The sequence below is a fragment of the Drosophila santomea genome, chromosome 2L (assembly GCF_016746245.2).
Source record: "Drosophila santomea strain STO CAGO 1482 chromosome 2L, Prin_Dsan_1.1, whole genome shotgun sequence".
Classification (NCBI taxonomy): domain Eukaryota; kingdom Metazoa; phylum Arthropoda; class Insecta; order Diptera; family Drosophilidae; genus Drosophila; species Drosophila santomea.
The window spans coordinates 19910822-19961590 of record NC_053016.2 but is presented as its reverse complement, the minus strand read 5'-3'; the positions used below and the strand labels follow the sequence as shown (position 1 = coordinate 19961590).

The window sequence follows — 50769 nt, the reverse complement described above, 5'->3', positions numbered from 1 at the left end:
TCTCGCATGATAAAATAAAAATGATTAGTATAAAAGCATTTGAACAAAAAAACAATCAATTAACACCTAAATATGTTAATATGCTAACAACAGACATATCTACAAATAGCGGGTTATACTAAATCAACTTTAAAGTGAATGACTGGTCAATGTTTTCAAAATATTTGCGATTACCAATCGATTCGAATGTGCATCCTTTTTTTTAAAGCCCTCACAAAATTTTGAATAACTATTGAAAGGCCGAAAAACCTGCAAAAATTCTTCGTCGCTGTTTACCAAATATTTGCTGCCTGGGGCCAATGTAGGCCAAACTAGACCACACCTGACGACTGTCAGTCAGAGCCAAAAGCCGGAACGGGGCTAAGCTCTCAGCTCGGCGAATTCCTCAATGCCGAGCAATTACAAAGGCCGAAAGCCGAAAGCCACTTTAATGAAAACTTTTGCCGGGCGCTTAGCGGTTTTTGGCCAAGTTGTAGCGGGTAATCTGCCATGTTATGGCAGTCTCCAGGCCGCAACCTTCATAGCGGTTACGGCTAGTTGGAAGCCTTAGCGGATTATGGCCTTGCACTGCACTTGAAATTTGTTGTTTGCTAGCGATAGGATAATCTGACGGGTATCTTTTTCTCCGGCTTCTCCTTCTTCATTTTGGTGTGACTATCTGGCGCTGTTGCCCGTTTGTATTGGTTTCGTCGCCTCCGCTAGTTTGAGTTCAGTTAAAAACAAAAAACTCAAATTGTGGCCCCAAAAACTTTTTGCCAGGTTTTTGTCGGCCGCAGTTATTTGCCTCTTTTGTTCGCAGCTCAGCTGCATCGCCCGGCTTTGTTGGACAACTTTTCAGCGGCTTCATTTTATTCGGGGACCACTTTAATAAAGCGAGCTGCTTAGATGCGAGCTTAAACCGAAAAGTGTCAATCAGAGCGGTATCAAGTTTGCACTCTTTACAGCATTTTTGGCCCACGGAACAATATACATGTATACTCCGCTCCACTAATAAAGAACTGGGTAGGAATGGAGTACAATTGCAAGTTGCGCTTGAAATTCATTTGCATATTTAGCGAGAGAGTGTGTGCATTTAAATTGAATTTTATGAAATTGTTGCAAAAGCAAAATTTGAAAAAATGTTGCCCACAACACTCAGTACCAAAGCGAGAAGGACTTTCAAATACTCTGGGTTTATAAAATTAACTAAACTTCCTTTGCATTTTTATTATTATATTACTATTATATATATTATTATATATACTATTATATATACTATTATATATATTATTATATATATAATATATATTATTATACATATATTATATATTATTTAACTATAAACAATCCTTATTTTAAAGCTAAGAGCAAGACTTGTAAAAAGCATTTTGATTTGATTTGAAATACTCTATTCTTGAGGACATCGTGATGGAATTACTTAACTTAAACTGTTTAATTAATTATGCTTTCAAGTCCATAAGCCAACTGGTAGCTAAGAGCTGCCCACTTTTGAGGAAAGCAAATGCGTTGCGGACATTTTCCAAATACTCCAGTAATTCAATGCTGAAGCCAGAATTGCCAGAAGCGCAATACTCTGCGCCAAAGGTAAGCCACCACTTCCAAGCACAAGAAGTACGTATGTATCTACACATATTTGAATATATATATATACATTCAGGGCGATACAAACACAATGCACAGTAACCAATTTCGGAGTCGAATCGTTTAGTGAAATCACTTGAGGCGATTAAAATCAATCACAGACAATCAACGCCCGGCAACTAGAGAGGGGACTACATTTTTCTTGCCACTTTACGATTTTATTTAATTTTCACTCGAAGCCATGTCGAGAGTTTTCCTCCGCCTGGCCGGTGGGTAAAATTTGATTTTAAATTGGATTTGCCATCGATGAACGTGGAAGTTTGTTTGTGCCGGAATGGAAAAAATTAAAAAAATTCAACAACTAACGAAGTCCATTTCCATGCTGCCAACGAACCACTTGCAGGTGTGAACTAAAGTGTTTGAGTGTTTGGTCACAAAGAGCCACAGGTTATGTTTTCTTCAGTAGAAAAAAACCAGAAAAATAATAGCAGCAACCACCCAAACTGCATATATGTAAATAGCAATTTGGGTAGGAGTATCGATAAATATTTGCCCTAGGTACGCTAAATTGAAGTAAAATGTAACCAAACAGCATTAAAAGAATTAAACGGATAGATTTTTATTTTTCTGCCATGTTACATTTGTATGTTAATTGAATGCCACCGAGCACAAAATGAGAAATACTGATAGGTGGTAAATAATTAAATAAAATGGTAGGAAAATAATAAAAACGTAATAATTTGGACGGGTTATTGTAGTTCTCTGTAGAAAGATACATTAAGAATGGTTGTTATAGTGTTATAAGCTAATAAAAATTAAATGAGAACCAATACGAAGAACCCAATGGGAATAAAAAGTAACTTCATCGCTCTATCACTCACTTTGTCATTCATTTATACAGTTTTCCACCCATTCATTTGTTAATGTTGCTGTGGTCCTTTTCGACCAAGTTCATATCAAAAGTTTTGCCATATTTCACGTTGCCACAATAAATTGTTGCTCTCGCTTCCCCACTGCAAAAAGTTCACTTTGTGGGCTTTGCATATTTTTTGGTCGACGTTTCAGACTCAAAAGACTCTCCGTGGAGTTAGCGAGCTTAAATGATTTTTAATTATGCCTCTGCAATAAAACATGGTATACGTTTTGCAGAATTGAGTAAAATGCGGCAAAGTTAATTATAAATCTTTAATGCTAGCTCTGGCCTCACACGTAGCTCTCCGAAAATAGTTATATAATTTGCAATTAATCTTTTCTAATTTATTGACGCAGCCTCAGTTTATGTGCTTTGCTGGCTTACCGTTGCGATATGCATAATTTATGCAAATTTCGCTAAATCAATTTTTAATTAAAATCCTACACAGATCCTTTTCGACACAAATATTCACACATGCAGCTCCATAGCTGCCTTGCCAAAACTAAATAATTGAAAATGCTGCACCGAGGGGAATATATGGCCGGCAAACAAATCAATATGTAGAGCCATCAATCTATCCAACTGTCCGTTCAAGCATTTTAGCTATTTCATTCAATGGGCCCAAAGTGTCGGACTAAACGATAATTTTATTTGCATAACACTAAACATAAAACTAATTTGTTGTCTCCGTTTAAATGCTTCCAATGGCAAACACAACACACCCCAACATCTGTATTAATTTACGGATTTGGATTTCAATTGCTTATTGGCCTGGGTCAGAGAGCAATGCGGACCAAATCACACAGCTGACAGGTCAACTGGTCGTTAATCTCAATTAGAAAGCATTATCTTAATGTAAGCTGCATTCGTGGTTGCAACTTTGCACTTTGCCTTCGTTCCTAATGACAAATTCACAGCTTAATACTTCATTTTTTTGGGTCCAGATCTCTATTTCACTTTTTAGCTGCTGCATTTCCGCTGACACGTTGGCACTTCCGCTTCCGCCCAACGCAACATAGCTGCAATTACAGTATTTTATACATTTAGTTGCAGCTGAGAAACTTTGCACGCGCGATTTAAAACGCCACTAAATGGACAACCAAAGCACTTTCACTGTCATTTCGCTCGACTCTCCACTTCTGCCTGAATAAATCTCAATAAAATTGAATTAAACTCGGCAGTTGCCTTATCGCAGAGGTCCCAGCAGCTTTTGGCTACCATGCTGGGCAATCAGCCATTGGCAATCGCCCGATGAGGTCTGGGCCATGTCAATAGCAGTTATAATTAATTTGTGCGGAAATCAGATGCCTGTCGACAATGCAATCTCGGTGGCAAATCTGTTTTCAATTAATGGCAAATTGTCGAGAACGAAAAGCTGCTCAGCCAGTCAAGTCGGCTAACAGAATTGAGGGGTCACAAACTTCCATGAGAGTATTTCTGTACAAATTAAAAAAAAACACGCATGAATAAGGCATTCCAAAGGGATAGCTAACTTTAGCATAACTTACTTTCTATCGAGGAAATAATCAGCTGGAAATTGATTATTTTACCAAACCAGGTCTCAGTATTAAGGCGTAACCACCTCAAAACTGCCGTAAATCAATTGCTGAATTCTCTGAGAATCTGTCCAAAAAGGGGAAGCTCAAAATTTCTACAGCGACAAAAATATTTCGATCTCCTAACAATTTAAGCTCATCAAATTTTTGATCTATCAAATTCAAGTGTGTGACCATTCGATTTTGAATTTTTGTTTATTGAACATTAGGAAATACAGATTTTCCATTATTTAACATAAGATTTGTAATTCAAGCCAATATGTTTCTTTCTCTGCACCAAATTGCGTAGAAAATCTTTTCAGATTCAGCCCATGATTCTTTACCCAAATGGCCTGGAAAGTGGGAAATGTACAAATGCAAACATGGAACATTTTGGGAACAGACAGCAGGAGTAGGGAAATTCCGACAGGACATAAGTAAAATACTTAAGATAAGCACAAGTGATGGAGCGAGTCTGTTTGCCTCTATGTGTGGCCATAACCATAAGCAAGGACCCAACGCTTATACGAGTACTCAAGGGCCCTATTATCGAAAGGGTTACGCAATTACATGATTTCCAGCACCATCCGGTACGAGGGTAGAGGGGATGGAAGAGCTAACAAAACAAAGCCAGAGGACACTTCTGACCAGATTTTCAATGTGTTCGGCTCAGTTCGGTTGCTTACATAAATTGTTTACCAATCTGGTCGAAAATCGGAATTTCAAATTTTGCCTACGAAAATGTATGCGCACATTTATACAATTTACATGCGCACACACAGCGCCGATACAAAGATAGCAGCCTAAAAAAGGATATGCATCTACATTTCATTTCATTTGATTTTATTTCGCAGCAAAGAGCAGAATCGAAAAATAAAAGCCAACTAGCCAGCCGCCCCAAAGGCGTTCAAAGGGTTTTCCGATACAGCATCTCGTCCTTGGGGGCGGATGATGATAAGTATGTCAGGACGAAGATGTCCTGCCAATTTAAGCAGGGAATGTCCGACCATTGCACCTGAAAGTCTGATTTAAATTGCAAAACTAAACAGCAATCAGCAGGGGAGACCGTGCAGGACTCTCGAGTTCGTAAGCAGGCGATTTGGTCCTGCTCCTACTACCGCTGCTGCTTGTCAACAGCGGCGCTGACGGCAGAGATTAAGATGCAAATTTCGGGTAGAAGGACAACATCAACATCCACATCAGCATCCACCTCGTACTCCCCGGCTTGTGCTTGTCCCTAGGGCAGTCTGCGAAAACACCTGTATCCCAAATCCTTGCCCCAGCCAATGCGCCCGCAAAGTGCAAAGTGAATATTCATGTTGCATGTCAGGAGGTAATACAACATTTGTGCGACATGCAGGATGAACAAGGCACAAGGAGCCGGACCAGGCGCCAGGACCAGAACTCGCCAGCTGGTCACAGAATGGACGTTGAGTATCGCAGAATTATAAGGCAAAATGGGAACGCAGATCGTTAACCATTAGCACAGGATTTGAGCTCGAAACTCGGTCTAATTAGCCAATATTACACAGGACACATTCATAACTTGGAAAAAAAATGTGTACTTTTGAATTATTAGGAGAATGGGGTAGGAATACTAAATAAATAAATTAGTAGGTAAATTGCCTATTTGAGAAGCTATTAGTTTCAGTCATATGTTAGAGCTCACATCTTCAATTTGGGGTTACATTCTGAATCATTCAGTTAAAGGTGTCACAGAAATAAATCAACTCAGTGTACACTCAACAACAAGAATCTCAATCACCCACACCACAACTGTCTGAAGTCATCAGACTATCTAATCAAGCTAATTTCCGTGCTCACACACAGCAGAATTCAGTCTTCAAAAGCCTTGTTAGAAACGTGTCAAAAAGTAAATATTCCCACCGAAGGGAATCCTTTTTTCGTTCCTCACAACACCTCGCATGTGAAAACTCGTCCATTTCCTTTGGGGACTAGCCGAGATATATTCTTTCAATTTCAATTTGAATTACGATTTTCTTTTTGCTTATAAAACTCGATACCTACTCGAGCAATTAAACGAGGCATCAAGGCAAAAGGAAAATATATCACAACATATTTCCTGCCAAATAGACGGTCATAATTGGCCAGATAAGAGTTTTCCAACCTGGTTTCTGCTTTTGCAAGTGATTTAATTGGCGTAGAGCTGCTGGTAATTGGAAAATAAGATTGGATGAAATGGTCGAAAGAAAACGGTAAGAGATTACGCTTTTAATATCGAAAGATGAGCCCCAAGCTTCAATTCGGTCCACCTTCATTCAGATATGAAGCTTTTAAGGCTTGTGCATTAAATCAGTTTCCTCTTTTTAATAATCTCTTCATTGCAATTAATTTAAACGACATCTAAAAGACATTTCGCCTTAATCCTGAGCTCCCACCCCATTGCGTATCCACTTAATGTGAATGATTGCTGGTGCACTTTGGGCCTGGGCTATCTACATAAATGTTTTATCATCTCACACCGACGAACAACAACATTTTGCCCTGAGAAGAGGATGAGGAGCTGACCCACCGGAGGTTGAGTGAACAGCAGTCGGCGAGAAATGGCCAACTCGTGTCAACTGACTTTTAAGCCATATTTAATCCGGCTTGTAAGGGAAATGCGCACCAGTTACCCTGCCCGAGCGATGCTCCACAGGCAACAAAACAGCAAAAGTATAAATAACTAGGAATGAGAATCAGAAAAGGCAGTGGTAGGACCATCGGATACTCAGCTAACAGCTATTGTTTAGATTATATTATGAGCACGGAAAGTCGTAGTTTTTAGCAGAAATCACTAAAACACATCATTAGCATTAGCTTTCATATTTTCCATTATTCTAAATTCTGTTTTGTATAGTATATAGTAACAATATCCCACCCGACACCATTTCAACTATTCCCGCTGAAAATAATTAAATCAAGCTGGGGCAGCGCCCGTTCGAGATGGCCATGAATGGTTGGATCTGCCTCGAGAGCCTCCTGCCATATCTCCCTTTGGTGCACGCCCCGTATGTTTGTACATACATATATAAACTGTTGCGACAATGTCAACATGCGAAGTTCTTCCTACCGCAAAGATGACAGATGACCACTTCATGAACCCATGCATTTTAATCCGCAGGCTGCAGTCCGGGCTCTTTTGGCCTGGCCAAAAAACAATGCCCATGCGGCCCAAAAGGGTTGGGATCCTGCATCCGGCCTGGCTTCAGGGATCTTTAAGGATGGGTATGCCGGTGGTCCGAAGACCAGTCCGGGTGGATAATGATGGAAGTGCACTCGGTAAATGCAAAATACACGAGTATATACATACATATATGTTTTGCCATGTGCAAGTTAAATGTGCAACACAAATAATTTCACTGTCATGGGCCGGGTTGAGCACACGGTCAATGCATCAAGGATGCACTTATACACACTCGTTATTCCCCCCTTACAAACACACAAGCTCCCGATGAATAAAGTTTCGCCTTGGACACCGACGAGTCCATGCGAAACGGTCCCATGCATTACGTTTTAATTTTGCAAAAATTATTTAAATGCGAGTATAATGTAATGTAAATTTCCATTCGGTTTTGGGTGCGATATAAGTAGCTTTACATGGTTGCCGCTACTCAAATTAATGGATTTTTAATTGTCTCTTTCTCACTTACAGGCCTGGCTCGCGAATCCTCTTTGTCTGTCCCTTTTATGTCCCAGTCAAATTACCTCAATAGCTGGAGAAAAGGGCAAAGAGTGGGGTGAGGAAAATCCTTTTTTCTCGGCCCTTCGTTAAGGCTATGGAAAGTAAAATGTATAATGTGTATTCTTCTGCAAAGGGGGAATTATTTAAGCGGGCTTAATAAAAAAACGCTCTGCGTAATGCAAGGAAATAATGTACCTATAGTCAAGGGATAATCATGGATTAATAATACAACACAATTGGACAGCTTTATTATATTTTTAGTTGCTGCATTTATAAGTAACTAATAGTCATACAACTAAATGATGCCACAAGAAATATTCTAAAGCCCTTATATACTAAGCCACTACATATATACTAAGCCACATACCGAAAACCTATCAACTAAAAAGCTATAACCAAAATCCAAAAGCTACCAAGTTTTAGGTCATGGCAAATATTTCAATATAAATATATAAAAAAATATTACGCATACGCGTTCAAGTGCAATTTATGACGGGAACCACTATCTCTTTCGCTCGAAAATCCATAAGCTTAAGCAAGCTGTAGGCTAAATCCTGCGCAAATTTCCAGGCGTCTCGTTCAGTCGAATTGGTTGAGGAAAATTGCCGATCCTAAGCCGGCAATAAAAATATCAACAGCAGCGAACGAGCAAGGATATGCAAAATAAAAATGGCAACGCCCTCCTATTATTGGCTGACTCCGTGGCCTGTTTCCTATTTGTTTAATATTTTTATGTACTCGAGCAGCCACAGCAAAAGCAAAAACAAGATGAACTTTATGACTTAAACTTTTTGCGTTTGCTTAAATAAATTTCCACTTAATAGATTCGTTAGAATAAATGGAAGGCCAGAGGGTGAGGTAAGTGGAGGGTAAGTGGAATGGCAGCATGCTGCCAAAGAAAGAGCGTGCAAAAAGGTCTCGAGTCTCGGCCCAGGGAATTCGGTTTACCCTTTTCTATTTTCTGGCAACAATTTGATTAGCGGCAATTGTGCAATATTATAAATGACAACATTTCAGCAGGATTAAATTTAATCTGACGGCATTTCAGTTTTCAACCTCTCAGCAGCGAGTGCTTAAATCCAAACACACAAAAATTAATTCCATCATATTTTTCACTTTCTTAAAAACAACAACAACAGGCGGCAGCAACGCCAGGAAAACTCAATCGCCATCCCTAGGATGTCGTATCCTTGTTTGGGTCTACGCTTCGCTGGCTTTTGTTTTGTATGGGATCTCTGGCAGGATAATATGCTGTTAATGTTCTCTCTCCCGCTCCGGCAAGGATGTTGTGGTCTGCTGGGCTGGAAGAGAAAAAGGATTCGAGCAGCCGCAGTTAGCTGGAATTGTTGTCATTTATTATTCCTGTTGTTGCCGCACAAGACCAGCTTAGACTACGTTTTGGCAATAATTAGTGAAAGATATCAAAGCAAATGACTTTATCTGCTTACAATCCCCCCTCACGACACACAAGCGCCAACATCCACTGATATCCCCATATCCGAGTCCTCGCACTCAACCAAGGACAAAGAAGATGCTTTAATGTGTTGCTGACGACATGGTTCGGTGGTCAAGGGACGGGATTGCCACTGTGCGGATGCGCTTCCCTGTTTTGTTTGATTTCCAAACACATTTTCCATGGCATTATAACTTTGACAAGGAGCTTGCCGAGCTTAAAAGGATCAATCCTGCGCCACATTGGATTAAAGCGTTTACTGCATTTTTTTTGTTAAAATTTGTGTCTGTTATATATTACATTTTTTTTATATATATATATTAGCCAGTAACTTTGAACAATCAATTATTAGTATTTAGTATTTAATGTAATGTATGAAATGTATTCAATGACTTTACAACTTAAGTCAAAGAAAGTGTATTTAGGATTCGAATCCCTGCATCCTGCAGAAATAACTTTAGTAGAATATTCCCTTCTTCTGAGATTTCGTTGCTTGGGGTTTTGTTTAAAATTTCAACCACACCACACAGGCTTATAAAATATGGCAGTCAACAGCTCTATGTGTGTCCATGCTTATCCCTTACATCTTGAGCTTGTCTTTGCCATTTTGCCTGTTGGCCAGGATATGGAGTTTTCGTTGCTGCTGCCGTTGTCACTTGGAGCTTTAGATGCATTTGCCAGAGCTAGGCTAATAATTTATAACTAGTTTATATTTTGGCAATTATTTCCTGCGTGAGCACATTCACAAGACGCATCTAGATGGCGTGGGGGGTCATTTTGAGGAAGAACATTTTGCGTATGGCCATTATAAGCCTAATATGCTATATAAACCACAAGTCAGGGCACGCAAATCAAAGCAGCGAACAAGGAGCCCAGGCGACGCGATAAGAGAACTTAATTCACGGATAACAATAAGCATGCTCTTGGGGAAACCAGCACCAACAACTTGTACATGCATTACAACAACTCATGAATATAAATTGCCGCCTCACTTTCTGGCCGAAAGCAGCCGCCAACTGCTCGCCGAGATTGTTCACAAAAGTTGAAGTCGCCGCGGGTGGTTGGCAATTATAACGCACAGAAAAATGTGTGTGTATGTACAAAAAAGCAGACGGAGCAGGTGAATCGGGATTTAAGGACCCCAGCATTGCTGGGCATTTATTAATGTAGCTCAAGGCTACAGCAAGATCCCAGGGGCTCTCATATATCAAATAAGCCGAATGGAAATTCACTTCCTTGAACTCGAGTTTACCTGTTAAGTCTTTACATATAAATCAAATAAATGCCAACTTCAAGTGATTAGTCAAGTCACTAACATTTTTAAACACCGTATGTTTAATAATGAGAGTTTTTAAATATATTATTTTACATCGGCTTTATAATTAAAGTTTTAAAATATAAAATATTATATATAATTAAATCTAGTAGAAACAAATCAATATTTAAGAAGTCATGTGCTTTTATGGATCACTTTACGAAATGTATTTGCTCCAAAAGAGAGTACAAAGCCATAGGCTCGCTTAAAAAGTCTCAATAAATCCCCTAAACGGTGCCCGGCCAATCTACCGGTCAAGTCCCCTCCCAATGGGTGTCTGTTAATAAAGCTAGGGGGGGTACGGAACGCCCCACCTCAACTCACCCCCTGAAAAGTGTCACTTGAAGCAGGCAACCTTAACTTTTCGTAGGCTATTGCGCATACGCCCCTTGCAGCAACATGTAATTTAAATGCAATTAAAATAATAATTTATCTTGCTCGCGCGGCTTGTCAACCAGAGCGATGTTGAATGTGGGAGGATCATACACGGTCTACCCTCCTAAGCCGTCCCCGTGGAGAGGTATAAATAAATAGCAACCCGAGACATTTGCCAGTGATAAATGAGTAGAACTGACAACACAAATAAAGGTACAAAAAAGGTGCTACTCGAATTTTTAAGTGAGTTGTAAAGGGAGCACAGCAACCACATCATTTGTTTTGGATGTACATAGCCGTTGACTATGAAGGGATCATTAGGTTAAAAACAATTACTCAATAATGTGTTTTTCAACATTTCCTTATTTCTACAACTGATTCTTATTAAATTCATTTTGTTACTTTCCAACAGAAAAACATCCATGAATTAATTAGTATAGACATAGTATAACACAAACATATTAATACGTCAACCATAAATGCTTTAATTAATATATAAAAATATGTGCTGCCCAATAAATCAAAGGCGACTTTGAGCCCAAAAATATTCTCGTGCAGTCTCGCTCGTACCGTAATCAGAAAACAATAAACAAATAAAATTACAATTAATTGGATTTTTACTACCCTTTTTGTTATTGTCACCTCTCCTGCGGGGCTGGAGCATTTAAATTTTCATAATAAAATGTTATTTATTGCATTTGCATAAACCGTGTGCGTGCGTGTGCGTGCAATTGAATCAACACCGAGCAGCAAAGTAGCCAAAGAACAAAAAGTTGAGAAAATAAAGAACAGCGGCGACAACACGGCCGCTCGACCAACAGCGACAACAAAGCCGAAATCCTGGCAATAAAATGGCCAACAAACCGTTGGCAATAGCCAGCGGCTGCCACAATAAAAATCCCTTTTTGATTTATTCGTGGGCTGTCATATGGCCGAAGATCGAGTGGCATGAATGCGAATTAATCGCTTAATTGCTTTGCCAGCGGGACTAAGGGAATTTAAAACACGGGAGTTGATCAAGTAAATTAAGTGCGTGCCCAGATTAAGATATTCATATAGAAGGTGGATTTTTCGTGTGAAAACCACGGTCCGACCGTTGTGTACTTTAATCCTGCACAATCCAGGGCAGGCGTTATGACAGTTCTTCCAATATAATTTTTTTAATTAGGCAGTTGACCCACTACCTCCGGCAGTGCTGTCAGTATAAACAATTTATTAAATTAAATAATTATTGAAGATGAGTCCTTCTGTTTATATTTGCTATTTAAATATAATTAAAAGAACTGAAAAATTTTAACAATGTTTAACAATGTTTAATGCGTAACAAATCCAAACTCAATCAAAATGTCACACGATGTGGCTGTTATTATTAATTTCTGCTGTTTTAACGAATGAGGCAGGCGTCATTAACGCGTTGACTACATATCAATTAATTAATGCTGTACAGAGGAATGTCAAAATTCATTTCTGTTCACAAAATGTACGTATAATTTATTAAGTAAGTGTATGTATGGACTTTGTGACAATAGTAATGACATATTTTTGTAAAATATAGATATACACAATAGTTACTCCTATTTTATTATACTTTCTTGATAAACTCTATGTAAGCAACACTATTTGTAGCACGTTTTGCCCTGTAATGGCTAAGCAAGGGCCATCTGGTACCCATCCCAGGACCTCTACACCAGTGACATGGTTGTGCGTGGTTGCGTGGTATACACTCTTCGCGGATGCAACCTCCAAATCCCACTTGAAGCCCTGCCCCCTGATGGTGCATATGAAAAACCTTGTGGCTGATGGGAGGCAGCTGGATGAAGTGCATCATGTGCATCATGTCATCGTACGGCCGACGCAAATGCAATTTAAAGCAAACAATTTTTTGAAATGACCTACATCCTGGACAGGCCACAGCACACGCACACAGATAGCAGGAAATGGGACCAGCTTTCACTGCACCGCACACAACATCATTAAAAATTAATTCACGCTCGATGTCCTGTGCCTGCTAAAAAATAAGGGACGAGTGATGCGAAGTGCAGTCCAACAGTTCCTGTACAGGGCAAAAAATATATTGTATTTTAATTTTACAAGTATTTGCTACACATTAATAAACAAATTTTGTATTTGTTTATTTCATATAATAAGTATTCTTAATATTCATACAAATATCAAATTAGTGTCTATATAATATGCGTTGATTCTCAGAAAGTAAAATTCGAGTTTTATCTGCGTTTTTTACTAAGGTGGTATTATCATAATGCAGAACATCAGATATTTCGAATATTTTACAGTGTATAAAGAGGAGCTAAACAACATCAGCAAATGAGTGCACACGTTTTGTGGTCGCCGTGCACTTTATAATGTTATACTGGCCCGGGAACAGGATCCTGCAGGACCAGGTCCTGGCCCATTTCGTTTGGGGCGCCGCCTGATGACTTAATGAGCATAATAAGCTCAACGCCGAAATTACCTCTTTAAATGAACATGATGCCACCCGTCTGCCGCCCAAACAGTCTAGTTTTAGCTGTGCGGAAAACAATCTAACACCCACACACACAAAGGAACAGCCCCGCAGGACGAAACGGACAGACAGGTGGGTAGTGTGCCAAATGGGGATTAAAAGTGGCATAGACAAGCGGTTACATATTTAAATTAAGTTTTTAATGTTCACACAGAAGGCGGCCATGCCAAAATACCAATTTTAAATGTATACAACTGTGGGTGGGTTCGCAAAATTGAGTGTTTGTGTGTGTGTGTGGTAAGGGCGTAGTAGTGGGTGTGTTTTAGGGGATGCCGAAGAAATGCATGAACAAATTAATTAATTCGCTATTTGATTGAGTTACAGTAGTTAACTGAAATCGTATATCTGATAAAGGTCTTGAAATGGGTAATGTCGCTGTTAATGGCATTGATACGCAATAAGAGTTACTTTTAGCCCCATTTATAATTTGGTCTAAGAGTAGTACGATTCGAATTTTTAACTTTAATAATTGCAACCAAAATTAGCTTTTTTTGCTAAATTGCAAGTATAACAAGCTTATAGGCAATCAAGAAACTACTGGCAGGAACACTTACAAGCCTGTGAAGAGCAAGTTCTATTTGAAAGGCTTAATATATAAATACTCATAAAACTCAATTGCAAGTAAAAATCGCTTAAGCCTTGACCCAACAATCTCCGCCGAATTTATAGCAAGGCACATTGCGTATGCACTACGTCAAACACACACACATCGCACCACCATAATCAAATTAAAGCATAATTTTTTACGATGTCATAGTCATAAATATGAACGATGAAAAAATGTGCCCAAAACATTGTAAAATAAGGACGCCAAGAAAGCAGGATGCAGGTCCTTGCAAGTGATTTCACACTTCAGCTAAGCGGCTTGGCGGGAAAAATAAAATTAAATGTATAAATCATTTCAGCGATGATTTAAAATTAAATACGCATTCGTCAGCAATAAATCGCTGGGGCCAAAGGACACGGTTCCTGCTGCTCAGTGGTTGTACTTGAAGCCAGGATCTCTCGGTTTCGAACTCAGTCACATATGCGCTTTTGCGCCTTTGGGGAAATTGCAACAATCCGTTTCATATTTCATGTGGCTTCGGTATTTCGGTTTTTGGTTTCCGCTTCTGTTTGTGAGAGCGCAGTTTCCTCCATGACTTATTAATAGCAAACGGGTATCCAGCCGAATCGCTATAGCTTGCAGCTGATTTGCATACTATATGTATTTGAAATTGAAACTGCTGCCTTATTTAAAGGTCGCGGCTAAAATGGCTCACTTTCGGGCTAAGCGCAATTAGTTGTGTCTTAGTAGCCACACTAATATAGCATACTTAACGGAGGTCATGTTCATCCAATTAAAGTAACTTGTGAAATTTTTGATGGGAAATGAGTCACCTTTTTGTTTGGTATATCCCCTAATCGGCGGTTTATGATCTTTTAATAACCTGTATAAACTCCTTACAAGAGTTTTCTTTATTTATTGCTTAGAACCGTTGAAATTTTTGTTATAATTCCATATTTGCACTTACCGCACATTAGACTTCCAATTCGAGCTGACCCATATTGTGGCTAGCACACTTCTTCACATATTTCCATAGACCTGCATTTAAGTTAATTGTAATAGACCTCTTAAATTTAATGTTTATTGTAATTACACCATGTAAATATTTTCGTGATTCCTACTACTGATTGCGGTATCAAAGGCAACGAAACTTAATTAGTTGTTTACTCATCCTCAAGAAAAGAACAGTTAAATAGACAACTTCCTGTAAAAATTTACAGTACATTTCATTGTACTTTTTTGTCGTCCACAATTTAGATAGAACGCCCGTTTCCATAAAGAAAATCGATGGCCTTAAAATAATCTCAATGACTTTTAATCAACAATTAATACTAATTACATTCGCCTTTATGGTCAATCTTTGATAATGGGAATTAGCTCACTATTCATTTTGGCACTATTAAAAAAGCGAAGTGCATTAAGAAGTAGCTCTTAAAACTTCAATGATATGTATTAAAAAATAGCACAGAATTGTAGAAGTAAGTAATATTCAATACTCAAAAGCCTCATGGATATTTTGCCATTTTGTAGTGAAAGCAATTTTGTTAACGGTTATAATTTAATAGCAAACATAAAGCTTTGTTTTTTATAAAGTCAATGGAATTTAGTTTTGGGCACCATGTGTCAAAAACTGCATCGATCACCATCTTGTGAAATCTAATTTTGTGAAAAGGCAAAAGCCTTTAAAAATTTGTCGCTGCTCTTGGTGTATGGTAATTTTCCCAAACATTCTCGCACCCCGTCTTGATGTCCTTTTTTAATTTCGGATGAAACAATGCGCATGGGAAGATATTGCAGGATGTTCGGGATGAGGAGAACAGGAAGAAGAGGGCAAACCGTGTCGTTGAACGAACGAGAATCGAATTTATGGTCTAGCAAGCGCTGTCAAAATGCGAGAATTGAGTGCCTGTGCCGAGGTCCTGGAGCTCCGAGGACGTGTCCTCCATTCCCTGGGCCCAGATGCTTGCTAGACATTTGCATCTCGCATATAAATCGCATTAGCAGCACGCAATTACTAGACCTCGACACATGGGCACACGAAATGCGGTTCGGGCTTGTATTTTCGAGCATTAAAACCTGGAACAATGATAGTTTCTGCGTCCGCCTGAATTTTGTACTTTGCCGATAAGAAATTATCAGAGACAATGTCGTTAAGAAGCGGTATTGCTTTAATTTACGGTTCTTTATAAATAGTTCAGTCCGCGGCAATGACAGCGTAGATCAATAAAACCGATCTAATCGCTTCAGCCAGTGGCTGATACAGGTATAAATATATGTACATATCACAATTGACTAGGTAAATAGTCTACCTGATGTATGATCACAGCAAAATAGGGCACTTGTACATAATATTGATCTTGTCGATATCCTTGGAGCTTAGACCCACTCGCTGTCCAATTACGGCGTTGGAGTCCCGGGGAACTATGGTATCCTCGCCGTTGATCGAGAAGGCTCCTGGGCGATAATGCAAACAGCTGTCGTAGTCGTAGCCAACTTCGAAATCGGTCACGACTGTGTCGGCATACTTGTTGAAATTGAACTCCTTGCCAGGCACTATGTTCTCGTAGATCACGTCTATAAACTCATCTCGAATGGCCGAGCTCTGTTGGTGATAGAATCCCAAGGCATGCATAAACTCATGCAGGATCGTTCCGGGCCGGAAACAGCCTTCGCCGAGCGGGTAAATTTCCAGATTCATTTCCTGTGGGGCGCCCTGGTAGCCAACGGCTGTATAGCATCCTCCAGAGTTGGCCGTAACCGTCAAGTAGGCCTTATCCTCGGCGGTGGCTTCCCTAAACCTCAAACAAGTGTGCAGCTCCAAGGTATCGATGCCAGTTTGGATGGCCTTCTTGTGCGCCGTGTCAAAGTCATCCGATATCCTGTAGACTACAACATTTCCAGGCCATCTCTTCTCGGTGTTGATAAGGCCATTTCGAGCCTTGGGACCATTCTGCTCAAGATTTCTCTGCTGCTCCGCCGTCAGCATCATATCCCCCTCGACAAAGCCACCTGCCTCCTCCGGATCGTATACACCTGCTGGCAGGGGTTTGCCAGAGTTAAGCACTACTTGCAGCAACAGCATGTATATTATTCCAGGCCTCGACATCTCGCCAGTTAGGTTCCTCGAAATAGACTAATAAAGTGACAAGGGAGAATGGTTACCTATATATAAAGCACGCAGGAAGGCTAGCCATACAAAGCAGATTAGATACAGTCAGGCAAAAACCTTTTTCGCAAATTGATAATGACAATCGGAGTGTCCAATTCGACCAAGGTTTATGGTATATCACCTTCTTGGACGGCGCCCAAGTGAAAACCTTCCATTAGTCATGTAAGTTTACGATAAATATCTCTAACATACGTCACGGGTTGTCTTTGGATTGCCGCAAATCACAATGATAGATAGCGAATTATATGTAGAAATCGGAAATTCAAGTGGAGTAGTGATTGGATTCTGAAGTGCCCAACAAAATACCAAAAACAATTATAAATAATTTAAACCACTGCTACCCCAGTATGAGTAATTCCCCAAAAATCGTCATTTGATTACTGATTATTGCCCAACAACGCCGACATGCGTAATCGTTGTGCCAAATACAAGAGCTTGGCTGCCTAAAGGTGTTAAAACATAAAATCTTATCGCAGTACAACGTTCTCTTCGATTCTCCACACTTGGGACTACGTGATAAGTCTTGAAGGCAATAAACAGTACAATCAATGGGGCTCAATTGCATGTTCAACAGGAAAGAAACTGGCATGCCAATGCACTTTAAAAACAAGAGAGAACGCTATAGTCGAGTTCCCCGACTATCTGATACCCGTTACTAAGCTATTGGAAGTGCGAAGTAGAGTCTTCAACACTGACAGTTTTTGGCGGTTTATGGGCGTTATAGTGGGCGTGGCAACAAGTTTTTTGGCAAATCGATAGAAATTTACAATCGATAAACTTGCGCTGCGTCTATGTCTCTGGAGTCTGTATGCCGAATCTCAACTTTCTAGCTTTTGTAGTTCCTGAGATCTCAGCGTTCATACGGACGGATAGACAGACGGACAGACGGACGGACAGACGGACATGGCCAGATCGACTCGGCTATTGATCCTGATCAAGAATATATATACTTTATATGGTCGGAAACGCTTCCTTCTGCCTGTTACATACTTTTCAACGAATCTAGTATACCCTTTTACTCTACGAGTAACGGGTATAACAAGAGAGAACGCTATAGTCGAGTTCTCCGACTATCTGATACCCGTTACTCAGCTGGTGGAATTGCAAAGGAGAACTTTCCACACTGACAGAATTTGGCGGTTTTTCAACGAATCTAGTATACCCTTTTACTCTACGAGTAACGGGTATAATTAAACAAAATTTACCACAATATTAATTAAATAAGTCTTACATTAAAAATTGTAAGATAAATTCAAATATATTTTGCCTAAACGTAACCAGGGCATCTATACATTTTATTCAGCTTGCGAACATCCTTTTCGCTTATATACAGTCGCTGACCCATATTTGCAGCCCCATCCTTTAGGGGCACAATTGTGGGTTCGCCATTCTTGGAAAAAGCCTTAGGCACATAGTGCATAACACTTTCATAATCGTAGCCTTCGTCGAAGTCGTGCCACACAGTAGAATTGTCGTTGTTTACGAAATTGATATTGTACTGCGGATCTATATTTTTCCACTGGATGCTGACGTACTTGTCCCGATTTTGGGCCACATGCTGATGCTCAAAGCCCAGGACGTGAAGGAGCTCGTGGATTATGGAACCGATGCGAAAGCAACCCTCGCCAAGGGGGAAAATTTGAAGATTTACCACGTGTTTCTTATTCCTGTAGCCCAAGTAAACTGAATTGCAGCCCTTGCCTTTGGACGTAATGACAAGCGCCTTGGGCAATTCTGTTTCAGTAGCTGGCTTAAAAATAATACATGACTTTGCCTCTATGATGGAAATGGCTCTGAGAATTTCCCGATGATGACTGTCGGCTTCAATATTTTTGTCAGGATAGGTCAGATCTTATTTGATGTACTTAACATACCAAATGCATTTTTATCAATTATATATTGCACAGTTTGATTAGGCCAGTGATAAATCTTATTGACCATTCCGTTTCGAGTCCGAATTGGATGAGCTTTGATGTCCCCCTGATAAAATCCTGCCAGCAGTTCCGGATCATTAAAAAGTTCACTCAAAACAGTAGGTGCGAACAAAAAAATAACAGCCAATGTTCGCGGAAACATGATGAAGATAGAAAACTAACTAAACGCTTTATTAACCCATGACAGTGTGCTATATACCATGACTGGTCCAGTGGATATATCTCAATTTAATTCGACATGCCTATAGAGAACAAGTGCAATTACAGTAGTTTTTAACTAAATGTTTTTAGTAGATAACGTCCATAAAATACCAGGCTAAATACCAGGCAATACTATCAAGATAAAGGTATATGATCATACTCTACATAACTAATGTACATATATAAAGAGCTCCAATTCAATAATTGCTCATATTCTAACAGACAGTAGCATATATAGGGTGTTTTTTTTAGAGGTATAGAACTTTAAATTGCAATAAAACAACGATGGATTATTCGATTGACATGAATTTTATTGACATGAAAGATAATCTTGTGGCATTACATTTTAAATATGATTTCTGGCATATGACCGCCACGGCTGGCTCGGATGTAGTCCAATCTGGACGTCCAATTTGCAATGACTTTTTCCAACATATTTGGCCGTATATCGGCAATAACACGGCGAATGTTGTCTTCCAAATGGTTTAGCGTTTGTGGCTTATCCGCATAGACCAATGACTTTACATAGCCCCACAAAAAGTAGTCTAGCGGTGTTAAATCACAAGATCTTGGAGGCTTATGAAAAATCGGGAACAACAGCAATCTCGTTTTGGGCCCATTCGACGAATCTACGCCTTGCTTGATGATCGTTTGGTTTCAATTCTTGCACGAGTTGGATTTTGTAAGCACGCATGACGAATTGCCAAACCAAACTGAGAATAAATCACTTGACAGCTGTTAAATCGGTCGCCATCTTGAACAGTAATGCCAACTTAAAGTTCTATACCTCTAAAAAAAACACCCGTTAGAAGTAGAGTAGCACACAAACAGTCGCATATAAATTATTCGTTTGAATTCATAAGTGATTTTGCTGAAGATCACATTACCCGTTACTCAGCTAGTGAAAGTGCGAAGAGTAATTTCAACACTGGCCATTTTGAAAAGTGTGGGCATGGCAGCTTTGGGCGTTTTGGGGCCGTTAAAGTGTGCGTCTGCAAATCGATAGAAATTCACAAGTCTAATTCAAACTTGCGATGCGTCTATGTCTCAACTTTCTAGCTTTTGTAGTTCCTGAGATCGCGACGTTCATACGGACAGATGGGCATTGCCAGATCGACTCGGCTTTTTATCCTGATCAAGAATATACCTAATTTGGTCGGAAACGCTTCCTTCTGCCTGTTACATACTTTTCAACAAATCTAGTGTACCCTCTTACTCTACGAGTAACGGGTACTTATTATCATTACCACTGATGATTTTTGTTGTGGTCTTTAGCAATATTTACTTTAAATTTTTATCTATTGCCTAAAAGAAGAATCGTACAAATGTACAAAAATTATTTGCATACTTTCAGCTGCAGAAACTTAAATTGTACTTCAGAAGCTTTTTTAAAACGTCTTGAGTATTTAACGAAAATGAACGGTAAAGTCGAGTTCCCCGTCTATCAGATACCCCTTACTCAGCTAGTGGAATTGCGAACAAAATATTTCAAACATTTTCTGGCATATCGATAGAAATAGAATACAAAAAAATTAAAACATTTTTCAAAAGTGTTTTGTGGGCGGATTTTGGGCGGCTTGTGGGCGGTTTGTGGGCGGTTTGTGGGCGGTTTGTGGGCGGTTTGTGGGATGTTTGTGGGCGGTTTGTGAGCGGTTTGTGGGCGTTAGAGTAGGCAAAATCAGGAACAAACAAACTTGCGCTGCGCCTATATCTCTGGAAACTGCATGCTTAATGACAAATATAGTTCGTAAGAGCTTGACCTTCACACGGACGGACAGACGAGCATGGCCAGACCGACTCGGCTAGTAATCCTGACCATGAATATATATTTAATTATAGAGTTGAATACAGTTCCTTTTACGTGTTACATACTTTTCGACGAATCTAGTATACCCTGTTAATCGACCGGGTATACAAATGAATAAACTTGCATGAAAACATCTATATTTTCTTTATGAACTCTTCTTACTTTTTACACCTGTCTGGGGCACTTGTACATTACGTTTAGTTTGTTAATATCGGACTGGGTCATTTGCAATCGCTGTCCCATAAGTTCTTCGGCGCCTTCCTGCAGCGGAACAATGGTCATCTCTCCGTTCTTTGAAAACGCATACGCAGTGTAGTGCAGTACGCTTGAGTAATCATAGGGTTCTCCGTAGTCCTCGACGGTTTCGTTGTCGTATTTGTTGAAGTTGCCCTCTGTGCCCGCAGTTATGTTCTCCTCAGCAATTCGGACATAGTCATCCCGATTCCATGTGCTCTGCTGGTGATAAAAGCCAAGGGCATGCAGGAACTCGTGGACAATTGTTCCCAAACGGAAGCAGCCGGTGTCCAGTGCGTAGTTCTGCAGATTCAGCTGCTGAACCTGGTTGCGATATCCTACATATGAGAAACATCCTCCAGCCTCCGAGGTAACATTCACATAATATTCCTGGTCAGTGGTAGCCTCCTTGAAGACCAAGCAAGAACTTTGTTCTATTATGCGAATACCTCTTAGAATATGGTTGCGATGCTCAGTGTCTGAATAAAAATGTTTATTAAGCTAGGTAATACAAAATAATACAAAGTATTATTACACTCCTATTGCCTTACCAATATCGCGATTGATGTAATAATAGACAACGCGGTTGGGCCATCTGAAGGATTCATTGCGAAGTCCGTTTCTTCCCTCCAGACTGGTTACCATGTCGCCTTCAATATAGCCAGCTGTCAGTTCAGGATCGGTTTCTATCCTCTGCTGGATGGCTGGAGCTGCCGAGCCGGAGCTGGCCAGGAATATGACCACTAAAGTTAAGGCCCAGTTCTTCATGTTGATGGCTCTGCGATCAAAAGGTTACTGATTGGGGCGCCTAGCTTAAAGAGGTATAGTTAGTTATTGGATAATTTATGACTTTTGCCACAGTTAAGCCTTTATGATCAGAGAAACTGCCCAATGGTCAGCGCGATGATGTTATCTAATCGGTCAATGATGCGTGCGAATGCATAATCTCGTCTACGAAACCTTAATTCATTGTTGTTTTTTTAGAATTTTTGGAGTTCCCAGGGCCAATAAGATAAGATCTACATGTACTTTTATAAAAGCTATTATACATAGATATACGAATACTTATTTAAGCAATTAAAAATATTTCGTCACAAATTATATTTTAATGTATATTGTCATGACTTGTATAGTAAAGTATAGTCGGTATGTAACAAGTAGAAGAAAACGTTGTTATATTTAAGGAATACAATATTTAATCTTCTCAACTGTAATGTATCATCATGTACTGGTGAAAATTTCTTACCCAAATCACCTGTAATATTTGTTCGCTTTCCATATAACAAAGGGTAAACAACTTCGTCCTCTCCCATTGCGCAATTTCATCTTGAAACACACCCAGTCTCAATCAAAGATACATTGTCTTCCCACCCCAAAATATAGAAAATCAGTGTCAAAGTTAATCCAGAAGCAAATGACAGCGACGAACATTCTCCTAATTGCATTTGTCAACACAAAAAAGAGATTATATTTTTCGCGGAGAAAGGTGACAATAATAAAATGAAATTTATCATCATTACGTTGCAAAAGCCTGGAGAAATTTCCGAATTAACGTTGGATAAAAAGAACTCATTTTCTGGCGGAGGGGCATTTGTACATGGCATTTAGCTTTCTGATATCGGTTTCACTCAGCTCCAGCCTCTGGCCAATTACATCTTCCTTTCCTTCCTCCAGAGCCACTATTGTCCTCTCGCCGTTCTTGGAAAATGCATAGGGACCATAGTGCATTACACTGCCATAGTCGTATTTTTCACCAAAATCGTTGACGGTTTCCTCGGCATATTTATCAAAGTTAAACTCCATGCCTTCGGTGATATTCTCCTCCACAATTTTCACATAATCATCTCGATCGGCGGCACTCTGCTGGTGGAAAAATCCAAGGGCATGCAGGAACTCATGTACAATCGTATACAAGCGGAAACATCCGACCCCTATTTCGTTGTTCTGGAGATTCAGTTGTTGAACGCGGTTCAGATAACCGATGTAGGAAAAACAACCGCCCTCCTCGGAAGTCACATTTACATAATACTTCTGATCAGTGGTGGCCTCTTTAAAGGTCAGGCAGGAAATGGATTCAATTTTCTGAATAGCGCTCACGATGTGGTTACGGTGTTCTTCATCTTTTGGGATAACATATTTTATGTAGGTTAACATATATTTGCTATTCAATTCTTACCAATATAGCTATTAATGTGATAATAGACGATGCGATTGGGCCATCTATACGTTTCATTGCGCCAAATATTTCTCGAGGATCCACTGGGCACCATATCACCCTCAATAAATCCAGCCGTCAGCTCCGGATCTGTTTCCGTCCGTATAGATGGGGCTGACCATGCGAAGTTGATTACAACCAAAACTAGAAATATACTGTAATAATACATATTGGTTGCTAGACTTCCTATTCAATACTATTTGGCCAGTTTAATACACGAGCGTTGGTCAAGTCCAAAGTTGTAGTTAATCTTTAGAATTTATGATTTTTAAATTAGTAGTGCCGTTTTCAAATGATATCTAATCATTGGTAGGAATGTAGCAGAAGTATGTTTATAATCTCGGGCAATTGAAATCAACATGTTGAATTTTACTAGTTTGACGAAATTTACAAATTTATGTTTACAAAGTTCAATATTACACCATGGGAGAAAATGTAATAATCTATTTTAAAATATTTTATAATTGTTACTTTTTGAAAAAATTTGTTAAAGAAAAGTTATTTTCTTTCGAAATAAATAAAGCAGAAAAAAATCGAGGAACGTTTTCAATATGCAAATAAATACAGTTTCATACTAATTTAAAAATTATAAGCTTTAACTGTCTGACAATTACAAAACTATAAGAACGATAAGCTCGGCAATGTCACAGGTTTTTTAAATAATCTGATCTTGCTACACTGAGAACAAAAATCACACTTCCTTATAGATAATAGCAATTAAAAATTTACTGTAAGCAAAGAGATAGGAAGTAAACTTTATAGAAGCACAGGCATTAATTTATTTTCTGGTTATATCTATACAGCAATGTATAAAAGCCTCTTGTTCTTAGCAATGTAATATCAGTTCTGAAATGCATTACCTTGCACTCGCTGTGCTCTGTGTACTTGGGTCTTCGGCCAACGGTAGTTCTTCCATTAAAATTCTGGAAGACGACATGATACTGATATCAGGTCAAATGCAATATTTTGAAGGAAATCCAGAAGATCGTATAGCGAAATCTTGGTCAGAATATTACTAGAAGGAAAGCACCTTGGTCTGCAGCTTTGCCAGAGAATTTTGTAAGTACAAATTCAAATGATTTTCGAATTAAAAGTGCAATGGTATGTAGGATATTTGGGAAGGACAAACCAGGCCCTCAATCTAGCCAGAGGATGTACGTACAGTAGAACTATTCAGCATGAACTTCTTCATGCCTTGGCCTTCTATCACATACACAGTGATCCGCAACGGTATAGATACATATGTGAGGATCCAAGCGGATAACATCAGACTTAACTTAACAGACTTAAACATAACTTTCAAAGGCTTCGGGCCAATGAAGTGACAAATTATGGCCTTGGCTACGACTACGACAGCATTATGCACTATGTGTCGGCCAGGCAACGCAAATAAGTCCGAGAGATGTGCAAACACTGAAACGCATGTACTGTTCATTTAATCTTCAGATAAGTAACACAAGAAGCCAGTAACCTGCATACAAACTGTCTCTAAAATGAAGAAAACAATGTATTTGAGAATTTGTGAACTGAAATCATAATCATATTAAATTTGTCTCGCCCCATAACTATATGGACTTTAATGTAAAGACAAAAAACAAAATAACGGTGTTAATTTCATATACATAGCCAGACTACACCCTTTCGAAGTAATCGCAAGATTTGCAATTCTAACGAGCTATTGCACTTGACAGGAAACTACACACTCCCGCCCCGCAAAACTTCTTCCACAAACCGGTTAATCTGCAAAACAAAAAGCCCCGGCCAACGAAGAGGAAGTGTTTGCCTTTGCCAGCAACTAAAAATTGAATATTTAGTGGTCGTAATTAAAAATTAGCGCGCCAGGCAACTAACCATGCGACCGCGCACCTACAGCTACCTACTGCCGGCTGAGTCCTTCCGTGTAATCCCAGGACCAACTATCTACGTAGAGCGTCCCGTACTCTCGGCTCTCTATCTCTCTCACACAAGGACTGGCATATACATATATTTGGTTTTTTAATGGCACAAATTGTACTAAAGCCAAAGCTCCTCCAGAGCTACCTGCCCACAAAACGGAAGTCGTAAACATTTAATTTATGCAAGCAGTGCATTCGCTTTTTTAGTTGCAACTAAAGATGGGCCAACGTCATCCAGTATGGAATAGGTGGCTTAGCTTTTGTTGCTGCCGGTTTTATCAACGTTTAAGTATGTTGCCTTGGCGACAGGACATTTTAAATGTATACTTACCTCTACAAAAACTTTTACGAGGGTGTTAGGGCTTATGAACATAACGGAAAAAGTACAAATTTTAATAACTAATCTCTTAAAATCTTATAAAAACTAACTTATATATATTTTTTCCCTGTGCTGCAAGTGTTAGGTATTAGCGATGATCAATCCTAGACGAAGCCAGCTGCCGGAAGGCCCGAGATCTGAAATCATTGAAAATCAGAATTTTGACTGCCCTGCAACCCTGAGCTCAATTAAATAGGTTTTTTATAAAATGTTATCACAGGCCAACGCGATTGCTACGCTCTGAAGTCATAATGTCTTGGGAATTTCCAGCTTTTTATTTTGAGAAAATATGGCTGGCATAATAAAGAGAATTTAATGGGTTAAGGCGGCCACTAGGATGCCTGGCCATCAACTTTTCGCCAAGAGCAGTAAAAAAGTCAGCAGGCTGGAGCTCGGCTTTCTTTTCGCTTTCTTTTCCCGGGCCCTTTGTGCTGTGTTTGGCCCCTTGCTCTTCTTGTGATCGTTCTAATTTTATGACATTCTATTTTCATGCATAGCAAACGAGACGCATGTGTGGGTGATTCGGAGGCGTGGGTGGTTTTGGAGGCGGGCGAGTGCAGCCATAGCCATTTCATAGTCAGACATGAATGCTGCGCTTTGTTGCCCTGCTACGCCTTTGTTTGTATTGCCCTCAGGGGTAAAGTTTTTAGGATAATAACTTCCTGCGACTTTACGAGCCAAGGCAAAAGCCAAAAACCCACCAGCAGCAGCGGCAACTAAAGGGAAATGAGAATACTTAAGCAGAGTACACTGCTATTAAGGTTCTTAGCGGGCTGCATTGGCGCAAACTGTTAGCTTCAGATTACTTTACCTAATGTTGAGGTATTTTTTCGACACCTCTTTGTATTAAGCTTTTGACAAATTCGTTGTGAATTGTGAAGAAATATTTCAAATATTTATTAAGGCAAAACCAATTGATTTATAATTAGCATATTTAGATAGTTTTAATTTAGTTTAGTATAAATGCTATACAGAGGAATTTCGCATTTCCAGAAAAGCTATCTTAAAAGGAATTTTCCGTTGAAAGAGCTCAGCACTTTTTCGCAGTGATGCAAAGGAACTGCATATGAACAACGTGGCGAAGGCAAGCCCTGAAAAATATCTCAAGACCTCCACTTCAAGCAGCCAGCGAGTAAAAGCAAAAGCAAATGCCAACACATCAGCGGTGCTAAGGGTGGATGAGCTGGCAGACCGCAGAAACTTTTGACGCTGACGACAGGCGGAAAGCCTGCGGAAAAGTCCTAACAAACTAACGTTTTCCAAGCCAAATTTAGATATTTAAAATGATAAAACATGGAAAGTATTAAGCTTTTTAAGACAGCTAAAACTTTAAAACATTTTTGAACTGGTGTGTATACCAACAGCTTTTGAAACATAAGTGCTTCGAAAAACTGCTTAATGTCATTCTAATCATAAATCATTCGTAAAACAGCTTAATATCATTATAATTAGATTAGGTTTTAGTTATTAACAAAAAAACTATTTTTTGTGCCTCGTTTTTTAATAAAATTAATATTGTTTTCCTGAGTCATTAAAATTTTCTTAAGTACTGTTTATGATGGCAATGCAGGACAACACTGTTGAGAAACAGGCCGGAGAGTAAAAGGATGGGAGTTGGCGTTGCGGTGGCATATTAAAGACAGACAGCTGTAGTAGGAGCACCGTCGTGGCTGTGGGCATAATCTCAGACATAATTACACACACAACTCACAGGACCTGGGCAAAGGAATGCGAGTGCAAGGACTCCGAGCCTCATTCTGATTCTGGGACCGGGACTGACAAATGCAGTCACACATGAATGGACTTTTTTGGGCTTCTTTCTGTTTCTAGGTTGTTTTTACTTTTAACGGGGGAAGGTTGACTTGAAGGTGAAAATAACTCACCGCCACCTGTTTTCCCAGGAGAACTCTTCTCGAGAGGGCAAACTTTTAAAGTGCATTTAAAATTAATTAAGCATACGACGTGTTGCCAGTTCAGAAAGTATTGCATGACAGGTACGGGAATTAAGAAGACTCCGTGCTGCTTTATCTAGCAATTAACAAGTTCTTTTTCTTTTTCACTTGTAATTGATTTGAGGCCTTCGAATCAAAGTTTAATTTCGCGATGTGCCAGAATCCTGTCTAACTTTATTCGCATGCTGTTGCACCATGCGCGGGTTGAAAAGTTTAGACACAATATCGCTAATGATAATTACAAGCTAAAAACTTTTGCACCATTTACTTAAGCCCCTCTATACATTTGTGCATTTGGCCTTAGCTGAAGTTGGCAACACAAGCATAAATATCAAATTTTCAGTGGTTAGCACAAAAGTTCACTGCTAAGAGGGAAGTGAGTGAGGTGTAGTGAGTCCATAACTAGAATATTTCAGCTCCCCGAAATCCTCGTCTTTTCCCGGACTGTCTGTTCTAATTAAGCGTTATTATTTCGACTTGCACTCAATGCATAGTACGGTCCAGCAGTTGAGTGGCGACTGTGAATAAATGTGGTGTATTTGTGGTCTTCATTCAGCATTGAATTATTTCAAACACGAACTGTTGATAAAACTTTCCAAATGTGTCTTTTTTCATTATTAAGCTATTTAAATTGTCCAATTTAAATTTTCAAATTATATTGAACAAAAGTCGAATGTGCTTTTTATAACTTTTAAGGCAAAAAAGAACTTATCAAATTCATTGAATTATTTGCTGCTTTCAAACTAAAGAACTGCATTCTTTTTATGTAACTAATGTAAACTTATCACTTTAAGCGTGGTAAAACTAACCCATTTCCCATCTATACTCAGGATAAATATAACTCATTAGTCGTCAGTATGGGCAGCGAGCTCGAGTGCCGGCACGCCAGTGGAACAACACGGTGCTAATGAAGTACAAATTGGCTAATGGGGCGGGTCGAAGCCCTAAATCGACGACCATGGAGACGTCGACAGGGTCTAATTATCAATGAGTGCGACGCCTGTCGAAGTTCAACTTCCTCTTATGAGGGAGCTATGGGCGGAAGATAGAGACAGCCTAAGCTCGGCAAGAGCGGTGCGAGCGAGATGCATGGGCTTTTTATGTGAAAACTTTTGTGCATTTTCATGGCGAAACTTTAATGGATTAATTTACCAAAATGTTTGTGCCAGAGGAAATTGAAACATAGTGGGTGAAGACGCAGGGCAGCGGGGGAAGTGCTCCACTGAAGTTGAAGATTTATGGCTTACGCCACAGACGCCATCCAAGCCCGGCTTAATGGCTGCTGATCATTCCCAGAGATGGCAAAACATGGAACGCTGAAAATTTATATTTTTTTCTGGCTCTTTACGCTCGGAATGCTTGCGATATTCTAATTTCATTACCCACCAGCAGTGGCAAAAGTTTTATTAACTTTCTGCAAGTTTTTGCTGCACAGAAATCATGAATATTTTATTGCATATTTTCTGGCGCCTCCACCCACTCACTCACATTCGCACATGCTCACACATTCTGGCACACACAGATACGAAAAAACAGCAAAGGAAAAGTCAATGGTGCGTGTAAGCCAACTCTTTTATCAATTTAATTTAATTAAAATTAATTCACCAATAATTGACTTTTAATATGCAATCATTTGTATCAGCGGACTAGAGTCGCAGAACGAGGCAGTGTGCCATTAAAAAAAAGTGAATTATTTAATTGCTCATTTGTCGTCGCTGCATCGAAGTGAGGAACGTGAAGTACGAGAAGGATGCCTGTAGAATCTGTAAAACAGCGGGCAATTGATGCAATTGGCTTTGCACTCGTTTTTCACTTACTTTTAAGACTGCCTGCAGACTAACGCGAAAATATTTTAGCCCGGTCACATAGAAGGGTTTGCTGTTCATCTCAATGGATAAGTTAATGAGCTTCAGTAGTCGCAGATTTTCGCTGGGATTTGTAGAGTACTGCAGGATTTGCTCCCAGTGGGTTAGGTAGTACATCGAGCTGAGGGAATCCGTCTGTGTTGGAAACAAAAATAATAATAGCTGTATTATATATTTAAGTAATATATTGTTTAGCGTACAGTAAACGCCAGGTCTGAACCAATCTGCCCTAAAGAAAGCAGCTCCACGGTCTTAGCACCGAACCAAATCGCATAGATGTAATTGGCCATAGGATTCTGTTGGAAATATTAAAAGAGTTATTAAAAGCTATAGGTATGTTTATTTTAAAGACATCTTTCGTAGTTGAGAGTATATTATCTTTTTTTTTGCTCACCGTATAAGCTTTGAAAGAAAGAGCACACAAAAGGCCCGCAGCGAATGCAAACATAATAAAAACCCGTACAGTATACTGACCCTCCAACTGCTGGCCAAACTGATTTAAAGCCACATTTTTTTTGAGAGTTTTGATGATTAGTACCTTCAGCTGTTTAGCCATATGAGGGCGATCTCTTGCAACTAGGATTTTTTCAATTGCCAACTGCAAGTCCCTCTTAAGCAACAGATAACTACCATTTAAGTGGATAATTAATTCACACAGCAAACTAGTCTCCCCGAACATCATGGAATCTATTACAACGCCAACCCAAACGTTTGACAAAAGCAATGGCACAAATAGATACAAAGGATCCGAATCGAAAGGAAAGGTCATAGAGTATAGAAAGTCTTTGCTTTTGTTAATAATGGAAAATACGGGAGAGATTAGATACAGAGAGATAACTGCACCGTACATGGCCGAAACCATTCTATTTATCAGCATTTTGCCATCCACTTTTCGGAACATTTCAGGTTCCTTCCGGGGATCAATATAAATATTAGCGTAGAATATTTCTAAAAACTTCTGGAGCTTTTCGAGGTGCAGTAGAATATGAAGACTCCTGAATTGGGCCTCCACTAGGATTAAATACGTTGGCATGCCTGTGAGGAAGGCGTCCAAATTCCGATTGCTTGCGTGGAAGCGCAAGTACCTAAGCTCTGCATCGTTGTTCAGCATAAAAACCAATGTCATCCCAACAGCAAGCACCTTGTCCAGATATCGGCCCCATTGTCCTGTGCTCGGATCCAATGGCCAGAAGATGTGATTTAACCGAAAAATCGCCAAGGGCCAAGCCAACTTAACTTTCTGACCATCAGCGAACCGGGGCACGTAACGAACCATTATGAAGTCAAGACTGTTGAATAATGGCTGCTCTCCTCCGACTTATATATGCACCAGGGATTAGACGGGAGTACAGACGATGACAGTTTCTCAACTTTTAAATGAAGTCTCCCATGCGTGCAATGGCTCAATTAAGTTATTATCCTCCAGTTCCAAGCCAAACGGAAACATTTGAAAGTCTCACATTAATATTGCCTCATTTACGGTGTAATGGCTTGTCCTCATACAATTGAGACAACTTTCAGGACCACCACCAGGGAATTGGACTTTACTGGGTTGTTAAAGGCAGGTAATGATGTAAGCAGCGGTAAACAACCCAATTAAATGTATCAACTTATTTATTGTTATTAAAAACTGTTTATTTACATATAAGAGGATTGCCTTTTATATTTCGGGAATGGACAACCTTAGGGTTGCAATCTGTCAACTGAAAGCTCTATCGTAAAGCTCAATTCGTCGATTGCTCAAAAGAAGGCTCGTGTAGATTGGTCGAAAGAAATACTGTTACGGTGCCTTGAAACACCTCTAGGACATCGTGACAGATTATTTATCGTGGATTCCGAGTATGAGCCGGAAAATACATAGCAGTCGACTGTGTGGGTGTTTCAAGATGAGCCAAATCCAACAAAAGTGGCTTGCGCACGAAGCACTTTCAAGCAAATGTTCAACTGTTTTATCAGAAAAACTGGACATGTCGCAATAGTACCACTAGAACAACGTAAAACAGTCAATTCTAACTTCAACAATTCCATTTGTTTGTAAGTTGTCTTTCCAGAAGTCAGGAAAACCACCCGCCCACGACCGATCCCTCTTCATCACGACAATGCGAGCTCTCATTCATCGACTGAAACATCTGCAAGTCGAGAAAGTTCGACATTCTTTTTTACATATCGATACTAACGGACAAGATCAAAAATCTGACAAAAACTTCAAATGTGTGGGATTGGGGGGAAAAGTCAGACAAACATGGCCAGATGGACTCGTCTAGTGATCAAGATAACATCTATATACTTTATAGCGTCAGAAACGCTTCCTTCTACCTGTTACAGTTCCATACATGTTACATACTTTTCAACGAATATAGTACATCGAATCATTTACTCTACGAGAAACGGGTATTAATATATATGTACTTATATTAGTGTTTCATTTACAAATTTACAAACAAATAAATGTCGTTTGTATTTTATAAATTAACTTTAATTTACTTTCCTACATTTAATGAGCACCAAACAATGATTAAAAGAGATTGTTTATATAATTTAAACAAGCATTGAGCTCATGCCTAAACTTGGTAAACTACAAAAACTACATTTAGTCCGTATCAATTACTAACCTTGCTCAAATTCCTGTCATTTAAAGCATTGTTAAATTGTGACATATTTTTGCCGCAACCGTAAGCTCCCTCTTGTCCACTGCGCATGAAAAACTCACTTAACAAATTCATAAAAATCAATTAATTCAAACGCGCAACTTTCGCACGTTTTTCCAGCTTTCCCGGATTACTCCCAGCGCTGCCATTTGTGCCGCTGTGGTCTGCACTGGAGATAGTGGCAACAGTTTGTGTTATGAATATTTTAAAAGGCAGCCGTCTGTCTCTCGCTTGTCTAACCGAATAGAAAAACGACAATAAGGCAACCGGGCCACAACATCGGGCTGAGGGCGAAATTTAAAGTACACCATCAAGCGACGAGGAGCTGGAGCCCCGGCGTAGAAACTGCAGTTTGTTCGCCACATTCATCTTAATTTCCTGTCACGACAATGACAACGAGGTTCGTTGCCTTGGTGGTTCAGTGGGTTGCTTTCGTGTGTAATGGCTGAAGTCCACTCCGCTCTGCAAAATCCCGACAATCCTGGACATCCAGCCAAGTGTGCGTCTAGCCAAGCGGCTGACCGAAGTCCAGAAAACAACGAGAGCCACACATTTCACTTCCGTTTTGTATCCACTTCACCGGCAAGGATACAATGTATTGTTTATGAGGCTTGTCGCCAGGCTGACTTGAAGTCAAAGCTTTCAAGCAGGCTTAGGTAAAACTATTGCATTATAAAGCCATCGTGGGAATATTTCTCTTAAGTTTAAATTACCAAGGTCTGTTGTCTGAAATTACTCTTGGCAAAAGGTCAAGTCTGTCAACACCATGCAGATTAGCTAAGTAAAATAAAGTAAATAAAGTGTACAAGCTTTTAAAAATAAATAATAACAAACATAAAATTTAGGAAGTAACTAATAGAAGACTAAATATAATATATGTATTAAATAAAAGTAATTAGCTTATCCTTGCTGAAATACGGTTGCTTCTAGATTACCAATAAATTCTTTAATAAAAAAATGCTTATCTTTGGATAAAAACTATGACAATTGAGTAGTATGTAGAGCCACAATATGTCGGCTTGCAACAGAACCTCCTTTTGTCTTTCGCCCTCCCAGTATTTCGCTCATTTTTCTCGTGTTGAGCGCTTTTTAAGCCTTTGTAGCGGCTGTTGCTTTGGCGTCAGCCTTGGCATCTGTATCTGTATAACTGTATCTGTAGCCGGGCCCGAAACTGTGCCGACTTTGTGGACCGTAGATGGAACTGCTGGGCATCCTGGCGGATCCTCGTAGTTGTTGTGCGTGGCAGTGGCAATGCCAAATGCCGTCAAAAAGCAAAGGGCCAGAAGCGTTTCGGCCGGGCGTTTCGCATAAACAAGGGTGGCCACGCCCCCGCTCCCCCTCCACCACGCCCCCGCTCCCCCTCCACCACGCCCCCGCTCCCCCTCCACCACGCCCCTGCCCATATCCCTTCCATCGTCCTTTGTACGAGGTCTCGGCCCCCGCCACCCAACTCTTTTGCTCGATGTTATCGCGTGCCACAGGATATTGCACTCTAAGCCAGTAGATGGCGTCATGTAAAGCTGGACAACATCCGATTAAAACTTTACGATGTGCGTGTGTCCGCCAGTTATACACCCCCTATATCTCCGCCCCGGTTTTTGTGTCTCCGTCTGCGAATGGGGTGTGTGGCACTGAAGGACGAGGATGGGAATAGGAGCGTCTCGTTGGTCAGCCAGTGGATAAATTCTCATTTACTGCTCTTTTAAGCATGCTGTTTTTGTCGCTTCTTCTTTTCCTTGGTTGGCCCGCTACACTTGGTGTGGGATTATCAGGGAATCGTGGACTTTAAGGGTGTTATGCACAAGTACGTATTGCGAAGTTGTAGATTTTTTAAAGAAGGCTTTTTATTTATTTATTGCAATTTTAAATGACTACATCTGTTAATTGTTTCGCTAAATAGTTTATTAATTGAAGACATATTTAAATCGGATTTGCTAAAAGTACCTACAACAGCAGGTATCAATAAGTCCGCGCACTGCCACCCGACTTCCGCTGTCGTTCAGTTTCAGCGTGTAAGTTGTCCACTCGTTATGCGGGAGGGGGCGGTGGGATTGCTGGACCTGCCACAAGGGGTGGTGGGCCAGGGATGAGGGTGGCTGAGTGACAGGGTAATAGCGCGGCTTGTTAAACTGACCGCAAGCATTGTTTATCATTAAGTGCGGCCTACGGCCAGAAAGAGTGGCCAGAAAGAGTCCTAGGATCGGGATCCGGCCAGTTCCCGGGTCAGCATGTGTCACATGACATATGTGCAACTGTAATGTACTGAGTGTTAGTGCTCCTTGTCCACTGCCAACCAGTTTTTGTTGTTGCTTGGCTTACCCCCATTTTTACTGCTCAAACATATGTATTGCGGCCGCCTTGGGATAATGGAGTTGTTAGTTATGGCCACTAAAAACCAAATGAAAAGCTCAACTTTAAAAGCTGCAATGTTAAATAAAGAACATAAAATAAATAAAAAACAACTTGGATTTTTTTTTGCCATTTTCGGCAAGCAATTCGGCTATCCACCCTTTGCACCGAGTGCATGCAAAACTTTTGTAATTAGGAAGCAATGTCGGTCATTAGTGCGGGAACTGTTAGCCAAGAGCAGGGTTAAGGAGGAACAGAGACTCGGGAATGGGAACAAAAAGGCGCCGGCAGTCAAAACAATAATGCAAATGTGCTGTGGGGAAAAACTCCAGAGTTTACTTTTCACATGGAGGAAGATGGAATGCACTTTCGAAATTAGTGGGAGAATTTGGCGTAAGATAATTACAAAATTACCTAACACAGTACGCCACACTATTTTCCACAAATATATATAATATCTAAAAAATATATAATTAAAGTATACCTTTTCAATTCCACAACTTTATTCGACATACAAATTTAGCTTTAAGACCAGTGGTATGCCTTTTATTATAAACAAAGTAACAGCTTTACCAGTAAAGCCAATCTTGTTCTAATGAAGAAATAAAATTGATTACACAAAATATGAAACCTTTTCTTGTATTTTAATGTAAGCCCGTCTACTCCGGAACTTTTACTTTTTATTCAAAACATTGAGCGAAATAGATAAAAGTACAGTGTTTCCTATCGGGCAGCATCGTAATTTAAGTGGCTTGAACTTATCCAGTGTGTCCTACTTCAGCTCCATGTCCAAATGCCCAGTTAGCTCCAAATGGCTTTGCAACAAAGAAAACCAACCTCTGCGGACCTTCGCGACAATGGCATTGAAGATGGCGACCAACAGTTCGGAGTGGATTTGTTCAGGAGTTGGACGGCAGCACAATTGGACGTGCATCGAGCGTAATTTTAATAAAGTTTGAATGCAAAACTTTCCGATTTGAAATGCGCATAAAAGTTAACTATTTCCGACGGACCAGGCCGGCTGGCTAAAGCTGAAAACTGAAAAATCCCAAGCGGCAAAAGCTGAGAATGTGTGTGAAAAAGTTTGCATTTTGGTTGTCCGTTGCGGTGATCATACGATGGGAGGTGCTGTAGAGGAGTGGAGTGGTCCAAAAGGGCCCACAATGCCAACCCCTGACAAACAGCGGATGTGACGACGACTGGACACGCCCACTATGACTGACAGAAGGCGCCTTTGCAGTCGCAGTGCAAGTCTCAGCCAAAGACTCTGGCGCAATCGTCTGGCCATGGCCATAAATTAAAGCCAACAAACCAAGTGCGGAAGCAGATTCACTGGAGGGAAATGGGGGGGAGCGGACCAGAGGACTTTCAGCCATTACATCTTGCCATGGGTATGGGAATGGGAAGGAGAATCGGAATAGGAATGGGAGTGAGAATGGAACTGTGACCAAACGGAAGCGCAAGCTGGGCTGCTAAGTAGCCTCGGGCTTCGCTGGCTAACGATCAACTTGTCCAGTCGGAGAAAACAGAGACATCTCTTTAAGGAAAACTAATTCTTTCCCACAGGAACACAAATTGACTGGCAACTTGTCGCCTTGAGCATTGTGCTTGTGTTTCATTACAAATATATTTATACAATTAAAAAAATACATAATGTATATATATGATGATAGAATGATTATATGGTATTGCAAATAAGATGTAAGACCATTCCTCCATTTACCTATGCTGTGATTTTCTTCTTGTTTGTCAGTGAGCTTTCCCAAAATATACTAAAAAGCGGACTTGCTAATATCTTCTTGAGCCCAGCAACAACGGATGGATGTACTTCAGCACCCACCGTTTGTGCAAATGCTCGAATTTTAGCTGTATTTTATATTACGCGGTCTGTTATCGCTAATCAATCACGAGTAGTTCTGCGATAATTAGCAGTACATTAGCCGTTAATTCGCTTTAAGTCAGTCAAAAATGATTGGTTTTCGGTTTCAGTTGTTCCTGCTGGGCACGCTGTGTTCTGGCATTTTCTCAGCCCCCTTTAACACTCACTATAAGGAAACAGATCCAGAGCTGACTGCGGGATACTTCCAGGGTGATATGGATGTGGACTACGCCCGGAATGGACAGCTGTCCGAGACGCGACGCTGGCCAAACGCCACAGTTCGGTATAGGATCTCTGAAGAGTTTGGTAAGACAGAGATTAGATGACTTGCTAACTAATTTACAAACTCATTTTATTCAAAATGTTACTTTTCAGATACTCCTCATGTGGAATACATAAAGCTTGGCATGCAATTCATCGAGTATTCGTCGTGTATTCGATTTGTGCCTGCTGATGAGGATGTGGAAAACTATCTATTTGTGCTTCCTTCCACTTCTGGATGCAGCTCCAACGTGGGCTATCAGCCAGGTGAAAGAACCGTCAAACTTCGGCCTGACCCGTTGGACACGGGTTGCTTCAAACTGGGAACCGTCCAGCACGAACTGCTTCACACTTTGGGGTTCCACCACCAGCAGTGCTCCCCTGATCGAGATGAGTTCGTAAGGATCGTGGAGGAGAACATCTCCGAGGGTCACGAGAAGAACTTTGTCAAGTACGAGAAAGACGAAGTGGAGGATTTCGATCAGCCCTATGACTACGGAAGCATTCTACACTACAGCTCCTTGGCATTTTCAATAAATGGTGAAGCCACCATTGTTGCTCTGAATCCAGAGGGTCAGGAGAAAATGGGTCAGCGCTTGATGATGAGCGATACCGATATCAAACGACTCAATACCATGTACAAGTGTCCGGTTCAATTGTAAAAATAGCAATAGTCAAGGTCAAAAAGGCCTGTCAATTATATATAACCGAGCAATATTTTTCTATTTTGCACAATAAAATTCTCAGTCATTAACTTTTTCCTCTTTTTTATCTTTTGGCCTAACAATTAAAGGTTTATGCAATACGGTGAACCCTTATTTAAATATCTATTCCTTAACATTCTTAACTGATAGATTTCATTTCTTAGGTTAAAATAAAAAATGATGCCCCTAGGTTATAGATAATGGGAAGCATCTAATTTAACCCAAATTTTACAGCTCTGCCTTTTGCAAACAAACGAAATGCCGAAACTTGGCGCTCTGTCATCGAAACCCGAACATAGTCTGCTCAGCTGATTAGATAATAAAAAACGCGTATCTTATCTTCAGTGGAAGTGTAGAGCACAATCTGAGCACATTAATAATCGGATGAATTTCGTTCTTTAATATATTTGCCGATCCCAGTGCATGTAAGGCAACCCACCACTGGAAAGCAGCTCAGCTGTTAGTCATAAAGTGAGTGGGTAGTCAAGTTTTGAACACTCAGTCAGTTCAGAACTACCAAGCATTCCCAAACCAACCATCTCGAAAATGACGAAGAAGTGTACTTGAGAAGGTCCCTTTCAGTTGATGAAAAAAGTATTTGAACTTAACTTATGGCTCTGCAATGTGTCACAAAACCCAAAATGTGGTTGGGTCTCAAGCAGATCCTCCTCTACGTAGGCCTGTTGCTCTGTGTTCTTCTTCAGGTCTGTAGGAGTAAGACCCAGTCGCAGATGTTCTGCCCCACTGTTTGCCACTGTGATCTACACGCCCAGCGCAATCGCGCAATATGCAGGTGAGTTGTCATCGGATTTTGGTAGTTTGACTTTCATTATATATACTTCTTTGTGCAGCGCAAAGCGCTTGATAAGCGCCAATATAGAAATACCTACAACGGTTGAGCTATTGGACCTGAGCTACAATGATTTAACCACTATTGATGATGACTCCTTTAAAGTAAGTCAAAAAATGGAGAAGAATTGTTATGAATGTTTATATTTTTACATTGTCTAGTATAGCTTACTCTCTTGTCATTTCCTGCAGATCACTATACACCTGCTCAATCTTTCGTTAGCCCACAACGCTATCCACACACTTTATGGAGATGCCTTTGTGGAGTTGACCAGACTACGCTATTTGGATCTTTCGTACAACCGCCTGGAGCAGATCGATGAACATATCCTGGAAGCCAACAATCAACTGACGCACCTCAATCTGGAAGGCAATAAGTTGTCCACTCTGGGAAGGGGACCCATTTTAAGAAGTTCATCGCTTCGCTCTCTCAATCTGCGCAACTCGCAGGTGAATCAACTTGGAACCCAGCTTCTGAGTGCGCTGCCTGAACTGCGCCAACTGGATTTGGCGCAGAATCTGCTCTTAACCCTGAGTCCTGGTGATTTCCATGCCCCCCGCTATCTGGCTTCACTCAATGTAGAAGAAAATCCCTTCAATTGCGATCGGGTATTGGCCAAAGTGGCCACTGGATTGCGACAGCGTGGAGTGGACATTTTCATAAGCGACTGCATGGAGGAGGAGGTTCAGGATCATCAGAAGGATGCGGAAGCTGTAGATTTTCCCATCAAAAACGAAAAGTTCGAAAGCATGGAGTACGTGGAGCCCAGTACCCGAGGACCCCAATCCGTGCTGTCCGTCTGGCGGGAGCTGGACTCCAGTGAGGAGCAGGACAGCGAGCAGGATGACGAGCAGATGTCATCGGTTAGCGATGTGTGCAAGGGAAGTCCGGAGAAACTGTGCTTGAGATACCGCCTTTGCTTGGAGCGTGTGAGCCATGAACTCCTGGCTGGTGGAAACTCTCAATTGGAAGATGAAATCCTACGCACGCACACCTACGATGAGGATGATTTGAAGCTGGCCTTTGTGGTGGGCGGGGCCACGGGCGTTTGCATGGTCATCTTTATCATCACCTTTGCCCTATGCCTCAAGAGTTGCTGTGAGATGCGCAAAAAGAAAAGTAACCCGGGGATGACCACTGGGGATTCAGGTAGGTCTGGTCAGTTAGGTGATAGACCAATATTTGATAGAGTTCCACCTTGTTTGTTTCCCCCAGTTCCTTTAGACCCCTCGCTGGATAGCCTGCCAACTATACACACCTGGTCACCACAGCGGACTCGCAACCCCAGGCGATCCAATCCCCAGCGTCCCCGTAGTACTCCATCGCATGCCGTGGTCCGACAACCCTACGGACCGCAGGACAACTTTGTGTCCCGGCTTTTTGGACGTCCGGCCCGCAGTCAGTACTACCGGACAATCAATCAGAACACAGCCACCCTCATAAGGCGCCTCAGTCGGAGTAACCTCTTCACCAGTCGCGACCGGGAGCCGAGTTCGCCTGCTGAACCGCCAACATCTACTGCCAGATTCTACACAGATGTTGTTGAAAGTGGGGTGGTAAGGCCGGAGACACCGCCTCCTAACTACGGCGATGTGGTGATTATCGAGAATTGTGATAACAAGTGAAGGGAGTGACATGTTAATATAGCCAAACATTCGTATTAGTAAAAGTATTCTAAGTTATCGCTCTTCTCGACCTCAATCATTTACTATAAAAATCTATATGAGACTATTACAATAATAATGGCAAAATATTAAACTTTATATTTAAATTCCCTTATTCCAGTTGTCATAGACAGCCGTCTTTAGTTTTGCAGTTTAATCCATATTTGTTAGGAGTTGATTGACCGCAAAGTCTTTATTTGGAAGATCAAATTAGGTTTCCATTTAAAATAAGTTTTTATTTTACTACTTTTTTAAGTACAACATGTAATGCACTTGGCCCCCAATCGATATTTCAGTGAGCCCACAACATGGCTTTCAAAATGCCCTTGAAAACTTCAATGTTTCCTTATTCTTTTCGTACACACAAAAATATCAGTTGGGGAATTCCAGCATTTTTGCTTCTCGTTTTGGATAAGCATTACTTTTACAAGACTTGGACTTGCAGCTGCAACAAATCGCAATAAAAACTTTTGACAAAACTATCAAAGTTGGCAACGTAAGAGGGAATGTGGGGATGGAGCATGGCCGACTGTGAAATTGCCACAGGAAAATCCCCGAAAAATTCAAGTAGCAAAAGTTTACACACTCAAATAAATGCTGAAACGCGAAAGCCCCCTTCCCCCAATCCTTGCCTGCAGATAAATCGAAAACACCACAAAGGAAAATAAAACCACACAAAAAATGCCACAAGAATAAAACTCAAAAAAAGAACGAGAAACCCAACAATTTGCACTGCAAAGCGGCAAAAGTGTCTCCAAAGAAAAAACCACACAACCCCGACCAGATACGGAAAAAGAATAAACATATACATATATATATATAGGGAAAGAAAGAAGGTCCAAGTTATGTTGCAATGGGCAAAAAAAAATAATGTAGCAAAAACGGCACTGAACTAAGAGCTATCTTCTTACAACTTAATAAAATAAATTCAAAAAATTATGAATTTACCTATAGGTATATATGTTTATAAAATTTTCACTAGACACTTTAAAAACAAAAGTTAATTATTGCTAAACTATCTTTGAATAACCATTTCATTTATTTCAATTTTATTGATAAAAGTGTAATATTTTCGTCGATATTCCAATTAGGAAAAAAAGGTTACAAGTACTACTTTGCATTTTAAAAAATCTCTTTTCAGAATTCTCTTGGACTAAACGACATTCGAAATCATGGTGCGTTTTCCTTTAATTCGTTCTCCATTTGCCAGATCACTTGTGAGCGAATTTGCTTCCCGGCATCTTCGTGGGCTCTGTTGTTAAGTGTTTGTCTAGTTGTCTATCTATCTATCCAAACGTATCTATGTTTTGCGGTGCCAACTTTCATTGCACTGAGCTCGGCGCTGCAACACGCCGTCGCGCACAAAAGTTAACGTATCCTGGGACCAAAGTTGCGTTGTCAACAACCAAAACGCAGGAAAAAAGCGGATTTGGGCAAAAGCTGTGGGGAAATGAGGAGCTTGAATCGAGGAAGCTTGGCAAAAAAATGCTCTCACCAGGAGGGCTGAGGAAGCAGAGTTGCAGAGCGTGAAAAAATATCTAAATCCAACATTAATGAAAAACTTTTTGCATAATCCACGATGAAGCTGGCGGTGGCAAAAGCAGCAAACCAAAATCAAACCCCCATTTCCCCCAAAGGAAATGCAAGCCAAGCGGAGTAGGAACTCCCCATCGAGTGAATAAAATGCAATATAAGAGGGCCAGGATAACAAAGCAACAGATTCCGCCGGGAGGTGGAGGTTGAATGGGATTTTTGAGGCATTGAAGGACATGGCAAGCGGCTTAAAAGGTGCTGAAGGTTACCCCGAAAGAAAGAAGTAAGTGATGGCTCAGACTTCAGGGTTGGGGTGGCGAAAGTTGCACTAAATCTAAGCCATGGTTCGAAAACCTATGGAGCTCGATATGAAAGGGAATTGGCGTAAGAAAAACTGATTGGAAAATGGTTGAGCGTTGATCAAAGGGGTGAGGTGCCCTTTGAAAACAAGCCTTTACGACCGGTCGGGTCACTTCCCTTGCTTAACTTCATTTCGGGGCACTACGTACATTAAGATTATTTGATTGGTTTTATTTATTGTTGGACACATAGCTTTAAAACTTTAAAAAAGATTCGAATGCTTTATCGTAATGTGTGATAAATGATTTGTTTTGTTATATAGAAAGCACAATTATACCTCCAGTTTCGCGACTACAAATATACCTCCAATTCAATACAAAGGTTTCAGTTAGTTGTAATTTGTTTATGGAGTGTAAAGCGCTACATGGCTATTTGCCAGCACTTTTACCGCTGCAGAGTAAATAAATTAAATTCGTGTTTGCTGGCATTCGGAGCGGCGCCTTTCGCCCCAGGGTTCGGTGTAAAACTTTCAGGAGGTGCCGGACATGTTCGTCGTGTCCCCTCCAACTTTCTATCTATTCTCTGCCGACTGCTTGCCGTGTGCTGCAATAACAAACTCATGCTAATTGCTTTGCTAACAACTCGCAGAAACAGCAACAGCAGCAACTTGGACTTGTACTGACAATAAGAGGGCAGAAAGCGCAGCTACGACAATAAATATCAGCAGGAACTGCAAGGAGCTGGCTAAAAGTCCTGGCTACCTTTAATTACGGTTTCGCAGGACACCGGACCGCACTTTTGCACAAGCTGCTAACTAGTTGCACATGGCCCAGATACACTCATGACACGATTGACCTCTTGGCTTTGGGATGTTGCAGGTGCCACATCCTCAACGCTTCAAGCTAGTGTACTCCGCACTGTGAGAAAATCACCTTGGAAGAATACAGATTTGCTTTAATAGGCGTATATATTTTATATATATATAAAAATATTTTACTTTTTGAATATTGAAGTAACCAATATCCATATCTATCCATATATATTAGTATAGCCTTTAAACAGTGTAATTATCTTCTAAAAAATTTCAATTTCAAATCAATTGTATTTACATAATGGCTATTTGTAATGAAATAAATTTAATAAAGGTGCGTAAAAAAAGGTTAAAAAAAAGTGCAGTTCTGATCAATAAATAACGTATTATTTTTATAAGTCCTATTATTAGCTGATGGTAGATAAGCTTTCTGCCTGTGTTCCTTCTCCTCTGCTTTATAGAATTTGCACACGAACTTGCGATAATTGCTGGGAAATGAAATAAAAATGCAATTAAACCCAGCGATGTTGCAGAGCAGAGAAGCTGGTCCTCGTTGAAATGAGCATTCAATTAAGCGGCAGCCAAGGAGCTGCGAGAGCGTGTCCTCGAATGGGAGTGTCCTGTTTTCGGTGTCCGTTCCTTGGCCTGCCCATCTGTCAGGGCCATGCATATTTGACGGCGACATCGTCGAGGGCGTTTACAAAATGATTTTTATCTTTATCAAATTAGAAAACGACAACGGCAAGCGGACCCAGCCGATCCCGGAACCAATCCCAATCCCAGTCTCAATCCCTATTCCGATCCCTTCGTCACCACTTGGTATCCCTTATCCAGTCAGCCGTGTCTTGGCTGTGTCATAGCAATTAAAACTCTGCCATACCATTGTGTAGATTACATCCCCGGCGAGTCGGTGCGTTCTTGGTCAATGGACAGATGTTAAATGCTTTGAAGTTTATTTCTAGACATGCACGACTGCCCTCTGTATAAAAGTGGGCGGATAACACATTTGGACGCTGCCACTTTTACAAGATTATGTTTGTGCTAACTGTGGAAAAATGTCTCAGGGTAAATAATAATATATTCATAAAAATATATTTATTTGTATTAATCTATACATACATACTTAGTTTATATTTATATGGGTAAAAAGTTGTTGCTGACGCACCAGATTACATCGTGAATAAAGTCTTTATTCGTTCTACTAAAAAAATGAATTATTTTAACAAACAATTGCTACCCAATTGCGACACGAATCGTTTATACAATTTGAAAATGTATCTCAGGCGACAATTAATTTTTAATTTACACACAAGGGCACAAAGCCCATTTCATTGCCTCATTCGCTTTCTTGATGCCGTTTGGCGACTGTTTTCAATTTACATGAACAGGGCACAAAAGGATACAAGCAGAGGAAGCAGAGGAAACAGGGATGAAGGACTTTCGGCCGTTGGCGGCATTTTGCACAGGTGACAGGTGAGGGTGACTGGATGGGAAGGGGGCGGAAAACCCCTCAAATGTGCCCGGGGGACTTTCGTGTTTTTTCGCTGTTGCTCCAACTTTTCGCCACTCTGCTAAACTTCCACTAAACATTTGCCTTCAATTTTGTGCTTCTATTTTTTCTCTCCCAACAACTTGTTTAGCAGTTGGCTGTCGCTTCTGTTGCTTTTTCTGTGGCTGTCTCTCCCATAGTCGATGTACTAAACATTTTTTAATGGCTTGTTTTGTGGCCCAAAGTTCTTGACTGGCTGACTAGCCGGCAACCTTTTAATGAGTTTGTTTCCTTCCAGAAGGCTGAAGAGGGGAAGCTTTGTTTTTATTATTCATGGCTTCCTCAATATTTTTCAAGCTAATCATAAAAACTTCACGTTTTCTGTAGAGTTAAAAGTGAACGTAGGAAAATTGTACGTCATGGCAAAATTCTGGCACCACAATCTTTTTACACACTATCTAAACAGAAAATGTAAAAGAATATAAACAAATTTCTATAAGTCTTTAAAAACCATGCATTTTTTGAAGTGCAAGAACAAACTCCAGGAAGTTTAGCCTTTTTCGCATTAACCTCTAAGTGCAACACGGCTCATTAGCTGCCATTTTACAGCATTCCACAATTTTATTTGCTCAATTTCATAAGCAATTGTGCACTGCACTGCGCCTAAATGTATGCAGCACACACAAGAGAAGCTAATGTATGCCAAACACACACGCTGAACCCAAACCCATACCCTCGCATATTTCTGATTTTCAAAATGGGCGCAATTGAAGTTGCAGCTCACAAAAGCCCGATGCACAAGAGCACGCAAAGTTTCATCTGTGCTTTGCTTTTCATTTTTCCTTTACTTTCCATGTGTTGTCGATATGTGGTAAAAGTTTTTCGCACTCTACAGCATTTCTCTCTCTGAACGCTCGAGAAGAACTGAAATATTTCTTGATTTCAAGCGTAGATGGTAATACTTAGTCCGTTAAACAATAACGAATGAATATGAAAATATTAAGTTAATATATTCAACAAGTTCGTAATTATTGACCATCACTATCTTTATAATTTTCTGCCTAGTCTTTGTCGAACTTAGTTTCGACTAATTCGCAGTTGGGTTGGCAAAGATCTTTGTTTAATGGAAATAAAAAACTGAAAAGGGGTGCTATTGCCTAAGTGTGTGTGAAGTAGTGCCCGGCTTGATTGCCATGCATCATAAATCCAAGACCGCACCCTGGAGCTCGAAGCGAACTCGTTGTTCCAGGTCAAGTGGACAAAGTGGTCAAGTGGGTGATTAGCCTTTAATTTGAGGCCCTTTGTTAATTAAGATCCGGTGATCCCGCCGGGTCATCGGGGATGGATTGCTGGCAGTTGTTGGTCACTAAAAGCACTTGCTCCCCGTTCAGGGACAAAAGTAATTATACGGCCAGGGGTCGGTCCGATGTCCATTCAATTTTCGCCCTCATATCAGGGCGGGGGCGTGGCAGTTGTGTGCTAATTTCCGGTGCTCATATTTGGCAGACAGTCACGCCCACTTACACAGCGACAGCAGCAACAAATTGCACCACATCCTGGAACGATGTCGATGACGTTGGTCAATGTTAATGATGACCATGGCGACAGCGATGGCCAGACGATGGGTGAAGTGCAATTCCATTGCAGTCTCCACGGCACAAAAAGACAAACAACCAACCAAACAACCAAGGAAAGCATCAGCCAGTGGCTGACAGCCATGTCAGGCATAACATACTAAATCTATTATTCCCTCAATATTTACTGACACAAATACTCTCGGGGCTCCGAGGTTTTTCCACGAATATTTAAAATAATGTGATGCAATACAGGGAAAACAATTAAATTGGATTATAAATGCTTTATACATCTTTTGCACGGTATTATTCATACTGTTTTAGCCTAATAATTAAAAATACATAAGTTATTGGTTTTTCAAAGTAAGTGCAATGGAAAAGTTGAAAAAACATCCCACAACTGTCCTTGGTTACAGAGTTAAAATTGAGAATTCAAAAACCATTATGTATTAACTGCATTATCTGACTATTGCTAGACATTAGAAAGTTCTGGAAAATAGTTTCCATGCTGACTCTAAAACTCTTCAGATGTTGTTTGATGGGCTCTTGAGGTACGAGTAACCCGAATTCCCAAAAGTCGTTGTAAAAACAGCCATCAAATGCTCATTCAATGCGCAGCATTGTCCTTGTCCCTCGTCCGTTGTCCTGCTCTTACGCTATTCTCCGCTGGCCGCTGCTGTCCATTCAACCGGCGAGTGTCCTGTAACCCCTCATGCTCCACATCCCCCCGTAAGTGTTTGCAGCAATCAGTTATGACCCTTTTGTAGCAGCAGCAGTAGCAGCAGCAGCAGCACGAGCAACAACCATGCACATCCACATTTCTGGCATCCTTGGCAACTTGCTTGCCCACTTCCTGTGGCGATTGTCAACAGAGAGCGTTGGTTATGTATTTTTTGTCGGTTTTATTCCCGGGAGCCATGACGTTGGCAGCCTCTATAAATCTGCACAAATTGGCAGCCCTGTGGCTGCATTAAAAAATATTTTATAAAAGAGCAAAAGTAAATAAATACAGCGCGAAAAACGAAGGCCAGGCACATGTTGCCATTCAGTACTTTATGCGGTGTCCTGACTGGCTTTATTTTTTGTTCCAGCATCTGTTTGTTTATTTATGCTTGCAACGTTTATAAATCGCTTTCCAAAAAATGCAACCGGTAGAAGGAGAGCACAAGGCGCAATCGTTGACTGACCAAGCGACACATCCTTGCCATCCCTGTCATCCCTGGCATCCCCATTCCGATTCCATTCCCCAAAGGTGACTGCGAACAACGTGGCGTATGCGCGCTGTCCTCGATTGAGTTGTCACGGCTGGCTGGCTGGACTTTTCACCCTCCTCCCAAAAGCCACCATCCCCGTTACCATCTTGCCTCTGGCTTGACTTGCTCCATGCTGACCACACAACTTCATAAATCAGACGACAAAACCGCATCGAGCGTTTTGATGACCTTATTACCTGTCAGCCAGGAGTCGCAATTGCAGGAGCTAAGCTATGTTAAATATTGAAACTATACACCGTGGTGTACACTCATAAGTCATAAATATTTTTAACGATAATATTTTTTAACGATAAATATTTTGTTCGTATTCGTATTCGAGTGGACGCGTTTAAGTTGATACAAAATCCGTACTTCTTTCGTTAAATTTATAATTTTAGATAAATACCCGTCTTGCAGTTAGCCAAAGTTGAAAATGGGCTAATTCTCGAAAAAAAAGTTTACTATTCCTTTAGGACCACTGTACATCCCAGGTGCACTCGGTGCTTGGCCTTTGATTTGGCTCGGTTCGTGTGGAACTGGGTTCCAAGCTCATCTCGTTGCGTTTGGGTCCTGATCGAATCACGCGCCTTCCGTATCGCAAATATTTGCCCACTGGCGATATTTCATTTGCCTCCCCAACTTCGAGGCGGACAACTCATAAATCTTTGAAGGGGCATCGGCTCGAGGACGAGGATGAGGATGAGGACTGATGGTTCGATGGGTCGATGGCAAACGAATGTAATCGGGGGAAAGTTGCCCGTTTTCATTGAGGGCTAGGTAACCACTGAAGGAGCAATCGTTAGACTGACAAACAGACATCAACATCACGTCGACCGCGGATGAAGGTGGGGGAAAGAGAATCGAAATCAATATTTTCATCAGAATGAAAAATGACCCGGTCAGAAAGGGCTGGAAAAATTGTCCAGCATCCATAAAACCACTTGAAGCTACCGTAAGCCATTCTGGACTCTGTGAATGAAGTTCGTCATCTCTAGAGGCTTTGAGGCTTAAGTTTATTGAATTCCAGTGATTAGCGAAAATAACTCGAGAAGCTTCGTGAATTTGCCAACATCGCATAATTGATTAAGCACGAAAAACGAGCGACCCAATCAACGGTGCGTGCATCGTGGCGTATACGCAATGCGAGCAGAAAATTTTCTTCAGACGCGGGTATGCCAATGAAGCTTGAGATACTGTGATGAACAGGAAAGCTAGATATAAAGGCAAATAGGAATTCAGAATGGGAAAAAACACAAAGACACCAATCAGCAGGAAAAACAATGAGGACAAAAAATTGGATATGGATGAGGGTGCAGTTCTAGTAAATATCTCAATAGATCGGGCAGTTCAGTTACTTGATTATTCGAAAAACATAATACAGTAGAATATAATTTTATAAAATTTCTAATTACTATTTTATTATGCAGAAAACCTTCCGTTTACTACCTTTTATGGACTCTGTTAGTAAATCTAGGCTTTGTCCGTATTCCAAAGAAATCTATTAGTGTATCTAGGTTTAGTCATATTGACAGTATCCGTTTCTTTATCGTCTCGAGAACCCTCTTGTATTATCAAGCTTTGTTGCTGCTTTTGGCTGCCGGTGGTGTTGTTATTGTTCCTGTTTTGGGACACACTCTGCTACGTGACACTGACATGGATTTTCGAGATGTTTGTCGCTGTGTGCGAGTGTGTCTTTCGTTGCCTGCCCGAGGAGGTCCTTAGAGGCAGAGGCACTCGCACACACGTGCTCCCTCATGAGGTGCCGTCCTGCCGTTCTGCCGTCCTGCCTACTCGATCATCTGGCATGTTCGTGCCTTAAGACCCACTTGCACTTTGTCAATTCGCAAATCTTTTTGTACGCCATTCTTTTAGCCGAATTTAGCCGCTGTCTCCGTCATCAAAGGCAGCCTACACACAGTAAGCGGAAAGTTTACAGAACTAAATTCAAAGGGGAAATCGGGTAGCTTCGGGCATTGGCGGTGGTTGTGGCTCGAGCATTTTCACAATTGTGCGAGTTAGCTTTGATGAATTCAATTATTCAAGCACAACATCCTGCCATCTCCAATCTGCATACAGCTTTCAACAAAATATTAGTGTTCCTATTGTTTCACACTTGTTAATTATTTAACGAAAACCACAAATATTTATGAATTTTTTATTGGACTTGCATAATTATATTCGGCTGTCAATTCCATAGATTTATCAATATATGTACATGTAATGAGCTTAGGATAGCTTAGGATGTGATATGTCAAATAATTGTGCATAAATAATTAGTATAGAAATGTGGTTTATATAGTTTGCTTGTAAATAAATGATGCTATAAATTTAATGTAACTTTATAACCGAAAATACAATTTTTTTCCCACAAACGCCTATTGTAATAGCAAACTTATTAGGGCTATTTTTAAACGCAGCTCTAACGCAGTGCACGTATTTTGTCTTCGCTCTCGTTGAATGAGTTCATCCCTATCGTCGTGCTTAGAAGGAATTGAAATTCCCCCATGTCCTCACGTGCCACGGCCGTCTCAATCTGTAAAGTGGATTTATTCGATGAAATCGAAAGTTGATTTCTCCCTTAACCCCACGGCTGTGTGGATGTCATTGTGTCGCGCCCCAGAGTACAGTTGTACGGATGTACCCTTTACCATGCTCCGGTTTCTAGGTGTGTGTTTCTCGTGTGTTCGTGTGTGGGCGCAACATTAAAGGATTTATCAATTTACGCAATGGAACTTTCGAAAGTCAAGCAGGCTTTTCTACCGTCAGATTTGTGCCTTATTATATAGTTGCGCATTGATTGATTAAATTGTTTCTGCGTTCCTGGTTGCTTATATGTCAAGATGGCACGGAGAAAATTTGGAAAGCTCAATGGTCGGGGCTTAAGGAGTTCAGTAGTTTGATCCTTGATTGCAATTACCCGTTAGCCATTTAGGGAATTCTGAAACCTGCAAGAGTTTTCTGACGCTGATAGCAGAGCCGCAATATCTTTATTTATCGGTAATAAGTAATAAGAAAATTAATTTAGACATTTTTATTGGGCTAATAAGGTTTAAATATCGTTGTTGAACCGAAGTGCATTCCCTTCATCAATTAAAATATTAATTGCACTTTGCTGTTTATACATAGTGGTAATACTGTTATCCAGTAAGCTCCCTTGACTAAGTAATCCCTTCAGTTCCGTTTGCTAAGCCAAATACGTCAAATTAACGCCAGGAGCTCAGTTCCAACCATAAACAAGTGCAATTGCAAATTGCTTTTAGCGGTTAAAGCAACAAAAGCGAAAGCAATCCGCAGAAGCCGCAGCAAAACTGAGCGCAGAATTATGGCTGGCGCAGTAGCACTGAGAGCTCTGAGGTCAACATATTATGCTTTATTAACGACGAGCATCGTAAAAATTGTAAATGGAAAATTTTACTTGGTTTACGATTATGTGGAGGATCAAAAGTGTCTACCATTCGGTATGGGAATACAAAATGGCGAAATGCTGTTGCAAATTGGTCGCAAACAATGCAAACAGTTAAAACCAAAATCGAAAAAATTATATCATCTGAATTGCAATTAAACGATTTCATGCATATATGTAAATGCATTGCATAATGCTCAATTGCCGGAATCCGCAGAGCCATGCGAAAATGAAATTACAAAATGTAACCATCAGCAGCAACAGATCCCAGTTACCAACAACCAGGCCAATTGCAATAACAATGAAAACACTGGCCAAACCACTGGACACACCCATAACAACAACCATTAAATTAATGTTGAAAACTGAAATCAATTTATTTATAGAAAATCATGACGCATGAGGACACACCCGAACGTAGGGATAAGGGTTACGGCGGCTCCCCACACATTATTTAATGAATAAATCAGGC

The 50769-nt window shown here is 40.5% G+C and overlaps 8 protein-coding genes across 10 annotated transcripts; 3 read left to right on the top strand and 5 right to left on the bottom strand.

Moving 5' to 3' along the window:
• Positions 1–6844: 6844 nt before the first annotated feature.
• On the top strand, positions 6845–8458 carry LOC120453658. Of its 3 annotated transcripts, none has more exons than XR_005616551.2 (3): positions 6845–7040; positions 7110–7311; positions 7685–8458. XR_005616551.2 is itself a non-coding variant. In XM_039638467.2 (3 exons), exons 1-3 carry the CDS (start codon positions 6976–6978, stop codon positions 7771–7773), a joined length of 312 nt encoding a protein of 103 aa, XP_039494401.1. In that variant the 5' UTR covers positions 6845–6975; the 3' UTR covers positions 7774–8458. The 3 variants fall into 3 exon arrangements, 2 of the variants coding, with proteins under 2 accessions (XP_039494401.1, XP_039494390.1); XM_039638467.2 differs by having other exon boundaries at positions 7154–7311; XM_039638456.2 differs by having other exon boundaries at positions 6847–7311.
• Positions 8459–16073: 7615 nt separating this feature from the next.
• On the bottom strand, positions 16074–17070 carry LOC120458680 (seminal metalloprotease 1). The gene has a single exon (XM_039646417.2). It carries the CDS (start codon positions 17032–17034, stop codon positions 16249–16251), a length of 786 nt encoding a protein of 261 aa, XP_039502351.1. The 5' UTR covers positions 17035–17070; the 3' UTR covers positions 16074–16248.
• A 1243-nt stretch (positions 17071–18313) lies between these two features.
• On the bottom strand, positions 18314–19204 carry LOC120452387 (seminal metalloprotease 1). Its single transcript, XM_039636598.2, has 2 exons — positions 18972–19204; positions 18314–18918 (listed from the first exon to the last, which is right to left on the bottom strand). Exons 1-2 carry the CDS (start codon positions 19171–19173, stop codon positions 18365–18367), a joined length of 756 nt encoding a protein of 251 aa, XP_039492532.1. The 5' UTR covers positions 19174–19204; the 3' UTR covers positions 18314–18364.
• Positions 19205–21003: 1799 nt separating this feature from the next.
• On the bottom strand, positions 21004–22041 carry LOC120456052 (seminal metalloprotease 1). The gene is made up of 3 exons (XM_039642634.1): positions 21825–22041; positions 21202–21752; positions 21004–21126 (listed from the first exon to the last, which is right to left on the bottom strand). The coding sequence occupies exons 1-2, from the start codon at positions 22039–22041 to the stop codon at positions 21205–21207; spliced, it is 765 nt and encodes a 254-aa protein (XP_039498568.1). The 3' UTR covers positions 21004–21126; positions 21202–21204.
• Positions 22042–22842: 801 nt separating this feature from the next.
• On the bottom strand, positions 22843–23669 carry LOC120458126 (seminal metalloprotease 1). Its single transcript, XM_039645663.1, has 2 exons — positions 23450–23669; positions 22843–23393 (listed from the first exon to the last, which is right to left on the bottom strand). Exons 1-2 carry the CDS (start codon positions 23655–23657, stop codon positions 22843–22845), a joined length of 759 nt encoding a protein of 252 aa, XP_039501597.1. The 5' UTR covers positions 23658–23669.
• A 5739-nt stretch (positions 23670–29408) lies between these two features.
• Positions 29409–30855, bottom strand: LOC120449965 (odorant receptor 35a). The gene is made up of 4 exons (XM_039632673.1): positions 29974–30855; positions 29780–29875; positions 29532–29714; positions 29409–29477 (listed from the first exon to the last, which is right to left on the bottom strand). The coding sequence occupies exons 1-4, from the start codon at positions 30853–30855 to the stop codon at positions 29409–29411; spliced, it is 1230 nt and encodes a 409-aa protein (XP_039488607.1).
• Positions 30856–36544: 5689 nt separating this feature from the next.
• LOC120449973 (seminal metalloprotease 1) lies at positions 36545–37470 on the top strand. The gene is made up of 2 exons (XM_039632684.1): positions 36545–36761; positions 36831–37470. Exons 1-2 carry the CDS (start codon positions 36545–36547, stop codon positions 37376–37378), a joined length of 765 nt encoding a protein of 254 aa, XP_039488618.1. The 3' UTR covers positions 37379–37470.
• A 453-nt stretch (positions 37471–37923) lies between these two features.
• LOC120458646 (toll-like receptor 2) lies at positions 37924–40792 on the top strand. Its single transcript, XM_039646375.2, has 4 exons — positions 37924–38213; positions 38272–38374; positions 38462–39419; positions 39486–40792. The coding sequence occupies exons 1-4, from the start codon at positions 38032–38034 to the stop codon at positions 39893–39895; spliced, it is 1653 nt and encodes a 550-aa protein (XP_039502309.1). The 5' UTR covers positions 37924–38031; the 3' UTR covers positions 39896–40792.
• Positions 40793–50769: the final 9977 nt, after the last annotated feature.

Bases quoted from the DNA above. Each gene is read 5' to 3' on its own strand.
- LOC120453658 (XM_039638456.2), top strand. From the start codon at position 7,077: ATGTCAACATGCGAAGTTCTTCCTACCGCAAAGATGACAGATGACCAC. The intron at 7,312-7,684 runs GTAAATGCAAAA...TCTCACTTACAG, and splicing joins TAATGATGGAAGTGCACTCG to GCCTGGCTCGCGAATCCTCT.
- LOC120458680 (XM_039646417.2), bottom strand. From the start codon at position 17,034: ATGTCGAGGCCTGGAATAATATACATGCTGTTGCTGCAAGTAGTGCTT.
- LOC120452387 (XM_039636598.2), bottom strand. From the start codon at position 19,173: ATGTTTCCGCGAACATTGGCTGTTATTTTTTTGTTCGCACCTACTGTT. The intron at 18,919-18,971 runs GTATGTTAAGTA...AAAATATTGAAG, and splicing joins AATTGATAAAAATGCATTTG to CCGACAGTCATCATCGGGAA.
- LOC120456052 (XM_039642634.1), bottom strand. From the start codon at position 22,041: ATGAAGAACTGGGCCTTAACTTTAGTGGTCATATTCCTGGCCAGCTCC. The intron at 21,753-21,824 runs GTAAGGCAATAG...ATTTTTATTCAG, and splicing joins TTACATCAATCGCGATATTG to ACACTGAGCATCGCAACCAT.
- LOC120458126 (XM_039645663.1), bottom strand. From the start codon at position 23,657: ATGTATTATTACAGTATATTTCTAGTTTTGGTTGTAATCAACTTCGCA. The intron at 23,394-23,449 runs GTAAGAATTGAA...TTATCCCAAAAG, and splicing joins TCACATTAATAGCTATATTG to ATGAAGAACACCGTAACCAC.
- LOC120449965 (XM_039632673.1), bottom strand. From the start codon at position 30,855: ATGGTTCGTTACGTGCCCCGGTTCGCTGATGGTCAGAAAGTTAAGTTG. The intron at 29,876-29,973 runs GTGAGCAAAAAA...TATTTCCAACAG, and splicing joins TTTCTTTCAAAGCTTATACG to AATCCTATGGCCAATTACAT. The intron at 29,478-29,531 runs GTAAGTGAAAAA...GCTGTTTTACAG, and splicing joins GTCTGCAGGCAGTCTTAAAA to ATTCTACAGGCATCCTTCTC.
- LOC120449973 (XM_039632684.1), top strand. From the start codon at position 36,545: ATGATTGGTTTTCGGTTTCAGTTGTTCCTGCTGGGCACGCTGTGTTCT. The intron at 36,762-36,830 runs GTAAGACAGAGA...GTTACTTTTCAG, and splicing joins TAGGATCTCTGAAGAGTTTG to ATACTCCTCATGTGGAATAC.
- LOC120458646 (XM_039646375.2), top strand. From the start codon at position 38,032: ATGGCTCTGCAATGTGTCACAAAACCCAAAATGTGGTTGGGTCTCAAG. The intron at 38,214-38,271 runs GTGAGTTGTCAT...TTCTTTGTGCAG, and splicing joins CGCAATCGCGCAATATGCAG to CGCAAAGCGCTTGATAAGCG. The intron at 39,420-39,485 runs GTAGGTCTGGTC...TGTTTCCCCCAG, and splicing joins GATGACCACTGGGGATTCAG to TTCCTTTAGACCCCTCGCTG.